This window comes from Amia ocellicauda (assembly GCF_036373705.1).
Source record: "Amia ocellicauda isolate fAmiCal2 chromosome 11 unlocalized genomic scaffold, fAmiCal2.hap1 SUPER_11_unloc_3, whole genome shotgun sequence".
Lineage (NCBI taxonomy): Eukaryota > Metazoa > Chordata > Actinopteri > Amiiformes > Amiidae > Amia > Amia ocellicauda.
The window spans coordinates 450,225-522,313 of record NW_027102661.1 but is presented as its reverse complement, the minus strand read 5'-3'; the positions used below and the strand labels follow the sequence as shown (position 1 = coordinate 522,313).

Below are 72,089 nucleotides of genomic sequence, written 5' to 3'. Positions count from 1 at the left end.
CCTTAATTATTCCTACGTCATATCCGTCAGAAAGTGTACACCCATAAAACCCTGAACAACAAGGCCGCCCATAACCTGTTGTTCTTGTTGTTCTTGTTGGTCAACTGTAGAGTGTGAATGGGTCGGCTCTTCCTGTAGTGTTTGGGGGTCTTTTTTAATTATACATGTAATGGTTTAGTAAATCTAAACCGTTATAAGATCAACAAGTTCTGTTGTCTGTAATGGTCCCAGGTCTTAACAATGCCAGTTTTGAATAGTGCGTTTATCATATTCACACTGTCTCTGTCTGTCTCTCTCTCTCTCTCGCCCAATCATTTTATAAGATCAACAAGTTCTGTTGTCTGTTATGATCCCAGGTCCTAACAATGCCTGTTTTGCATAGGGTACTTATGTTATCCACACTGTATCTGGCTCTGTCTCTCCCCTCAAATTTAATTAAAAATAAAATTAAAAAAGAGGGTGTGTGTGTGGGTGTTTGTGTGTATAGGTTAATTGTTTTAAAAAAAAAAAAAAAAAAAGCTGTGGTTATATTTTATCTCTCACATAATGTGTTCAGTCGTTTTACTTAAATACATTATAGGGTCTTAAAGCTCATAAGAGTTAGACTTAAGATAAGGATATGCTTTTAAGGTATTTTAGCAGTCTCAATCCCTGATGATAAGGAATCGTTTAAAAAATAAAAACAACTGATCACTCAATGCTAAATAGATCACAACACTCAAGGCTAAATCACTCACACCATGGGTGGCGGGGGTGGGCTCAGACAACAGTACGTATGGCATGTGGTATCAAAACATTCAGAATACTTTTAACCTATATAATTTATAAGCTTTGTAAAATAAACCCAAATATCTCTTTTGCGGGGATAAACGCTGTTCTGAGTAGTTTGTGACTTGTTTAATACCAAACAAAGCATCGCTATTAAAAAAAAAAAAAAAATCACTGTAAAAGCGCTAGTTATTTTAGATCTTTATAGTTATTTTCTTGGCTCAGGTTGTTTTTTAGCGCTTATAAAGGCCTGAAATATTCTTAGTGGTTTGTTGACTATAGGTCTTGATGCTTAAAAATGTTTTTTTGAGAGACCTAAAGGTTCTAATAAAAGTTTAGAGTAGAGAGGAAGAGATCGTCTCCATCTTGGTTTCTATTTGAAATTTGATGCAGTGTCATTTTATTGGTTGGTTTTGATATGTTAATTGGTAACAGGGCGGCACAAAGGCCAGACCAGAACAATGCCTTACAAGCAGATCCGGCATGTGGCCATCAGTATAAGTATGAAGGTCTGGTCTTCAGCTCGACAGACTCATACTGACCTTTCGATTTAAGACTAAAGATCAACAATGTCCGGAAACAACATCAGCGACTTCGATTTAAACGAGTTTTTAGGCAAGTCTTCAGATTATTTTCATTGACTCAGAGCGTGTTGTGTGCATGTATTGTAAATAAGGCTATAACATCTGTTTTAAGTTCTGTAAAATTATTTTTCAGCCAGTCAACAGGAGTTAATTCCCAACGCTGAGGAGATCATCTGGAACAACGACGGTAAGATTTTTGTGTTTGCGCTCATGGGTTCTTATGTATGGGTGTGTGTGGTTTTGAAGCGGCTCATTAGAGTTATGAAAACATTTTAATATATATTAATGCCGGTCTCTTTAATTACACAGAAACTATCGAAAGGCCTGTGATTAATGTCTCGACCAAGAGAAGTGGTTGTCCCTAGACAGGCTGTCTGCCGACCGGGTAAGAACTAAACCCCTGTTTGTTTGTATAACGTTTCTGTAAGATGTTTGAGTCCAGTTTTGTTAATTTTAAAAAAATTATCCTGTCTAACAGTATTAAGAAACGTGGTTCGAGACAACGAAAGGCCTTCCACATCGAGGGCTTGTTTCGTTTTACCTTCGAGAACCGTAACCTTTCAAGAATCTGAAAGGCCGTCAGCCCCGGTATCTGATAGCTGTGAGTATATGTCTGCAGCCTGTAAGAGGTAAAAGCTTTTTATAAAGCGGTGTGGTTAAAGGTTAAACATGTCTCTTACCTTCACAGCGGTGCAAAAAGCTAAACCAGCCGAAAAACATAAGAAACGATTATTCTGTGGAGGTAAGTAAGATCTTTCAAACTTTAATGTTTTTAAAAGGGCTTTGTATGCCCGTTGAGGGCTAATATTTAAGCCATGGGTGACCGTTTCCTGTAGGGCGGGGGCTTCTGGGAAAGATCTTTAGAAGTCCGGACAGGTCTAGGCTTGTTTCTGGGGAACGTGTTTAGAAATGACCGATTGCCGTACCGTCTGGTTAGGAAGTAAAGCCGTCCGAAAGGGTTTAGTAAGTTGTTTGGCTTATCTCCCGCTATTATACTTCTGTTTTAAAGTGGTTGTAGGAAAAGGCTTGAAGGTGTTCATTGTATTTAATATTTAAACAGATTGTGAAAACGTTTGTGAAACAGGAAGTCCCGGGATCAGGAAGCGTTTACACTTGGAAGGTTCGTTTAAAAATGAAATGTTGTTGTGTGTGTGTGTGTTTTATTAACAATATTACAGTTTTTAAAGAAACATTTAAGAAACAGTTTATTTACAGCGGCTTCTCTGTTTTACATTTATTATCAAGTCCTAATAAATATATTGTCTGTAAATAATAAGGCGTTGTAGTGAATGTCTAAGGCTATTTTCAAAGGTCTAAAAAAGCTAAAGGTTTTGAATGTCCTGGACATGTTGTTTTAAGTTTGATTTCTGTCGCCGTTTAAAGATGTAAATGTAATGTATATTTTTATTCTTCCCAAGACTCTTGGGATAGTCATTCTGTGGATGAGCTATTGAGGACAATTACCCCGTCTAAGTGGGATCAAACATCTTCCCCGGTGAGATCACCGAGAGGATCCCCCACGGTGGTCTTGGAGACCCCCCAACATCTACTCAGGCCACAGCCTTCTGGGGGTAATTCAACACCCCAGATTTAGCCCGCCGCATTGTCGGGCGGAACAAATACAGGCATCCAACAACCTCAGGGGTCGCCGTCAGTCAGGGCTGACACACCACCCAACGACGGCCTGGTTTCAACATCGTCCCCCCAGACCCATTTCTTGGCTACAGAAACGCGGAACAGTACCCCGCGCTTGGCCAGGGTGTCACCGCAAAGGCCTTCTTGGTCTCCGTCCATGAGTATACGCTCGCTCCCTGCCTCCTTCGACCGAGATTTACCGGAGCGACCATCCTTTGAAGCTGAGCCAGGCCACCAGCCCCCGGAGCTACTTCCTGAAGGTCGGCATGAGTTGCTACATACTTTGTTACAAAATCAAAGACTTGTGTTAGTGGGGCAAAACCTGGTGATAGAGAGCCAAAACACCCTTATTAATACCCTTACTAACAAATTGTACCGTATTTAATGTTTTAATAGACACAAAACGCCTTACTATTGTGGGTTGTTGGAAAAATAAAAAATAAATTAAAAAATGTCCTGACTTGGTAAAAGAACTCACAAACTAAAGGATTATGAACAAGCTAGGGCCCCAAAAAGACCTTCCCGAGAGAACATCCCCGGCCCTGTTGTGAACTCCTCTGATGTCCCAATGAACCTGGAACTATTACAAATGATAAATGATTTAAATAACCCCCAATTACCACTGATAGAATGTGAATTAACACACTTACCGGTGAACCCCGACCTGTTACAGATGGTCAATGATCTAAATAACCACCTCCCACCGGTAGCGCTTATAGAGGTTCACCCCCTAGTTCACCCCGATTTGTTTGAAATGGTGGAGGCTTTGGAGGAGCTACCCCGACCAAATTCTGCCCCTATTATAAATGATTTGAGACAATTAGAACACAGGATGGCGGCAGAAGCAGCCATCACTATAGAGGAGGGTCTTGACATTAACCGGTTGGATATCTTTGAAGGACTTTTACAGGCTTTAAATGAGCCTCCTCAAAAAGGGGGTTTTGTAGATGTCAGCAGTGGGGGTGTTCGGAATGTGGAGGGTTCTGAGACTGATAAGGCTGTGGAGGACATGCTCTGTGAGAATGTAGGGGGTGAAGGCTTTGTTCAAAATGATGATGTGTCCAAGAGTACCAGTGATCCCGTGATTATAGATAGACCGGCCTATAACAATTTTGAAATGATTCAGCGTTTTAATTTTGCAGAACTTTTAAATTGTGACAATTATGCAGAAATATTTGTCAACATACACGAGGCCTTGCAGAAAATGCTTGAACAGGTTGCTGAAAGGGTCAGACCTCGAGATGTTGTACAGTTAGAACTCAGAGGGGATGATTTGTTTAGCAACCTATCTGTAATGCTGAGTGGAGATAATTTAGATGTCTGGCTAAAATCGAAGCGTTATTGCAAAGAAACGCAGCCATCTTAGCTGATGAAAGTCTGTCTCTGGTAATGAATGTGGTTCGTAACCCTGAGGGTGGGGCGCTTAGAAGACTGTCGAAATGCTTGAAGAACGACATAATTAGGACCAAGCTCAGGCAATTAGTGGTGAGTTCCAGTGGGGACAATAAGCTCTGTTTTGCTTACAGTTTAATAAAACTACTCACCCCCGACATGCCTGAACCCCAAGCTCTGCAAGAGGCTTTAATGCTTCATCAGAGGGCCGGCTTAAACTCTCAACAGATGGTTGCCTTTTCAGACATCACCAAGTTTGAGGAGTTGTTGTCTTTAAAAACTGTTTTGTGGTACCGTTGTGAGGTAAAGGAAGTATTTGTGAAATTTCAGATACATCCTGAAACCCATACACAGACACTGTTTCTCTTCCTAAGTGATAGTCATTACTTTGGAATAAAGAGTTTGACGGCTTTTTTGGGTTGTTCGTATGTTTGTCATTGGTGTTATAAGGCCTTCAATGATAAGCTTAAGCACCGCTGTGACGGTTACTGTAACGTCTGTTTCAATCCGCAATGTCGTAAGGGTTTGGCCCCTACCATCCGATGTAAAGATTGCTTAAGGATTTGTCTCTCAGCGTTCTGTTTTTCCGAGCATAAGGTACAGAGGGCCGCTGCTGAGTGTGTTAAAAAACGGAGTTATTGTGATCAAACTAAATATTGCCCGCAGTGTTGCCTCCAGTACCGTTTTCATGAGGTTAAACCACACAAATGTCTGGAGCCGAGATGCAGGATCTGTAATGCTGATTTAACCCCGGGGTCCGAACACCAGTGCTTTATTCAGCCGGTTAAAAAGGAGCCGCCGCACAACCGGTATGTCTTTTTTGCTTTTGAATGCCGGCAAGAAAACGGGGTCCACGTTGCTAATTATATACACTGTATTGACATGTTGGATCGTGAGTGGTCAGCTAGCGGTGAGAGTTGTGTCAGGGATTTCTTTACGCGGTATCGCGGTCCAAAATACCTCAATTACACATTTATTGCCCACAATGCTAAGGGTTATGATTCTTACATTTTGATGAAGTATCTGGTGGAAAATGGGGTGACCCCAAAAATAATAGCTCAGGGTAGCAAGATCATGTGTTTCACCGACGAAGCTTTCAACTAACGTTACATAGACTCGTTAAATTTCCTCCCCATGAAATTGAGCGCTTTGCCTAAGGCTCTGGGTTTTGAGGCTCAGAAGAAAGGTTGGTTCTGCCATTTTTTTAATACTAAGGACACTCAAAATTATCGAGGGTCCTACCCGCCCGCCTCTTATTATGGGGTTGATACTATGATGTCTCATGAGAGGGAGGAATTCTTTAAATGGTACAATACGGTTAAGGGAGGTGTTTTTGATTTCCGAGAAGAGATGGCCGCTTATTGTAAAAATGATGTGGTGATCCTTAAAGAAGCCTGTGTGCGTTTCCGCACCGAGGTTATCAACACATCGGGTCTCGACCCTTTGCAAAGTGTGACCATAGCGTCTCTCTGCATGAAAATGTATTGGTCCAATTTCTTGCAGAAAAACACTATAGCGGTCACCACTTCTGACAACTATCGTGCTAGACAAAAGAACTTTTCGACTGTCTCCATACAGTGGCTGGAATACCTGAGTGCCCGGGATAACATCTTCATCAGACATGCTTTAAATCAAGGGGAAGTCAAAATGGGGCCTTATGACTTAGACGGTTTTAGCGACGTGTCCGGGCGGCGTACCGCTTATGAGTTTGCAGGTTGTATTTACCATGGCTGTCCTCAGTGCTTCGACCCAAACACCTTTAACCCCGTAACACAAAAACTCTGCGGTGATATGTACTATGATTTCCAGGAACGAATTGAAACTTTAAAAAACACCTATGGTTTGAACGTGCTGGTGATTTGGAAACACGAGTGGACGACCCTGAAGCAACAGGAAGCGGGGGTACAACGGTTTATGGAAACCTTGGACTTTCCTGAACGTCTAGAGCCCCGGGATGCGTTATTTGGGGGTCGTACCAACGCCCTCTGTTTACATTATGAGATAAAGGAGGGTGAGAGAGTAGATTACTATGATTTCACCAGTCTGTACCCTTATGTCAACAAGACCAAAATGTACCCGGTGGGGCGTCCAACCATTGTTTATCGTGACTTTCTCGAAATCGGACATTACTTTGGTTTGATCAAAGTCACCATGTACCCTCCTCGCGAGCTGTTCTTACCCGTGTTGCCTTACAGGTGTTCGGGAAAATTGATGTTCCCTCTGTGTAGAACGTGTGTGGAAACTGAAAATCAAACTACCTCTTGTCTGCACAGTGATGAAGAGAGAGCGCTGACGGGTGTCTGGTGTAGCATTGAGCTTGACAAGGCGGTGGAGAAAGGTTACAGAGTCGGTAAGGTGAATGAGGTTTGGCATTTTTCTGAAAAATCTGATACTCTTTTTGCTGATTACATTATGACCCATCTGAAAGGGAAACAGGAGGCATCGGGCTATCCCTCATGGTGTGTTGACTCCGCGGCCAAAGAGCGATACGTTCAGCAATATTTTGAAAAGGAAGGGATCCGTCTAGAGCCGGGGAACATAACTGTAAACCCCGCCAAGAGACAAATGTCCAAACTGATTTTAAACAGTCTGTGGGGTAAGTTTGGGGAAAGAAATTACCATCTAAACACAACCTTGATTAAAACCCCTGAACTGTTCATAGAATTTATGTTTTCCAAACAACATGCAGTATCATACTTTCAATTCTTAAATGACCACGTGGCACAGGTCCAGTGGAGGGCCCCTAAAGATTTCCCCACCAAACAGGGGAACGTTAATGTTTTCATAGCGGTTTTTACCACGGCTTACGCCCGGCTTGAACTGTACAACTTAATGGATCAGTTGCAGGAAAGCACGCTCTATCATGATACTGACTCTGTAATCTTTGTCACCAGGCCAGGGGATTGGGTCCCTCCCCTCGGGGACTACCTTGGGGAGTTAACGAGCGAACTAGATCCTCAGGACCACATAGTGGAGTTTGTTTCAGGGGGTCCTAAGACTTACGCATACAGAACGGCTGCGGGTAAGACCTGTATGAAAGTTAAGGGTTTCACTCTGAACCATTGTAACAACAAGCTCATTAACATCAAGTCTCTGACGACCCTGGTAGAAAGTTATGTAACGAGAAAGACGCGCCTCCTCGTGAGATTATTACAGCCGGAAATCAGATCTATCGCAATAAAAAGGGGTACACGTTGGAAAATAGATCACTAAACAAACGGTTCAGGGTGGTGTACAATAAAAGAGTCTTGAAGACTGATTATACCACTCTGCCTTATGGATATTAGTGGTGGTTTTGATAACAGACTTCAACACCCTTTCTCCTGTATTATAGCCGGTCCCTCCAATTCGGGGAAGAGCTATCTTATAAAGAACATCATAGAAGATGTGGACGCAACCGTGTCCCAAGCTCTTGACAACATAGTGTGGTGTTACTCTTGCTGGCAACCTCTCTACGATGATTTGGCTTCGAAAAAAAATAGTCTGTAATTTGTGCAAGGTCTCCCCGCCTCGTTGTGTGATGATGACTTGTTACCGTCCGGTCAAACTAATCTAGTGATCCTTGATGACCTGATGGAGCAGGCCGGTGACAACAGTGAAGTGGAAAAAGCTTTCACAAAGTACACTCATCATAGGAATTTAAGTATTATTTATTTAGTTCAAAATCTATTTTTTCAAGGTAAAAAAAGCCGCACTATTAATTTATATGCCAATTATATAATTCTTTTTAAAAACCCCAGAGATAAACTACAGGTCACCGTCTTGGCTCGTCAAATGTACCCTAACCAGACCAAGTTCTTTTTGGAGGCATTTGAGGATGCCACCAAAAAACCCTACGGGTACTTGATTGCGGACTTAAAAGCACAAACCCCAGAAGACTTTCGCCTCAGAACAGGTTTGTGCCCGCCCGATTGGCCGGCAGTGTATGTGCTAAAGAAAAGGAAATAAATAAGAATGTCTGTTCGGATTAAAAGAAATCTGCCACTTTTGCAAATGTTATTTGAGGGGAGCCCGCGCCATAGGAAAGCTGTGCTGGCAGGGGCCCCCTCGGATTTGATCGAGACCCTGTGTGAAATAGCTTTTAACATCTTACGCGGTAATATACCCCTAACCCCTTCTCAACATTCTAAACTCAAAAAACAAAAAGCGGTTATCAAGATCATCGCTAATAAGAAGTATTCTATTAAAAGAAAAAGAAAGAAGATTAATCAAACCGGGGGTTTTATAGGACCGCTGTTGAGCATAGCCGTGCCTTTCCTAACCAGTCTTCTAGCTTCCAGAGTGGGTTAATAATGGAATATGCTCAGAAAATGTTTTTGATCCCTCAGGAGCAGCTTGAGAAACTGAGATAAAATGTTGTCGGGCCAGAGCCCATTAGACAAACGGCCGAAAACAACCTGGACTCTGAAATGAAAGCTATACAGGCCAGGGCCGATTTAAATCAGTATTCCAAAGCCCAGTTGTATACCAACATGTTACAGCGCTACCTCCGTCTGGTTAGACAGGGTGAAAAAGATCAATACATTTTAACTTTAACCATGGCCTCTCAAGAAAATGGTTCTGGGGCTGATGCGGGGGGTTCGGTTGATAAAGATGTTGCGGTGACCGAACCTGTTGAGAGTTCAGAGGGAGATGTTGTAACGGATGTTTTGAGAAACATGCCGGCCAGAAGCAAAAGACATGCAGAATATATCCTGCACAAAATGGTTCAGAAACCGCGGGTAACGGCTTGGAATGAACAGGGTGAATTTGTTTTTAAGGGACAACTGATCAAAGGTTCACACGTTTGATTTGTTGAAGAGTGTCACTAGCACTAATAAGGTACCCGATAGTCGCCGACCTGTAGGCTGGAATGCTTTCCTACAGGCGATGGCCTGTCTGAACATGCCCCAATCAACAGTTCCTAACCAGGAAACGCGACAAAAAATCCATCTGTGTAAAGAGGTGGAGCCTGATCTGACTCCGATATCTCATTACTCTGACCGTGCTGAGCGACCATCCTCAGGATCTATCCATCGTTGGGAAGCTTATTAATCTCATGTTTTTATTTGTCTCCCCTGTAAATAATGACCCGACAAACAATTTTTTTTTTTTTTAATTTTTTTTTTCAAATGTTGTACATTTATTTATACCATAACCCCTGCTTTGTATAAGAATTGTGTTGAATAAAAACAAAACTAATGATTCAAAGGCTGTTTTCATTATTTTTTCACCTTAACACGCATGACATCTTTTAAAATCCTCACAAGAACACCACATCTGTATACATGGCTGGCTAGGGTCGTAAGTCATTGTGTTATAAGGGGGGGTCCACAGTGTCCTGACAAACTCTGCCACTTTTTTATCATTTTGGCCTAAATCCTCACTGTACAAGGCCATAATATCGGGGTATGACCTTCCTTTAGATCTATGATATAAGAAAAACACACAGTGTTGACCACAAGTGAAGGTCTGAAGACTTTGTACTTGACGACCGCTGTAAATGGTTTCTTGACAGTTGTTGAGCAGAAAGTTATTGATCTTCCGAGGGAAAGGTCTGAAATCCGGGGGGTTTCCATAGGAATCAAAAAATTCACCACGGTGGTCTTCCCTTAGATAAATAGCCAGCCAATGTTCTCCGGGCATATTTTTAGGGTGTGTGTTGATTATGTACATTGCAGGTAAATTCTTGATCTTAAATTTAGGCAGCTGATCGCAGGCGTAGACTCCTTGAAACAGTTTCCGTGAGCTGGCCAGGGCATTCATGATGTGGTTGAGCTCTCTGGTGTTCATTTTTATAATAATCATACAGAACGTTTCTCCTCTGATTCACCTCAATAATGTTGTCAAACACAGCATACACGACCATATTTACAGTGCGTGGTAGAGGCTGCTTGAAACGCATCTCCAAACGCATATTGCCCGTCTTCATCAGTGAAAAATGTTGTCCACACTCTTCGTCAGGGGTCAGGTTGAAACCGTACAGGGTGTAACCGCTGCAGTATTCCCGGCGATCGATCAGCAGAGTTTGATCCTTGAGATGGCGACCCGTAGCCAGTACTAGACTGTCATATTCACGAACCGCATTGCCGTTTTCAAAGTCAGGTTGAAAAGGTCTGGATGGAACCTGCACACCATCGACGTACAACGCTATAAATTCCGCGTTATAATGTTTAAAGTTAAAGGGGTTCTTGTTGTAAACCCCGGTAAATGCATCATTATCTTCGAGACCTATAATAACCTGTTTTGGGAGCTGTCCTAGAAACAGATTTTCCTGGTTCATCACCCGTGTCCCTGCGGGGATACTGTGGACTTTCATATAGACTCTTTCGATCGGGTACTTGGCGTTTGCCGTCATTAACGCCTGCGCGTGTCCTAGTTTAACCGCCGGGGAGACGGACACTTTTTTCACAAACAGCGAGGCCGATAATATGGTCAGTTTATATTTTTCAGTATCAGGGGTCATCAGACAAAAAGCACTTTTACTACGGATCATTTTAATTTTAATGTCTACCCCGTTGAGCATGAGTTTTTCTTGGAAAAATATGTCTGCATGGATATGCCCCATTAGCTCAAAGGTCCTCCCTTCTGTTGAAAAGGCCGTTCTTTTTTGCAAACCCTTATTGAGTCCCTCTGGATCCTTGTCGTCCATAGCTTCCGGGATGTCTTTGAAGAAAAGGCCGGGGCTGAACTGTTTGCTTAGGGTCTCCTCACTATAATTAAGTATACACTCCATCATGGCTCTATAGGGGTAAGTATTGCTGCTTTGACTAATGAGCCGATCTCCCAGGGTCACATCCACCTGTGAAAACATGGTGGCCACCGGGTAATTGATGACCCCAGCGTTGGTCGTCTTCTCGATTGCATCGCCATCCTCATCAGTCACTTTACAGTTCATTAAAATAAATGTGTTATTCAAATCAATATAATCCTCGCCATTGCCAGCTATAAAAAACTACAGAGGGGCCGTGTCTGAAATTGCAGAAAGAGGGGGAATCTCTACATATATGCTCTTATCTATACTCGTTTGAGTGTGTGGAACTGTAAACAGATCCAGTTCTGATTTGACGCATTCTTCCGATAGACTGTGGACAAAAGACATGTTTAAAAGATGTATCCTGAGGCTCTATTTTTCTTTCTTTGAGACTTTCTTTTTGCAGGTTTTTTCTTGTGCTGCTTCCTTCTCCGAGTGTTTCCACGATATGTTGGAGAATGAGAGATTCTTCGTTTTTTGTTAGCCACGGATATTTGTCGCCCCCTGGTGGACACATGCTGTTTCTTCTTTTACCCCCCCTCCTCGCCATTACCATGAGACCCGAACCCTCCTGATGCTCATGGCTAGCTGCCCGGTTCATAACATTGGTGAACACGTCACTAACAATATTTTTAGCCGCTGATTTCAAGTGGGGTCTGGCTATAGCAAAGCCTCTCTTAAGCAGGGGTATGGCCATTCTAAAGAGACCACGAAATAGTCCTCCTAGACCGGCGCCATACATTGTGGGGGCTCCTACAATACCGGGCAAGCCGTTCCATCTTGCATCTTGTAATAATCCACATAGGCGCTAGGATCTACATAACCCCTCGAGGTAGCCATTTTAATAATGTACAAACTGTTTCAGGGGTCGAAAATGTAGTTTGACATTAACTTTACCGAAGCGGAAGGGTACGTTGATATTCTGATCCGATTTTACTTCGATCGTGATGTTGTCAAAGTGGGTCTTTGAGACTGGTACGTAGTGTGGTTTGTCATAAGTAATTGTGACCATGTCATTGCTTTTACCTTTAATAAGTACATTTCTCAAAAGGGGGACATAACTATCCCAGACCCTCTGGTGGGTTATGATATCCGTATACACATAAAGAGTGTAAAAGCCGCCCCACCACTTCTGAGAACCTGCTCTCTGTGTTAGAATAGAACCCAAATATACGCCCCAGTTGGCCGCTGGTTTGAATGCTAATACCTGGTTTTGACACCTTGTACACTCTGTTTTTAATAGGGTTGTAATATAGCTTGATGTTGGGGGTGCCTTCTGAGAACTGTTTATGCATCTCATCTAATATTTTATCCACATTGTCATAATAACCTCCTTGTATATTGAATGTCCATTGACTCTTTTTAACATCATCAAAAATGGCGAAGGTGGCATCCTTATCTTGTAAAACAGCCCAAGTGTAAGGATACTGTATTTCCGCCAACCCCACTTCCCACGACCCCCTTAGATCTATAGATTTTCCAAATTGTACCGTGTAACTGGATATTTCATTTTTAGGATATATATCGAGAGAGGCATTACTGGGTAGAGTCACGTAGAAGCCTCCTGATTCCATCTTGAGAATCGAAAGTAATGCCCCCAACACACCCGCGGGCATGTTGTTATAAGGATTGAATATCGCAAACCTGTTGTTCCGGGACCCAACTATTGAACTTTTCAGGCCATCCAAGCCATTTCATCAACACATATTTTTTCCGGTTCTGGGTTTTTTCAGGTAATATCTTTTCAACTCTGTATACACTGTCTTTACCCACAATAATATTTTGTAACTCGGCTTCGTAAAACGTTCCTTCTATATCCTCCCTGTCATAGTCTTTTAACCGGTACACGGGGGGGTCTCTAGCCAACTGTTCGGTAACTGTAAAATATTCGTCAGAAAATGTTTGTTCATAACCTTTGGCAAGAGTACTCCTTAGCTTTGAAACGCGAACCACATCACCGATGTTGAACTAATAAGTAGTTTTTCCCTTCTTAATAAATGGTCGGTATAATTTTTTATAGACCTTAAAAGAATTACTTTGATCAACATCTAAAGGCTTCATTTTAATACTGGTGTGATACCCTTGGTTGTAAGCATCGATAAAATCCTGAACTTTATCAAAATACTTGAACGTGTGGACCGCTGTAAAATATCTCCACATTTTGGTCTTTATGGTGCGGTTAAACCTCTCCACTACCGATGCCCTAAGCTCATTACCGGTGGTGAAATGATGTATTTTGTGTCTCTTCAGTAGATTCTGAAATTCTCTGTTGAGAAACTCTTTTCCTTTTTCAGTCTGCAGTTTTTTAGGACATCGACCCTGGGACAATATATCCTCAAAGGCCCTTGTCACCGCCCGACCTGTTTTATTATGTAGAATGCGAGCCCAGGCATATTTTGATAACACATCGATACACATCAACATCAATTTGTGACCATTGTTATGTTTTGATAAATTTGACATATCGACTAGATCCATTTGCCATTGTGAATCTATGTCAGTTGCATATACGCGGTTTCTTTAAAAGTTAATCCTGAGAGGTTTATGTAAGGTATAGGCGTCTTGTTCCCGTAACCATTCTGAAACAACCAAATCATTAACCTTCACTCCAGCCTCAGCGAGTCCTCTTTGAAAACCCTTCTTACCCGCCAAACCCCCAATCTTGGCTGGGTTGTAGTATAGTTCCTGCATTTGGGGAGCTTGCCGAGTCATTCTGTCAAATAACCACACAGACCCACACTATGCGCAAAGTTTTTATACAAGGTTTTTTATTCAACTTCAGGAGAGCAGATACCCCTTTTTAGACATTTGAGAAAAGTATAACATACACAACAATTTTTTCTACGGTCCAGACAAAAAGAAATCAGATGATTGGTTACTTGATCTATATCAACAAATATACCTGTTTCTTTATCTTGTAGGCACACACCTCAGTTACATATGTAAATAAAACAACAATATGACCTATTTTAAAAGTAAACAGAGGTGTATTAATCATGCTCAGTAAAAGGTCATACAGATGTTGATGAAATGGCCTAATATCATTCTTGGCCCCCTTGAGCCCTTCATCCCAGTGTTCGTACCCCCCGGTCTTTGTTACAGCAGCCATTCACTTTTCCAGGTTTGAAAGTTGATCCTCATCGATGGTTAAATCTGTAGAGAAAAGGCTCGCGTTGGCTACTTTTCTGTCAAGCACATGGTGTAATAGCGCTCTCAGGTTAGCTGCAGAGTGTTGATGACAGAACCAGTTGCAGAAGCAGTCCAGAACATTCCCCATGTTCAAAGTCCCTTAGTTCAGGTCAGAGTCTGAATCAGTGGCGTAGATGTCGAATTCTTCGTCGCTGCCCCCAGCTTTAACTTCTTTACGGAAGAAATAAGCTTTTAGCTTGCCAGCGGTTTTTCTACTCGGCTCATCCAGGTCATTGAGCAGCTGCCCAAGTTTCTCTATTATAAACGGCTCCTTTTTCAGCTCCAGCAAAATCTCATCTATGATTTTCTGGACTTGTCCCACAGTGACATGTATGTGGGAGTAAGAGAGCGCCTTGATTAGTGCCGGTTTCAGCCACGGTTTGTTCAGTCTTCTGTAAAACACGTTGAAATAGAACAGGAAATAGTAACGGTCTGGTTCAAACAAACAACTGTGTCTCAACTGACTGGGGTGATTCACTTCACACCCCCGACAGACTTCTTTCAGAGCTCGGTCGATGAGAGCACTCAGAATATACACCAGGGTGCTTTTAACCACTCTGCTTACTTGGTCACATACCCCGGGCATAAATCCTGCGTCTTCATCACGCCCCCGGGACAGTCCGATGCTCATTGGGTCGCCTGGTGGTTTGTGGGGTGTTTCTCCATCCATTGGACTGACCCCCTCCTGAGACGCACAGACGGTAGACAGTTCGGCAAAATCGAGGCCCTCCATGAGCTCCAGAGGCTGGGGATCCCCGAGACTCATTTGGACATCCATCGCACCGCATGTTGTTTCGTCCTGAGGGACCGGGGTCTGAGGTCTTGGAGAGTAACCACAGTCAAAGGGTTCCAGAGTGTATACAAAATCTGGGGAATAGAACCAGGGGTGATCCCGGGTTTGAAGAGGCCTGTAGAGCCTGTCGACGTCCGCAGCTTTCGGGTAAGACATTCTCTTTAATTTTAAACCATGAATGAATTGTTGCACCTTTTATCCTATCTCTTCACTACGTCACGACACACCGCCCTCTTAGAAGAGAGTAGCCCCTGAGCCGTCAGACCCCCCTCCAAAACCCCACACGTCGTCTGTCGTAGTTCTGCAAGCTTTCCCATTCACACCTTTCAAAACCCTGAGTCGGAGACTCCATTTCGCATTCTCTTGGACCCTCTTGCAAGCCTTCTAGAGTCTTATCCACAAGCCCCAGATCTCTCCAGGCCATCACCTTCAACCAGTCCTCATAAGAGTATTCAATTACCGTCTCAAAAGGTTCCAACGTACCCTCCTTCTCTCCCAAAGCAAGAAGCTCCACTCCAACATAGCTGGGATCCCTTTTAAAGCGGTAACCCCGTCGAGCCCCCCAGAACAACACCCAGGAGCGTTCAATCTTCAAATTGGTGAGTACAGGAACCCTTGCCCGGGATTGTTTCTTGCGGGGTTTCATGTTGATGTCGCTGGACATGTTGAAGAAGCGGGATGTTTCAGAAGCTGAGAATTAAAGAGGTATTGCCTAAAAGAAGCGCGGGTTCTTAAATAGAGAGGAGAGTTTCGGGGCGTTGCCTTCAGAGGGGTGGGGGTATTTATGGGTGGCCTTGTTGTTCAGGGTTTTATGGGTGCACACTTTCTGACGGATATGACGTAGGAATAATTAAGGAAATAACTCTACCTAAAATCACGCCCCCCAATTATGACGTAGGAATATTAATAAGCTTAGGGCATACGTCATAACAAAATAGGCCGCGCCCAAAAAACCCTACTATCTACTCTTATGTAGTTGAAGGCGCAGTATAGCTCTCATAGTCTGGTGGTGACGGAAGACCACCAGCCGTTTGAACAAGCCATTCAGCATCACCTTGTTGGGTTAAGTGCAGGCACTGTCAGAGCGCAGGGCGTCCTGCCTTTGAAAGAGTTTCCGAAGTGTCCTGATGTGCCCTTTAGCAATGCAAAATAGGTCAGTGAAAATAGAAACCTTTATCTCACAGGCTGGCCCACGGGAAATGCCTGTGCGCGTTTTATCAGCCTGCTTCGATGGGAGGCATTCGAAACGCCAGGACGGGTCGTTTTCCGTAGTGTAGTGGCTATCACGTTTGCCTCACACGCGAAAGGTCCCCGGTTCGAAACCGAGCGGAAACAACCCGCGGTTCACGCGTGCCAGTGCCATGTTACCTGTCGCCATCTCTCTGCCCCAAGGCCGGCCGTCGTTTTCTCTTCCTCGGAGTGGCAAGAAATCCTGACCTTGAGAACAAACGATCGCAGAAGGGTAGCTTTGCGAGGCGCTGGAACTCACACTTTTAAAATCGATACATGTTGTAGCTGTTACAATACGACCGTAGCAGGATCAGCGACATTGCTGTTACTCTTATGTAGTCGAAGGCGCAGTATAGCTCTGATAGTCTGGTGGAGACGGAGGACCTCCAGCCGTTTGAACAAGCCATTCAGCATCACCTTGTTGGGCTAAGTGCAGGCACTGTCAGAGCGCAGGGCGACCTCCCTTTGATAGAGTTTCCTAAGTGTCCCGAAATCGGTGCACTCAGAGCGTCCGTCCGTCGACAGGTTGAAATTGTAAACACTGGTGTAGCCACTTTTAATTGAAATATGATGATGATGATGATGATGTTGTTGTTCTTGTTCTTGTTGTTGTTGTTGTTCTTGTTTTTCTTGTTGTCGTCGTGGTCGCCGTCATTATTATTGTTAAAGTAAAGCAGTAGTTAGATTTGTTGCTACCGTAAGGTGTAGAAGGCACAATAGCTTTGTGATTGTCTGATGGTGGCACAAGACGAGCAGCAGCTGTTTGAACAAGCCATTGAGCATCACCTTGTTGGGGTAAGTGTAAGTCTTGTCATAGCTCAGGGCGTTCTTCCTTTGAAAGAGTTTCCAAAGTGTCCTGATGTGCCCTTGAGCAATGCAAAATAGGTCAGTGAAAATAGAAACCTTTATCTCACAGGCTGGCCCACGGGAAACCCCCGTGCGCGTTTTACCAGCCGGCTTCGATGGGAGCCATTTGAAACACCAGGACGGGTCGGTTTCCGTAGTGTAGTGGCTATCACGTTCGCCTCACACGCGAAAGGTCCCTGGTTCGAAACCGGGCGGAAACAACCCGCGGTGCACGCGTGCCAGTGCCGTGTTACCCGTCGCCATCTCTCTGCCCCAAGGCCGGCCGTCGTTTACTCTTCCTCGGAGTGGCAAGAAATCCTGACCTTGAGAACAAACGATCGCAGAAGGGTAGCTTTGCGAGGCACTGGAACTGACACTTTTAAAATCGATACATGTTGTTGCGTTACAATACGACCGTAGCAGGATCGGCGACATTGCTGTTACTCTTATGTAGTTGAAGGCGCAGTATAGCTCTGATAGTCTGGTGGTGACGGAAGACCACCAGCCGTTTGAACAAGCCATTCAGCATCACCTTGTAGGGCTAAACGCAGGCACTGTCAGAGCGCAGGTCGTCCTGCCTTTGAAAGAGTTTCCGAAGTGTCCCGAAATCGGTGCACTCAGAGCGTTCGTCCATCGACAGGTTGAAATTGTAAACGCTGGTGTAGCCACTTTTAATTAAAATCTGATGATGATGATGTTGTTGTTGTTATTCTTGTTGTCGTCGTAGTCGCCGTCATTATTAATGTTAAAGTAAAGCAGTAGTTAGATTTGTTGCTACCGTAAGGTGTAGAAGGCACAATAGCTCTGATAGTCTGGTGGTGAAGGAAGACCACCAGACGTTTGAACAAGCCATTCAGCATCACCTTGTTGGGTTAAGTGCAGGCACTGTCAGAGCGCAGGGCGTCCTGCCTTTAAAAGAGTTTCCGAAGTGTCCTGATGTGCCCTTTAGCAATGCCAAACAGGTCAGTGAAAATGGCATCCTTTCGCCGCACTTCAGACGCCATCTCACAGCCTAGCCGACCTGAAACATCTGATCCCGTTTTACCAGCAGGCTTTAACAGTAACCATTTGAAGCAAGAGGCAGCGGTGTCAGTTTCCGTAGTGTAGCGGTTATCACGTTTGCCTAACGCGCGAAAGGTCCCCGGTTCGAAACCAGGCGGAAACAGCCTACTGTGGGCTGGCCCTTTTCGTCATTCTTGCCCTCGTGGTTCCCCGGAGGCGGTGGGTGTCTTTTCTTCATTGGAGTGCCCGCAATCGATGCACTCAGAGCGTCCGTCCGTCGACAGGTTGAAATTGTAAACGCTGGTGTAGCCACTTTTAATTAAAATCTGATGATGATGATGATGATGATGTTGTTGTTGTTGTTCTTGTTGTCATCGTGGTCGCCGTCATTATTATTGTTAAAGTAAAGCAGTAGTTAGATTTGTTGCTACCGTAAGGTGTAGAAGACAACAGTTGGTATGGCGTGTGATATCAAAACATTCAGAATACTTTTAACCTATATAATTTATAAGCTTTGTAAAATAAACCCAAATATATCTTTTGCGGGGATAAACGCTGTTCTGAGTAGTTTGTGACTTGTTTAATACCAAACAAAGCATCGCTATAAAAAAAAAAAAAAAATCACTGTAAAAGCGCTAGTTATTTTTGATCTTTATAGTTATTTTCTAGGCTCAGGTTGTTTTTTAGTGCTTATAAAGGCCTGAAATATTCTTAGTGGTTGTTGACTATAGGTCTTGATGTTTAAAATTTTTTTTTTGAGAGACCAAAAGGTTCTAATAAAAGTTTAGAGTAGAGAGGAGAGAGATCGTCTCCATCTTGGTTTCTATTTGAAATTTGATGCAGTGTCATTTTATTGGTTGGTTTTGATATGTTAATTGGTAACAGGGCGGCACAAAGACCAGACCAGAACAATGCCTTACAAGCAGATCCGGCATGTGGCCATCAGTATAAGTATGAAGGTCTGGTCTTCAGCTCGACAGACTCATACTGACCTTTCGATTTAAGACTAAAGATCAACAATGTCCGGAAACAACATCAGCGATTCGATTTAAACGAGTTTTTAGGCAAGTCTTCAGATTCTTTTCATTGACTCAGAGCGTGTTGTGTGCATGTATTGTAAATAAGGCTATAACATCTGTTTTAAGTTCTGTAAAATAATTTTTCAGCCAGTCAACAGGAGTTAATTCCCAACGCTGAGGAGATCATCTGGAACAACGACGGTAAGATTTTTGTGTTTGCGCTCATGGGTTCTTATGCATGGGTGTGTGTGGTTTGAAGCGGCTCATTAGAGTTATGAAAACGTTTTAATATATATTAATGCCGGTCTCTTTAATTACACAGAAACTATCGAAAGGCCTGTGATTAATGTCTCCGAGGATCGACCAAGAGAAGTGGTTGTCCCTAGACAGGCTGTCTGCCGACCGGGTAAGAACTAAACCCCTGTTTGTTTGTATAACGTTTCTGTAAGATGTTTGAGTCCAGTTTTGTTAATTTAAAAAAATTATCCTGTCTAACAGTATTAAGAAACGTGGTTCGAGACAACGAAAGGCCTTCCACATCGAGGGCTTGTTTCGTTTTACCTTCGAGAACCGTAACCTTTCAAGAATCTGAAAGGCCGTCAGCCCCGGTATCTGATAGCTGTGAGTATATATCTGCAGCCTGTAAGAGGTTAAAGCTTTTTATAAAGCGGTGTGGTTAAAGGTTAAACATGTCTCTTACCTTCACAGCGGTGCAAAAAGCTAAACCAGCCGAAAAACATAAGAAACGATTATCCTGTGGAGGTAAGTAAGATCTTTCAAACTTTAATGTTTTTAAAAGGGCTTTGTTTGCCCATTGAGGGCTAATATTTAAGCGATGGGTGACCGTTTCCTGTAGGGCGGGGGGTTCTGGGAAAGATCTTTAGAAGTCCGGACAGGTCTATGCTTGTTTCTGGGGAACGTGTTTAGAAATGACCGATTGCCGTACCGTCTGGTTAGGAAGTAAAGCCGTCCGAAAGGGTTTAGTAAGTTGTTTGGCTTATCTCCCGCTATTATACTTCTGTTTTAAAGTGGTTGTAGGAAAAGGCTTGAAGGTGTGCATTGTATTTAATATTTAAACAGATCGTGAAAACGTTTGTGAAACAGGAAGTCCCGGGATCAGGAAGCGTTTACACTTGGAAGGTTCGTTTAAAAATGAAATGTTGTTGTGTGTGTGTGTGTTTTATTAACAATATTACAGTTTTTAAAGAAACATTTAAGAAACAGTTTATTTACAGCGGCTTCTCTGTTTTAAATTTATTATCAAGTCCTAATAAATATATTGTCTGTAAATAATAAGGCGTTGTAGTGAATGTCTAAGGCTATTATCAAAGGTCTAAAAAAGCTAAAGCCCCCGGAGCTACTTCCTGAAGGTCGGCATGAGTTGCTACATACTTTGTTACAAAATCAAAGACTTGTGTTAGTGGGGCAAAACCTGGTGATAGAGAGCCAAAACACCCTTATTAATACCCTTACTAACGAATTGTACCGTATTTAATGTTTTAATAGACACAAAACGCCTTACTCTTGTGGGTTGTTGGAAAAATAAAAAATAAATTAAAAAATGTCCTGACTTGGTAAAAGAACTCACAAACTAAAGGATTATGAACAAGCTAGGGCCCCAAAAAGACCTTCCCGAGAGAACATCCCCGGCCCTGTTGTGAACTCCTCTGATGTCCCAATGAACCTGGAACTATTACAAATGATAAATGATTTAAATAACCCCCAATTACCACCGATAGAATGTGAATTAACAGACTTACCGGTGAACCCCGACCTGTTACAGATGGTCAATGATCTAAATAACCACCTCCCATCGGTAGCGCTTATAGAGGTTCACCCCCTAGTTCACCCCGATTTGTTTGAAATGGTGGAGTCTTTGGAGGAGCTACCCCGACCAAATTCTGCCCCTATTATAAATGATTTGAAACAATTAGAACACAGGATGGCGGCAGAAGCAGCCATCACTATAGAGGAGGGTCTTGACATTAACCGGTTGGATATCTTTGAAGGACTTTTACAGGCTTTCAATGAGCCTCCTCAAAAAGGGGGTTTTGTAGATGTCAGCAGTGGGGGTGTTCGGAATGTGGAGGGTTCTGAGACTGATAAGGCTGTGGAGGACATGCTCTGTGAGAATGTAGGGGGTGAAGGCTTTGTTCAAAATGATGATGTGTCCAAGAGTACCAGTGATCCCGTGATTATAGATAGACCGGCCTATAACAATTTTGAAATGATTCAGCGTTTTAATTTTGCAGAACTTTTAAATTGTGACAATTATGCAGAAATATTTGTCAACATACACGAGGCCTTGCAGAAAATGCTTGAACAGGTTGCTGAAAGGGTCAGACCTCGAGATGTTGTACAGTTAGAACTCAGAGGGGATGATTTGTTTAGCAACCTATCTGTAATGCTGAGTGGAGATAATTTAGATGTCTGGCTAAAATCGAAGCGTTATTGCAAAGAAACGCAGCCATCTTAGCTGATGAAAGTCTGTCTCTGGTAATGAATGTGGTTCGTAACCCTGAGGGTGGGGCGCTTAGAAGACTGTCGAAATGCTTGAAGAACGACATAATTAGGACCAAGCTCAGGCAATTAGTGGTGAGTTCCAGTGGGGACAATAAGCTCTGTTTTGCTTACAGTTTAATAAAACTACTCACCCCCGACATGCCTGAACCCCAAGCTCTGCAAGAGGCTTTAATGCTTCATCAGAGGGCCGGCTTAAACTCTCAACAGATGGTTGCCTTTTCAGACATCACCAAGTTGCAGGAACATAACTGTAAACCCCGCCAAGAGACAAATGTCCAAACTGATTTTAAACAGTCTGTGGGGTAAGTTTGGGGAAAGAAATTACCGTCTAAACACAACCTTGATTAAAACCCCTGAACAGTTTATAGAATTTATGTTTTCCAAACAACATGCAGTATCACACTTTCAATTCTTAAATGACCACGTGGCACAGGTCCAGTGGAGGGCCCCTAAAGATTTCCCCACCAAACAGGGGAACGTTAATGTTTTCATAGCGGTTTTTACCACGGCTTACGCCCGGCTTGAACTGTACAACTTAATGGATCAGTTGCAGGAACGCACGCTCTATCATGATACTGACTCTGTAATCTTTGTCACCAGGCCAGGGGATTGGGTCCCTCCCCTCGGGGACTACCTTGGGGAGTTAACGAGCGAACTAGATCCTCAGGACCACATAGTGGAGTTTGTTTCAGGGGGTCCTAAGACGCATACAGAACGGCTGCGGGTAAGACCTGTATGAAAGTTAAGGGTTTCACTCTGAACCATTGTAACAACAAGCTCATTAACATCAAGTCTCTGAAGACCCTGGTAGAAAGTTTTGTAACCGAGAAAGACGCGCCTCCTCGTGAGATTATTACAGCCGGAAATCAGATCTATCGCAATAAAAAGGGGTACACGTTGGAAAATAGATCACTAAACAAACGGTTCAGGGTGGTGTACAATAAAAGAGTGTTGAAGACTGATTATACCACTCTGCCTTATGGATATTAGCGGTGGTTTTGATAACAGACTTCAACACCCTTTCTCCTGTATTATAGCTGGTCCCTCCAATTCGGGGAAGAGCTATCTTATAAAGAACATCATAGAAGATGTGGACGCAACCAAGTCCCAAGCTCTTGACAACATAGTGTGGTGTTACTCTTGCTGGCAACCTCTCTACGATGATTTGGCTTCGAAAAAAAATAATCTGAAATTTGTGCAAGGTCTCCCCGCCTCGTTGTGTGACGATGACTTGTTCCCGCCCGGTCAAACTAATCTAGTGATCCTTGATGACCTGATGGAGCAGGCCGGTGACAACAGTGAAGTGGAAAAAGCTTTCACAAAGTACACTCATCATAGGAATTTAAGTATTCTTTATTTAGTTCAAAATCTATTTTTTCAAGGTAAAAAAAGCCGCACTATTAATTTAAATGCCAATTATATAATTCTTTTTAAAAACCCCAGAGATAAACTACAAGTCACCGTCTTGGCTCGTCAAATGTACCCTAACCAGACCAAGTTCTTTTTGGAGGCATTTGAGGATGCCACCAAAAAACCCTACGGGTACTTGATTGCAGACTTAAAAGCACAAACCCCAGAAGACTTTCGCCTCAGAACAGGTTTGTGCCCGCCCGATTGGCCGGCAGTGTATGTGCTAAAGAAAAGGAAATAAATAAGAATGTCTGTTCGGATTAAAAGAAATCTGCCACTTTTGCAAATGTTATTTGATGGGAGCCCGCGCCATAGGAAAGCTGTGCTGGCAGGGGCCCCCTCGGATTTGATCGAGACCCTGTTTGAAATAGCTTTTAACATCTTACGCGGTAATATACCCCTAACCCCTTCTCAACATTCTAAACTCAAAAAACAAAAAGCGGTTATCAAGATCATCGCTAATAAGAAGTATTCTATTAAAAGAAAAAGAAAGAAGATTAATCAAACCGGGGGTTTTATAGGACCGCTGTTGAGCATAGCCGTGCCTTTCCTAACCAGTCTTCTAGCTTCCAGAGTGGGTTAATAATGGAATATGCTCAGAAAATGTTTTTGATCCCTCAGGAGCAGCTTGAGAAACTGAGAAAAAATGTTGTCGGGCCAGAGCCCATTAGACAAACGGCCGAAAACAACCTGGACTCTGAAATGAATGCTATACAGGCCAGGGCCGATTTAAATCAGTATTCCAAAGCCCAGTTGTATACCAACACGTTACAGCGCTACCTCCGTCTGGTTAGACAGGGTGAAAAAGATCAAAACATTTTAACTTTAACCATGGCCTCTCAAGAAAATGGTTCTGGGGCTGATGCGGGGGGTACGGTTGATAAAGATGTTGCGGTGACCGAACCTGTTGAGAGTTCAGAGGGAGATGTTGTAACGGATGTTTTGAGAAACATGCCGGCCAGAAGCAAAAGACATGCACAATATATCCTGCACAAAATGGTTCAGAAACCGCGGGTAACGGCTTGGAATGAACAGGGTGAATTTGTTTTTAAAGGACAACTGATCAAAGGTTCACACGTTTGATTTGTTGAAGAGTGTCACTAGCACTAATAAGGTACCCGATAGTCGCCGACCTGTAGGCTGGAATGCTTTCCTACAGGCGATGGCCTGTCTGAACATGCCCCAATCCACAGTTCCTAACCAGGAAACGCGACAAAAAATCCATCTGTGTAAAGAGGTGGAGCCTGATCTGACTCCGATATCTCATTACTCTGACCGTGCTGAGCGACGATCCTCAGGATCTATCCATCGTTGGGAAGCTTATTAATCTCATGTTTTTATTTGTCTCCCCTGTAAATAATGACCCGACAAAGAATTTTTTATTTTATTTTTTTTATTTTCAAATGTTGTACATTTATTTATAACATAACCCCTGCTTTGTATTAGAATTGTTTTGAATAAAAACAAAACTAATGATTCAAAGGCTGTTTTCATTATTTTTTCACCTTAACACGCATGACATCTTTTAAAATCCTCACAAGAACACCCCATCTGTATACCTGGCTGGCTAGGGTCGTAAGTCATTGTGTTATAAGGGGGGGTCCACAGTGTACTGACAAACTCTGCCACTTTTTTATCATTTTGGCCTAAATCCTCACTGTACAAGGCCATAATATCGGGGTATGACCTTCCTTTAGATCTATGATATAAGAAAAACACACAGTGTTGACCACAAGTGAAGGTCTGAAGACTTTGTACTTGACGACCGCTGTAAATGGTTTCTTGACAGTTGTTGAGCAGAAAGTTATTGATCTTCCGAGGGAAAGGTCTGAAATCCGGGGGGTTTGCATAGGAATCAAAAAATTCACCACGGTGGTCCTCCCTTAGATAAATAGCCAGCCAATGTTCTCCGGGCATGTTTTTAGGGTGTGTGTTGATTATGTACATTGCAGGTAAATTCTTGATCTTAAATTTAGGCAGCTGATCGCAGGCGTTGACTCCTTGAAACAGTTTCCGTGAGCCGGCCAGGGCATTCATGATGTGGTTGAGCTCTCTGGTGTTCATTTTAATAATAATCATACAGAACGTTTCTCCTCTGATTCACCTCAATAATGTTGTCAAACACAGCATACACGACCATATTTACAGTGCGTGGTAGAGGCTGCTTGAAACGCATCTCCAAACGCATATTGCCCGTCTTCATCAGTGAAAAATGTTGTCCACACTCTTCATCAGGGGTCAGGTTGAAACCGTACAGGGTGTAACCGCTGCAGTATTCCCGGCGATCGATCAGCAGAGTTTGATCCTTGAGATGGCGACCCGTAGCCAGTACTAGACTGTAATATTCACGAACCGCATTGCCGTTTTCAAAGTCAGGTTGAAAAGGTCTGGATGGAACCTGCACACCATCGACGTACAACGCTATAAATTCCGCGTTATAATGTTTAAAGTTAAAGGGGTTCTTGTTGTAAACCCCGGTAAATGCATCATTATCCACGAGACCTATAATAACCTGTTTTGGGAGCTGTCCTAGAAACAGATTTTCCTGGTTCATCACCCGTGTCCCTGCAGTCATATAGACTCTTTCGATCGGGTACTTAACGCCTGCGCGTGTCCTAGTTTAACCGCCGGGGAGACGGACACTTTTTTCACAAACAGCGAGGCCGATAATATGGTCAGTTTATATTTTTCAGTATCAGGGGTCATCAGATAAAAAGCACTTTTACTACGGATCATTTTAATTTTAATGTCTACCCCGTTGAGCATGAGTTTTTCTTGGAAAAATATGTCTGCATTGATATGCCCCATTAGCTCAAAGGTCCTCCCTTCTGTTGAAGAGGCCGTTCTTTTTTGCAAACCCTTATTGAGTCCCTCTGGATCCTTGTCGTCCATAGCTTCCGGGTTGTCTTTGAAGAAAAGGCCGGGGCTGAACTGTTTGCTTAGGGTCTCCTCACTATAATTAAGTTTACACTCCATCATGGCTCTATAGGGGTAAGTATTGCTGCTTTGACTAATGAGCCGATCTCCCAGGGTCACATCCACCTGTGAAAACATGGTGGCCACCGGGTAATTGATGACCCCAGCGTTGGCCGTCTTCTCGATTGCATCGCCATCCTCATTAGTCACTTTACAGTTCATTAAAATAAATGTGTTATTCAAATCATTATAATCCTCGCCATTGCCAGCTATAAAAAACTCCAGAGGGGCCATGTCTGAAATTGCAGAAAGAGGGGGAATCTCTACATATATGCTCTTATCTATACTCGTTTGAGTGTATGGAACTGTAAACAGATCCAGTTCTGATTTGACGCATTCTTCCAATAGACTGTGGACAAAAGACATGTTTAAAAGATATATCCTGAGGCTCTATTTTTCTTTCTTTGAGACTTTCTTTTTGCAGGTTTTTTCTTGTGCTGCTTCCTTCTCCGAGTGTTTCCACGATATGTTGGAGAATGAGAGATTCTTCGTTTTTTGTTAGCCACGGATCTTCGTCGCCCTGGTGGACACATGCTGTTTCTTCTTTTACCCCCCCTCCTCGCCATTACCATGAGACCCGAACCCTCCTGATGCTCATGGCTAGCTGCCCGGTTCATAACATTGGTGAACACGTCACTAACAATATTTTTAGCCGCTGATTTCAAGTGGGGTCTGGCTATAGCAAAGCCTCTCTTAAGCAGGGGTACGGCCATTCTAAAGAGACCACGAAAGAGTCCTCCTAGACCGGCGCCATACATTGTGGGGGCTCCTACAAAACCGGGCAAGCCGTTCCATCTTGCATCTTGTAATAATCCACATTGGCGCTAGGATCTACATAACCCCTCGAGGTAGCCATTTTAATAATGTACACACTGTTTCAGGGGTCGAAAATGTAGTTTGACAACTTAACTTTACCGAAGCGGAAGGGTACGTTGATATTCTGATCCGATTTGACTTCGATCGTGATGTTGTCAAAGTGGGTCTTTGAGACTGGTACGTAGTGTGGCTTGTCATAAGTAATTGTGACCATGTCATTGCTTTTACCTTTAATAAGTACATTTCTCAAAAGGGGGACATAACTATCCCCGACCCTCTGGTGGGTTATGATATCCGTATACACATAAAGAGTGTAAAAGCCGCCCCACCACTTCTGAGAACCTGCTCTCTGTGTCAGAATAGAACCCTAATATACGCCCCAGTTGGCCGCTGGTTTGAATGCTAATACCTGGTTTTGACACCTTGTACACTCTGTTTTTAATAGGGTTGTAATATAGCTTGATGTTGGGGGTGCCTTCTGAGAACTGTTTATGCATCTCATCTAATATTTTATCTACATTGTCATAATAACCTCCTTGTATTGTGAATGTCCATTGACTCTTTTTAACATCATCAAAAATGGCGAAGGTGGCATCCTTATCTTGTAAAACAGCCCAAGTGTAAGGATACTGTATTTCCGCCAACCCCACTTCCCACGACCCTCTTAGATCTATAGATTTTCCAAATTGTACCGTGTAACTGGATATTTCATTTTTAGGGTATATATCGAGAGAGGCGTTACTGGGTAGAGTCACATAGAAGCCTCCTGATTCCATCTTGAGTATCGAGAGTAATGCCCCCAACACACCCGCGGGCATGTTGTTATAAGGATTGAATATCGCAAACATGTTGTTCCGGGACCCAACTATTGAACTTTTCAGGCCATCCAAGCCATTTCACCAACACATATTTTTTCCGGTTCTGGGTTTTTTCAGCTAATATCTTTTCAACTCTGTATACACTGTCTTTACCCACAATAATTTTTTGTAACTCGGCTTCGTAAAACGTTCCTTCTATATCCTCCCCGTCATAGTCTTTTAACCGGTACACGGGGGGGCTCTAGCCAACTGTTCGGTAACTGTAAAATATTCGTCAGAAAATGTTTGTTCATAACCTTTGGCAAAAGTACTCCTTAGCTTTGAAACGCGAACCACATCACCGATGTTGAACTTATAAGTAGTTTTTCCCTTCTTAATAAATGGTCCGTATAATTTTGTATAGACCTGAAAAGAATTACTTTGATCAACATCTATAGACTTCATTTTAATACTGGTGTGATACCCTTGGTTGTAAGCATCAATAAAATCCTGAACTTTATCAAAATACTTGAACGTGTTGACCGCTGTAAAATATCTCCACATTTTGGTCTTTATGGTGCGGTTAAACCTCTCCACTACCGATGCTTTAAGCTCATTTCCGGTGGTGAAATTATGTACTTTGTGTCTCTTCAGTAGATTCTGAAATTCTCTGTTGAGAAACTCTTTTCCTTAATCAGTCTGCAGTTTTTTAGGACATCGACCCTGGGACAATATATCCTCAAAGACCCTCGTCACCGCTCAACCTGTTTTATTATGTAGAATTCGAGCCCAGGCATATTTTGATTAAACATCGATACACATCAACATCAATTTGTGACCATTGTTATGTTTTGATAAATTTGACATATCGACTAGATCCATTTGCCATTGTGAGTCTATGTCAGTTGCATATACGCGGTTTCTTTTAAAGTTAATCCTGAGAGGTTTATGTAAGGTATAGGCGTCTTGTTCCCGTAACCATTCTGAAACAACCACATCATTAACCTTCACTCCGGCCTCAGCGAGTCCTCTTTGAAAACCCTTCTTACCCGCCAAACCCCCAATCTTGGCTGGGTTGTAGTATAGTTCCTGCATTTGGGGAGCTTGCCGAGTCATTCTGTCAAATAACCACACAGACCCAAACTATGCGCAAAGTTTTTATACAAGGTTTTTTATTCAACTTCAGGAGAGCAGATACCCCTTTTTAGACATTTGAGAAAAGTATAACATACACAACAATTTTTTCTACGGTCCAGACAAAAAGAAATCAGATGATTGGTTACTTGATCTATATCAACAAATATACCTGTTTCTTTATCTTGTAGGCACACACCTCAGTTACATATGTAAATAAAACAACAATATGACCTATTTTAAAATTAAACAGAGGTGTATTAAACATGCTCAGTAAAAGGTCATACAGATGTTGATGAAATGGCCTAATATCATTCTTGGCCCCCTTGAGCGCTTCATCCCAGTGTTCGTACCCCCCGATCTTTGTTACAGCAGCCATTAACTTTTCCAGGTTTGAAAGTTGATCCTCATCGATGGTTAAATCTGTAGAGAAAAGGCTCGCGTTGGCTACTTTTCTGTCAAGCACATGGTGTAATAGCGCTCTCAGGTTAGCTGCAGAGTGTTGATGACAGAACCAGTTGCAGAAGCAGTCCAGAACATTCCCCATGTTCAAAGTCCCTTAGTTCAGGTCAGAGTCTGAATCAGTGGGGTAGATGTCGAATTCTTCGTCGCTGTCCCCAGCTTTAACTTCTTTACGGAAGAAATAAGCTTTTAGCTTGCCAGCGGTTTTTCTACTCGGCTCATCCAGGTCATTGAGCAGCTGCCCAAGTTTCTCTATTATAAACGGCTCCTTTTTCAGCTCCAGCAAAATCTCATCTATGATTTTCTGGACTTGTCCCGCAGTGACATGTATGTGGGAGTAAGAGAGCGCCTTGATTAGTGCCGGTTTCAGCCACGGTTTGTTCAGTCTTCTGTAAAACACGTTGAAATAGAACAGGAAATAGTAACGGTCTGGTTCAAACAAACAACTGTGTCTCAACTGACTGGGGTGATTCACTTCACACCCCCGACAGACTTCTTTCAGAGCTCGGTCGATGAGAGCACTCAGAATATACACCAGGGTGCTTTTAACCACTCTGCTTACTTGGTCACATACCCCGGGCATAAATCCTTCGTCTTCATCACGCCCCCGGGACTGTCCGATGCTCATTGGTTCGCCTGGTGGTTTGTGGGGTGTTTCTACATCCATTGGACTGACCCCCTCCTGAGACGCACAGACGGTAGACAGTTCGGCAAAATCGAGGCCCTCCATGAGCTCCAGAGGCTGGGGATCCCCGAGACTCATTTGGACATCCATCGCACCGCATGTTGTTTCGTCCTGAGGGACCGGGGTCTGAGGTCTTGGAGAGTAACCGCAGTCAAAGGGTTCCAGAGTGTATACAAAATCTGGGGAATAGAACCAGGGGTGATCCCGGGTTTGAAGAGGCCTGTAGAGCCTGTCGACGTCCGCAGCTTTCGGGTAAGACATTCTCTTTAATTTTAAACCATGAATGAATTGTTGCGCCTTTTATCCTATCTCTTCACTACGTCATGACACACCGCCCTCTTAGAAGAGAGTAGCCCCTGAGCCGTCAGACCCCCCTCCAAAACCCCACACGTCGTCTGTTTTATCATCGTCGTCGTCATTCAAGGGGGATATATAATCCATAATCCAGCATATTCTCCTTCTAACCAAATCCAGTTGCGAACATTTGGTCAAGATGTCAAAACCATCATTTATACAGTTTATGACCTCTTTCAAGAACGGCCAGTCCACGGCGTCAAACATCATTTCAGTAACCTGTTTTTCTGGATCCTCTTGCCCTTGAGCAATGCAAAATAGGTCAGTGAAAATAGAAACCTTTATCTCACAGGCTGGCCCACGGGAAACGCCTGTGCGCGTTTTACCAGCCTGCTTCGATGGGAGCCATTCGAAACGCCAGGACAGGTCGGTTTCCGTAGTGTAGTGGCTATCACGTTCGCCTCACACGCGACAGGTCCCCGGTTCGAAACTGGGTGGAAACAACCCGCGGTGCACGTATGCCAGTGCCGTGTTACCCGTCCTCATCTCTCTGCCCCAAGGCCGGCCGTCGTTTTCTCTTCCTCGGAGTGGCAAGAAATCCTGACCTTGAGAACTAATGATCGAAGAAGGGTAGCTTTGCGAGGCGCTGGAACTGACACTTTTAAAATCGATACATGTTGTTGCTGTTACAATACGACCGTAGCAGGATCGGCGACATTGCTGTTACTCTTATGTAGTTGAAGGCGCAGTATAGCTCTGATAGTCTGCTGGTGAAGGAAGACCACCAGCCGTTTGAACAAGCCATTCAGCATCACCTTGTTGGGCTAAGTGCAGGCACTGTCAGAGCGCAGGGCGTCCTGCCTTTGAAAGAGTTTCCAAAGTGTCCTGATGTGCCCTTGAGCATTGCAAAATAGGTCAGTGAAATTAGAAACCTTTATCTCACAGGCTGGCCCAAGGGAAACGCCTGTGCGCGTTTTACCAGCCTGCTTCGATGGGAGCCATTCGAAACACCAGGACAGGTTGGTTTCCGTAGTGTAGTGGCTATCACGTTCGCCTCACACGCGAAAGGTCCCTGGTTCGAAACCGGGCGGAAACAACCCGCGGTGCACGTGTGCTAGTGCTGTGTTACCTGTCCCTGTAACGCGGCCGGCCATCGTTTTCTCTTCCTCGGAGTGTCAAGAAAGCCTGACCTAGAGAACAAACGATCACAGAAGGGTAGCTTTGCGAGGCGCTGGAACTGACACTTTTAAAATCGATACATGTTGTTGCTGTTACAATACGACCGTAGCAGGATCGGCGACATTGCTGTTACTCTTATGAGTAGATAGTTGGGTTTTTTGGGCGCGGCCTATTTTGTTATGACGTATGCCCTAAGCTTATTAATATTCCTACGTCATAATTGGGGGGCGTGATTTTAGGTAGAGTTATTTCCTTAATTATTCCTACGTCATATCCGTCAGAAAGTGTACACCCATAAAACCCTGAACAACAAGGCCGCCCATAACCTGTTGTTCTTGTTGTTCTTGTTGGTCAACTGTAGAGTGTGAATGGGTCGGCTCTTCCTGTAGTGGTTGGGGGTCTTTTTTAAATATACATGTAATGGTTTAGTAAATCTAAACCGTTATAAGATCAACAAGTTCTGTTGTCTGTAATGGTCCCAGGTCTTAACAATGCCAATTTTGAATTGTGCGTTTATCATATTCACACTGTCTCTGTCTGTCTTTCTCTCTCTCTCGCCCAATCATTTTATAAAATTCAACAAGTTCTGTTGTCTGTAATGATCCCAGGTCCTAACAATGCCTGTTTTGCATAGGGTACTTATGTTATCCACACTGTATCTGGCTCTGTCTCTCTCCTCAAATTTAATTAAAAATTAAATTAAAAAAGAGGGTGTGTGTGTGGGTGTTTGTGTGTATAGGTTAATTGTTTTTGTAAAAAAAAAAAAAAAAAAGCTGTGGTTATATTTTATCTCTCACATAATGTGTTCAGTCGTTTTACTTAAATACATTCTAGGGTCTTAAAGCTCATAAGAGTTAGACTTAAGATAAGGATATGCTTTTAAGGTATTTTAGCAGTCTCAATCCCTGATGATAAGGAATCCTTTAAAAAATGAAAACAACTGATCACTCAATGCTAAATAGATCACAACACTCAAGGCTAAATCACTCACACCATGGGGGGCGGGGGTGTGCTCAGACAACAATAGGTATGGCGTGTGGTATCAAAACATTCAGAATACTTTTAACCTATATAATTTATAAGCTTTGTAAAATAAACCCAAATATCTCTTTTGCGGGGATAAACGCTGTTCTGAGTAGTTTGTGACTTGTTTAATACCAAACAAAGCATCGCTATAAAAAAAAAAAAAAAATCACTGTAAAAGCGCTAGTTATTTTTGATCTTTATAGTTATTTTCTAGGCTCAGTTTGTTTTTTAGCGCTTATAAAGGCCTGAAATATTCTTAGTGGTTGTTGACTATAGGTCTTGATGCTTAAAAATGTTTTTTTGAGAGACCAAAAGGTTCTAATAAAAGTTTAGAGTAGAGAGGAGAGAGATCGTCTCCATCTTGGTTTCTATTTGAAATTTGATGCAGTGTCATTTTATTGGTTGGTTTTGATATGTTAATTGGTAACAGGGTGGCACAAAGGCCAGACCAGAACAATGCCTTACAAGCAGATCCGGCATGTGGCCATCATTATAAGTATGAAGGTCTGGTCTTCAGCTCGACAGACTCATACTGACCTTTCGATTTAAGACTAAAGATCAACAATGTCTGGAAACAACATCAGCGATTCGATTTAAACGAGTTTTTAGGCAAGTCTTCAGATTATTTTCATTGACTCAGAGCGTGTTGTGTGCATGTATTGTAAATAAGGCTATAACATCTGTTTTAAGTTCTGTAAAATTATTTTTCAGCCAGTCAACAGGAGTTCATTCCCAACGCTGAGGAGATCATCTGGAACAACGACGGTAAGATTTTTGTGTTTGCGCTCATGGGTTCTTATGCATGGGTGTGTGTGGTTTTGAAGCGGCTCATTAGAGTTATGAAAACGTTTTAATATATATTAATGCCGGTCTCTTTAATTACACAGAAACTATCGAAAGGCCTGTGATTAATGTCTCCGAGGATCGACCAAGAGAAGTGGTTGTCCCTAGACAGGCTGTCTGCCGACCGGGTAAGAACTAAACCCCTGTTTGTTTGTATAACGTTTCTGTAAGATGTTTGAGTCCAGTTTTGTTAATTTTAAAAAATTATCCTGTCTAACAGTATTAAGAAACGTGGTTCGAGACAACGAAAGGCCTTCCTTATCTCCCGCTATTATACTTCTGTTTTAAAGTGGTTGTAGGAAAAGGCTTGAAGGTGTTCATTGTATTTAATATTTAAACAGATCGTGAAAACGTTTGTGAAACAGGAAGTCCCGGGATCAGGAAGCGTTTACACTTGGAAGGTTCGTTTAAAAATGAAATGTTGTTGTGTGTGTGTGTGTTTTATTAACAATATTACAGTTTTTAAAGAAACATTTAAGAAACAGTTTATTTACAGCGGCTTCTCTGTTTTACATTTATTATCAAGTCCTAATAAATATATTGTCTGTAAATAATAAGGCGTTGTAGTGAATGTCTAAGGCTATTTTCAAAGGTCTAAAAAAGCTAAAGGTTTTGAATGTCCTGGACATGTTGTTTTAAGTTTGATTTCTGTCGCCGTTTAAAGATGTAAATGTAATGTATATTTTTATTCTTCCCAAGACTCTTGGGATAGTCATTCTGTGGATGAGCTATTGAGGACAATTACCCCGTCTAAGTGGGATCAAACATCTTTCCCGGTGAGATCACCGAGAGGATCCCCCACGGTGGTCTTGGAGACCCCCCAACATCTACTCAGGCCACAGCCTTCTGGGGGTAATTCAACACCCCAGATTCAGCCCGCCGCATTGTCGGGCGGAACAAATACAGGCATCCAACAACCTCAGGGGTCGCCGTCAGTCAGGGCTGACACACCACCCAACGACGGCCTGGTTTCAACATCGTCCCCCCAGACCCGTTTCTTGGCTACAGAAACGCGGAACAGTACCCCGCGCTTGGCCAGGGTGTCACCGCAAAGGCCTTCTTGGTCTCCGTCCATGAGTATACACTCGCTCCTTGCCTCCTTCGACCGAGATTTACCGGAGCGACCATCCTTTGAAGCTGAGCCAGACCACCAGCCCCCGGAGCTTCTTCCTGAAGGTCGGTATGAGTTGCTACATACTTTGTTACAAAATCAAAGACTTGTGTTAGTGGGGCAAAACCTGCTGATAGAGAGCCAAAACACCCTTATTAATACCCTTACTAACGAATTGTACCGTATTTAATGTTTTAATAGACACAAAACGCCTTACTATTGTGGGTTGTTGGAAAAATAAAAAATAAATTAAAAAATGTCCTGACTTGGTAAAAGAACTCACAAACTAAAGGATTATGAACAAGCTAGGGCCCCAAAAAGACCTTCCCGAGAGAACATCCCCGGCCCTGTTGTGAACTCCTCTGATGTCCCAATGAACCTGGAACTATTACAAATGATAAATGATTTAAATAACCCCCAATTACCACCGATAGAATGTGAATTAACAGACTTACCGGTGAACCCCGACCTGTTACAGATGGTCAATGATCTAAATAACCACCTCCCACCGGTAGCGCTTATAGAGGTTCACCCCCTAGTTCACCCCGATTTGTTTGAAATGGTGGAGGCTTTGGAGGAGCTACCCCGACCAAATTCTGCCCCTATTATAAATGATTTGAGACAATTAGAACACAGGATGGCGGCAGAAGCAGCCATCACTATAGAGGAGGGTCTTGACATTAACCGGTTGGATATCTTTGAAGGACTTTTACAGGCTTTAAATGAGCCTCCTCAAAAATGGGGTTTTGTAGATGTCAGCAGTGGGGGTGTTCGGAATTTGGAGGGTTCTGGGACTGATAAGGCTGTGGAGGACATGCTCTGTGAGAATGTAGGGGGTGAAGGCTTTGTTCAAAATGATGATGTGTCCAAGAGTACCAGTGATCCCGTGATTATAGATAGACCGGCCTATAACAATTTTGAAATGATTCAGCGTTTTAATTTTGCAGAACTTTTAAATTGTGACAATTATGCAGAAATATTTGTCAACATATACGAGGCCTTGCAGAAAATGCTTGAACAGGTTGCTGAAAGGGTCAGACCTCGAGATGTTGTACAGTTAGAACTCAGAGGGGATGATTTGTTTAGCAACCTATCTGTAATGCTGAGTGGAGATAATTTAGACGTCTGGCTAAAATCGAAGCATTATTGCAAAGTAACGCAGCCATCATAGCTGATGAAAGTCTGTCTCTGGTAATGAATGTGGTTCGTAACCCTGAGGGTGGGGTGCTTAGAAGTCTGTCGAAATGCTTGAAGAACGACATAATTAGGACCAAGCTCAGGCAATTAGTGGTGAGTTCCAGTGGGGACAATAAGCTCTGTTTTGCTTACAGTTTAATAAAATTACACACCCCCGACATGCCTGAACCCCAAGCTCTGCAAGAGGCTTTAATGCTTCATCAGAGGGCCGGCTTAAACTCTCAACAGATGGTTGCCTTTTCAGACATCACCAAGTTTGAGGAGTTGTTGTCTTTAAAAATTGTTGTGTGGTACCATTGTGAGGTAAAGGAAGTATTTGTGAAATTTCAGACACATCCTGAAACCCATACACAGACACTGTTTCTCTTCCTAAGTGATAGTCATTACTTTGGAATAAAGAGTTTGACGGCTTTTTTGGGTTGTTCGTATGTTTGTCATTGTTGTTATAAGGCCTTCAATGATAAGCTTAAGCACCGCTGTGACGGTTACTGTAACGTCTGATTCAATCCCCAATGTTGTAAGGGTTTGGCCCCTACCATCCGATGAAAAGATTGCTTAAGGATTTGTCTCTCTGCGTTCTGTTTTTCCGAGCATAAGGTACAGAGGGCCGCTGCTGAGGGGGTTAAAAAACTGAGTTATTGTGATCAAACTAAATATTGCCCGCAGTGTTGCCTCCAGTACCGTTTTCATGAGGTTAAACCACACAAATGTCTGGAGCCGAGATGCAGGATCTGTAATGCTGATTTAACCCCGGGGTCCGAACACCAGTGCTTTATTCAGCCGGTTAAAAAGGAGCCGCCGCACAACCGGTATGTCTTTTTTGCTTTTGAATGCCGGCAAGAAAACGGGGTCCACGTTGCTAATTATATACACTGTATTGACATGTTGGATCGTGAGTGGTCAGCTAGCGGTGAGAGTTGTGTCAGGGAAATCATTACGCGGTATCGTGGTCCAAAATACCTCAATTACACATTTATTGCCCACAATGCTAAGGGTTATGATTCTTACATTTTGATGAAGTATCTGGTGGAAAATGGGGTGACCCCAAAAATAATAGCTCAGGGTAGCAAGATCATGTGTTTCACCGACGAAGCTTTCAACTAACGTTACATAGACTCGTTAAATTTCCTCCCCATGAAATTGAGCGCTTTGCCTAAGGCTCTGGGTTTTGAGGCTCAGAAGAAAGGTTGGTTCTGCCATTTTTTTAATACTAAGGACACTCAAAATTATCGAGGGTCCTACCCGCCCGCCTCTTATTATGGGGTTGATACTATGATGTCTCATGAGAGGGACGAATTCTTTAAATGGTACAATACGGTTAAGGGAGGTGTTTTTGATTTCCGAGAAGAGATGGCCGCTTATTGTAAAAATGATGTGGTGATCCTTAAAGAAGCCTGTGTGCGTTTCTGCGCCGAGGTTATCAACACATCGGGTCTCGACCCTTTGCAAAGTGTGACCATAGCGTCTCTCTGCATGAAAATGTATCGGTCCAATTTCTTGCAGAAAAACACTATAGCGGTCACCACTTCTGACAACTATCGTGCAAGACAAAAGAACTTTTCGACTGTCTCCATACAGTGGCTGGAATACCTGAGTGCCCGGGATAACATCTTCATCAGACATGCTTTAAATCAAGGGGAAGTCAAAATGGGGCCTTACTACTTAGACGGTTTTAGCAACGTGTCCGGGCGGCGTACCGCTTATGAGTTTGCTGGTTGTATTTACCATGGCTGTCCTCAGTGCTTCGACCCAAACACCTTTAACCCCGTAACACAAAAACTCTGCGGTGATATGTACTATGATTTCCAGGAACGAATTGAAACTTTAAAAAACACCTATGGTTTGAACGTGCTGGTGATTTGGGAACACGAGTGGACGACCCTGAAGCAACAGGATGCGGGGGTACAACGGTTTATGGAAACCTTGGACTTTCCTGAACGTCTAGAGCCCCGGGATGCGTTATTTGGGGGTCGTATCAACGCCCTCTGTTTACATTATGAGGTAAAGGAGGGTGAGAGAGTAGATTACTATGATTTCACCAGTCTGTACCCTTATGTCAACAAGACCAAAATGTACCCGGTGGGGCGTCCAACCATTGTTTATCGTGACTTTCTCGAAATCGGACATTACTTTGGTTTGATCAAAGTCACCATGTACCCTCCTCGCGAGCTGTTCTTACCCGTGTTGCCTTACAGGTGTTCGGGAAAATTGATGTTCCCTCTGTGTAGAACGTGTGTGGAAACTGAAAATCAAACTACCTCTTGTCTGCACAGTGATGAAGAGAGAGCGCTGACGGGTGTCTGGTGTAGCATTGAGCTTGACAAGGCGGTGGAGAAAGGTTACAGAGTCGGTAAGGTGTATGAGGTTTGGCATTTTTCTGAAAAACCTGATACTCTTTTTGCTGATTACATTATGACCCATCTGAAAGGGAAACAGGAGGCATCGGGCTATCCCTCATGGTGTGTTGACTCCGCGGCCAAAGAGCGATACGTTCAGCAATATTTTGAAAAGGAAGGGATCCGTCTAGAGCCGGGGAACATAACTGTAAACCCCGCCAAGAGACAAATGTCCAAACTGATTTTAAACAGTCTGTGGGGTAAGTTTGGGGAAAGAAATTACCGTCTAAACACAACCTTGATTAAAACCCCTGAACAGTTTATAGAATTTATGTTTTCCAAACAACATGCAGTATCACACTTTCAATTCTTAAATGACCACGTGGCACAGGTCCAGTGGAGGGCCCCTAAAGATTTCCCCACCAAACAGGGGAACGTTAATGTTTTCATAGCGGTTTTTACCACGGCTTACGCCCGGCTTGAACTGTACAACTTAATGGATCAGTTGCAGGAACGCACGCTCTATCATGATACTGACTCTGTAATCTTTGTCACCAGGCCAGGGGATTGGGTCCCTCCCCTCGGGGACTACCTTGGGGAGTTAACGAGCGAACTAGATCCTCAGGACCACATAGTGGAGTTTGTTTCAGGGGGTCCTAAGACTTACGCATACAGAACGGCTGCGGGTAAGACCTGTATGAAAGTTAAGGGTTTCACTCTGAAACATTGTAACAACAAGCTCATTAACATCAAGTCTCTGACGACCCTGGTAGAAAGTTTTGTAACCGAGAAAGACGCGCCTCCTCGTGAGATTATTACAGCCGGAAATCAGATCTATCGCAATAAAAAGGGGTACACGTTGGAAAATAGATCACTAAACAAACGGTTCAGGGTGGTGTACAATAAAAGAGTCATGAAGACTGATTATACCACTCTGCCTTATGGATATTAGCGGTGGTTTTGTTAACAGACTTCAACACCCTTTCTCCTGTATTATAGCCGGTCCCTCCAATTCGGGGAAGAGCTATCTTATAAAGAACATCATAGAAGATGTGGACGCAACCGTGTCCCAAGCTCTTGACAACATAGTGTGGTGTTACTCTTGCTGGCAACCTCTCTACGATGATTTGGCTTCGAAAAAAAATAATCTGAAATTTGTGCAAGGTCTCCCCGCCTCGTTGTGTGACGATGACTTGTTCCCGCCCGGTCAAACTAATCTAGTGATCCTTGATGACCTGATGGAGCAGGCCGGTGACAACAGTGAAGTGGAAAAAGCTTTCACAAAGTACACTCATCATAGGAATTTAAGTATTATTTATTTAGTTCAAAATCTATTTTTTCAAGGTAAAAAAAGCCGCACTATTAATTTAAATGCCAATTATATAATTCTTTTTAAATACCCCAGAGATAAACTACAGGTCACCGTCTTGGCTCGTCAAATGTACCCTAACTAGACCAAGTTCTTTTTGGAGGCATTTGAGGATGCCACCAAAAAACCCTACGGGTACTTGATTGCGGACTTAAAAGCACAAACCCCAGAAGACTTTCGCCTCAGAACAGGTTTGTGCCCGCCCGATTGGCCGGCAGTGTATGTGCTAAAGAAAAGGAAATAAATAAGAATGTCTGTTCGGATTAAAAGAAATCTGCCGCTTTTGCAAATGTTATTTGAGGGGAGCCCGCGCCATAGGAAAGCTGTGCTGGCAGGGGCCCCCTCGGATTTGATCGAGACCCTGTGTGAAATAGCTTTTAACATCTTACGCGGTAATATACCCCTAACCCCTTCTCAACATTCTAAACTCAAAAAACAAAAAGCGGTTATCAAGATCATCGCTAATAAGAAGTATTCTATTAAAAGAAAAAGAAAGAAGATTAATCAAACCGGGGGTTTTATAGGACCGCTGTTGAGCATAGCCGTGCCTTTCCTAACCAGTCTTCTAGCTTCCAGAGTGGGTTAATAATGGAATATGCTCAGAAAATTTTTTTGATCCCTCAGGAGCAGCTTGAGAAACTGAGAAAAAATGTTGTCGGGCCAGAGCCCATTAGACAAACGGCCGAAAACAACCTGGACTCTGAAATGAAAGCTATACAGGCCAGGGCCGATTTAAATCAGTATTCCAAAGCCCAGTTGTATACCAACACGTTACAGCGCTACCTCCGTCTGGTTAGACAGGGTGAAAAAGATCAAAACATTTTAACTTTAACCATGGCCTCTCAAGAAAATGGTTCTGGGGCTGATGCGGGGGGTACGGTTGATAAAGATGTTGCGGTGACCGAACCTGTTGAGAGTTCAGAGGGAGATGTTGTAACGGATGTTTTGAGAAACATGCCGGCCAGAAGCAAAAGACATGCAGAATATATCCTGCACAAAATGGTTCAGAAACCGCGGGTAACGGCTTGGAATGAACAGGGTGAATTTGTTTTTAAAGGACAACTGATCAAAGGTTCACACATGTTTGATTTGTTGAAGAGTGTCACTAGCACTAATAAGGTACCCGATAGTCGCCGACCTGTAGGCTGGAATGCTTTCCTACAGGCGATGGCCTGTCTGAACATGCCCCAATCCACAGTTCCTAACCAGGAAACGCGACAAAAAATCCGTCTGTGTAAAGAGGTGGAGCCTGATCTGACTCCGATATCTCATTACTCTGACCGTGCTGAGCGACCATCCTCAGGATCTATCCATCGTTGGGAAGCTTATTAATCTCATGTTTTTATTTGTCTCCCCTGTAAATAATGACCCGACAAACAATTTTTTATTTTATTTTTTTTATTTTCAAATGTTGTACATTTATTTATAACATAACCCCTGCTTTGTATAAGAATTGTGTTGAATAAAAACAAAACTAATGATTAAAAGGCTGTTTTCATTATTTTTTCACCTTAACACGCATGACATCTATTAAAATCCTCACAAGAACACCCCATCTGTATACATGTCTGGCTAGGGTCGTAAGTCATTGTGTTATAAGGGGGGGTCCACAGTGTCCTGACAAACTCTGCCACTTTTTTATCATTTTGGCCTAAATCCTCACTGTACACGGCCATAATATCGGGGTATGACCTTCCTTTAGATCTATTATATAAGAAAAACACACAGTGTTGACCACAAGTGAAGGTCTGAAGACTTTGTACTTGACGACAGCTGTAAATGGTTTCTTGACAGTTGTTGAGCAGAAAGTTATTGATCTTCCGAGGGAAAGGTCTGAAATCTGGGGGGTTTCCATAGGAATCAAAAAATTCACCACGTTGGTCCTCCCTTAGATAAATAACCAGCCAATGTTCTCCGGGCATATTTTTAGGGTGTGTGTTGATTATGTACATTGCAGGTAAATTCTTGATCTTAAATTTAGGCAGCTGATCGCAGGCGTAGACTCCTTGAAACAGTTTCCGTGAGCCGGCCAGGGCATTCATGATGTGGTTGAGCTCTCTGGTGTTCATTTTAATAATAATCATACAGAACGTTTCTCCTCTGATGCACCTCAATAATGTTGTCAAACACAGCATACACGACCATATTTACAGTGCGTGGTAGAGGCTGCTTGAAACGCATCTCCAAACGCATATTGCCCGTCTTCATCAGTGATAAATGTTGTCCACACTCTTCGTCAGGGGCCAGGTTGAAACCGTACAGGGTGTAACCGCTGCAGTATTCCCGGCGATCGATCAGCAGAGTTTGATCCTTGAGATGGCGACCCTTAGCCAGTACTAGACTGTAATATTCACGAACCGCATTGCCGTTTTCAAAGTCAGGTTGAAAAGGTCTGGATGGAACCTGCACACCATCGACGTACAATACTATAAATTCCACGTTATAATGTTTAAAGTTAAAGGGGTTCTTGTTGTAAACCCCGGTAAATGCATCATTATCCACAAGACCTATAATAACCTGTTTTGGGAGCTGTCCTAGAAACAGATTTTCCTGGTTCATCACCCGTGTCCCTGCGGGGATACTGTGGACTTTCATATAGACTCTTTCGATCGGGTACTCGGCGTTTGCCGTCATTAACGCCTGCGCGTGTCCTAGTTTAACCGCCGGGGAGACGGACACTTTTTTCACAAACAGCGAGGCCGATAATATGGTCAGTTTATATTTTTCCGTATCAGGGGTCATCAGACAAAAAGCACTTTTACTACGGATCATTTTAATTTTTATGTCTACCCCGTTGAGCATGAGTTTTTCTTGGAAAAATATGTCTGCATGGATATGCCCCATTAGCTCAAAGGTCCTCCCTTCTGTTGAAGAGGCCGTTCTTTTTTGCAAACCCTTATTGAGTCCCTCTGGATCCTTGTCGTCCATAGCTTCCGAGATGTCTTTGAAGAAAAGGCCGGGGCTGAACTGTTTGCTTAGGGTCTCCTCACTATAATTAAGTTTACACTCCATCATGGCTCTATAGGGGTAAGTATTGCTGCTTTGACTAATGAGCCGATCTCTTAGGGTCACATCCACCTGTGAAAACATGGTGGCCACCGGGTAATTGATGACCCCAGCGATGGCCGTCTTCTCGATTGCATCGCCATCCTAATCAGTCACTTTACAGTTCATTAAAATAAATGTGTTATTCAAATCAATATAATCCTCGCCATTGCCAGCTATAAAAAACTCCAGAGGGGCCGTGTTTGAAATTGCAGATAGAGGGGGAATCTCTACATATATGATCTTATCTATACTCGTTTGAGTGTATGGAACTGTAAACAGATCCAGTTCTGATTTGACGCATACTTCCGATAGACTGTGGAAAAAAGACATGTTTAAAAGATGTATCCTGAGGCTCTATTTTTCTTTCTTTGAGACTTTCTTTTTGCAGGTTTTTTCTTGTGCTGCTTCCTTCTCCGAGTGTTTCCACGATATGTTGGAGAATGAGAGATTCTTCGTTTTTTGTTAGCCACGGATCTTCGTCGCCCTGGTGGACACATGCTGTTTCTTCTTTTACCCCCCCTCCTCGCCATTACCATGAGACCCGAACCCTCCTGATGCTCATGGCTAGCTGCCCGGTTCATAACATTGGTGAACACGTCACTAACAATATTTTTAGCCGCTGATTTCAAGTGGGGTCTGGCTATAGCAAAGCCTCTCTTAAGCAGGGGTACGGCCATTCTAAAGAGACCACGAAAGAGTCCTCCTAGACCGGCGCCATACATTGTGGGGGCTCCTACAAAACCGGGCAAGCCGTTCCATCTTGCATCTTGTAATAATCCACATAGGCGCTAGGATCTACATAACCCCTCGAGGTAGCCATTTTAATAATGTACACACTGTTTCAGGGGTCGAAAATGTAGTTTGACATTAACTTTACCGAAGCGGAAGGGTACGTTGATATTCTGATCCGATTTTACTTCGATCGTGATGTTGTCAAAGTGGGTCATTGAGACTGGTACGTAGTGTGGTTTGTCATAAGTAATTGTGACCATGTCATTGCTTTTACCTTTAATAAGTACATTTCTCAAAAGGGGGACATAACTATCCCAGACCCTCTGGTGGGTTATGATATCCGTATACACATAAAGAGTGTAAAAGCAGCCCCACCACTTCTGAGAACTTGCTCTCTGTGTCAGAATAGAACCCTAATATACGCCCCAGTTGGCCGCTGGTTTGAATGCTAATACCTGGTTTTGACACCTTGTACACTCTGTTTTTAATAGGGTTGTAATATAGCTTGATGTTGGGGGTGCCTTCTGAGAACTGTTTATGCATCTCATCTAATATTTTATCCACATTGTCATAATTACCTCCTTGTATCGTGAATGTCCATTGACTCTTTTTAACATCATCAAAAATGGCGAAAGTGGCATCCTTATCTTGTAAAACAGCCCAAGTGTAAGGATACTGTATTTCCGCCAACCCCACTTCCCACGACCCCCTTAGATCTATAGATTTTCCAAATTCCAAATATTTCATTTTTAGGGTATATATCGAGAGAGGCGTTACTGGGTAGAGTCACGTAGAAGCCTCCTGATTCGATCTTGAGTATCGAAAGTAATGCCCCCAACACACCCCGGGCATGTTGTTATAAGGATTGAATATCGCAAACCTGTTGTTCCGGGACCCAACTATTGAACTTTTCAGGCCATCCAAGCCATTTCATCAACACATATTTTTTCCGGTTCTGGGTTTTTTCAGCTAATATCTTTTCAACTCTGTATACACTGTCTTTACCCACAATAATTTTTTGTAACTCGGCTTCGTAAAACGTTCCTTCTATATTCTCCCCGTCATAGTCTTTTAACCGGTACACGGGGGGGTCTCTAGCCAACTGTTTGGTAACTGTAAAAGTACTCCTTAGCTTTGAAACGCGAACCACATCACAGATGTTGAACTTATAAGTAGTTTTTCCCTTCTTAATAAATGGTCCGTATAATTTTTTATAGACCTTAAAAGAATTACTTTGATCCACATCTATAGGCTTCATTTTAATACTGGTGTGATACCCTTGGTTGCAAGTATCGATAAAATCCTGAACTTTATCAAAATACTTGAACGTGTTGACCGCTGTAAAATATCTCCACATTTTGGTCTTTATGGTGCGGTTAAACCTCTCCACTACCGATGCCTTAAGCTCATTACCGGTGGTGAAATGATGTATTTTGTGTCTCTTCAGTAGATTCTGAAATTCTCTGTTGAGAAACTCTTTTCCTTTATCAGTCTGCAGTTTTTTAGGACATCGACCCTGGGACAATATATCCTCAAAGGCCCTTGTCACCGCCCGACCTGTTTTATTATGTAGAATGCGAGCCCAGGCATATTTTGATAACACATCGATACACATCAACATAAATTTGTGACCATTGTTATGTTTTGATAAATTTGACATATCGACTAGATCCATTTGCCATTGTGAGTCTATGTCAGTTGCATATACGCGGTTTCTTTTAAAGTTAATCCTGAGAGGTTTATGTAAGGTATAGGCGTCTTGTTCCCGTAACCATTCTGAAACAACCACATCATTAACCTTCACTCCGGCCTCAGCGAGTCCTCTTTGAAAACCCTTCTTACCCGCCAAACCCCCAATCTTGGCTGGGTTGTAGTATAGTTCCTGCATTTGGGGAGCTTGCCGAGTCATTCTGTCAAATAACCACACAGACCCACACTATGCGCAAAGTTTTTATACAAGGTTTTTTATTCAACTTCAGGAGAGCAGATACCCCTTTTTAGACATTTGAGAAAAGTATAACATACACAACAATTTTTTCTACGGTACAGATAAAAAGAAATCAGATGATTGGTTACTTGATCTATATCAACAAATATACCTGTTTCTTTATCTTGTAGGCACACACCTCAGTTACATATGTAAATAAAACAACAATATGACCTATTTTAAAAGTAAACAGAGGTGTATTAAACATGCTCAGTAAAAGGTCATACAGATGTTGATGAAATGGCCTAATATCATTCTTGGCCCCCTTGAGCGCTTCATCCCAGTGTTCGTACCCCCCGGTCTTTGTTACAGCAGCCATTAACTTTTCCAGGTTTGAAAGTTGATCCTCATCGATGGTTAAATCTGTAGAGAAAAGGCTCGCGTTGGCTACTTTTCTGTCAAGCACATGGTGTAATAGCGCTCTCAGGTTAGCTGCAGAGTGTTGATGACAGAACCAGTTGCAGAAGCAGTCCAGAGTCTGAGGTCTTGGAGAGTAACCGCAGTCAAAGGGTTCCAGAGTGTATACAAAATCTGGGGAATAGAACCAGGGGTGATCCCGGGTTTGAAGAGGCCTGTAGAGCCTGTCGACGTCCGCAGCTTTCAGGTAAGACATTCTCTTTAATTTTAAACCATGATTGAATTGTTGCGCCTTTTATCCTATCTCTTCACTACGTCACGACACACCGCCCTCTTAGAAGAGAGTAGCCCCTGAGCCGTCAGACCCCCCTCCAAAACCCCACACGTCGTCTGTTTTATCATCGTCGTCGTCATTCAAGGGGGATATATAATCCATAATCCAGCATATTCTCCTTCTAACCAAATCCAGTTGCGAACATTTGGTCAAGATGTCAAAACCATCATTTATACAGTTTATGACCTCTTTCAAGAACGGCCAGTCCACGGCGTCAAACATAATTTCAGTAACCTGTTTTTCTGGATCCTCCACACCCCCTTCAATAGGGTTTGTAATCAGGGTACTGCTAAACAAAACCTTACGATCTGTAGTTAGAGATAGACTCTTCACCACTCTACCGTAGTTCTGCAAGCTTTCCCATTCACACCTTTCAAAACCCTGAGTCGGAGACTCCATTTCGCATTCTCTTGGACCCTCTTGCAAGCCTTCTAGAGTCTTATCCACAAGCCCCAGATCTCTCCAGGCCATCACCTTCAACCAGTCCTCATAAGAGTATTCAATTACCGTCTCAAAAGGTTCCAACGTACCCTCCTTCTCTCCCAAAGCAAAAAGCTCCACTCCAACATAGCTGGGATCCCTTTTAAAGTGGTAACCCCGTCGAGCCCCCCAGAACAACACCCAGGAGCATTCAATCTTCAAATTGGTGAGTACAGGAACCCTTGCCCGGGATTGTTTCTTGCGGGGTTTCATGTTGATGTCGCTGGACATGTTGAAGAAGCGGGATGTTTCTGATGCTGAGAATTAAAGAGGTATTGCCTAAAAGCAGCGCGGGTTCTTAAATAGAGAGGAGAGTTTCGGGGCGTTGCCTTCAGAGGGGTGGGGGTATTTATGGGTGGCCTTGATGTTCAGGGTTTTATGGGTGTACACTTTCTGACGGATATGACGTAGGAATAATTAAGGAAATAACTCTACCTAAAATCACGCCCCCCAATTATGACGTAGGAATATTAATAAGCTTAGGGCATACGTCATAACAAAATAGGCCGCGCCCAAAAAACCCTACTATCTACTCTTATGTAGTTGAAGGCGCAGTATAGCTCTGATAGTCTGGTGGTGACGGAAGACCACCAGCCGTTTGAACAAGCCATTCAGCATCACCTTGTTGGGCTAAGTGCAGGCACTGTCAGAGCGCAGGGCGTCCTGCCTTTGAAAGAGTTTCCGAAGTGTCCTGATGTGCCCTTTAGCAATGCCAAACAGGTCTGTGAAAATGGCATCCTTTCGCGGCACTTCAGACGCCATCTCACAGTCTAGCCGACCTGAAATGCCTGAGCCCGTTTTACCAGCAGGCTTCAACGGTAACCGTTTGAAGCAAGACGTGGCGGTGTCAGTTTCCGTAGTGTAGCGGTTATCACGTTCGCCTAACACGCGAAAGGTCCCCGGTTCGAAACCGGGCGGAAACAGCCTGCTGTGGGCCGGCCCTTTTCGTCCTGTTTGCCCTCGTGGTTCCCCGGAGGCGGTGGGTAGCTTTTCTTCATTGGAGTGCCCGAAATCGGTGCTCTCAGAGCGTCCGTCCGTCGACAGGTTGAAATTGTAAACGCTGGTGTAGCCACTTTTAATTAAAATCTGATGATGATGATGATGATGATGTTGTTGTTGTTGTTCTTGTTGTCATCGTGATCGCCGTCATTATTATTGTTAAAGTAAAGCTGTAGTTAGATTTGTTGCTACCGTAAGGTGTAGAAGGCACAATAGCTCTGTGATTGTCTGATGGTGGCACAAGACGAGCAGCAGCTGTTTGAACAAGCCATTGAGCATCACCTTGTTGGGGTAAGTGTAAGTCTTGTCATAGCTCAGGGCATTCTTCCTTTAAAAGAGTTTCCAAAGTGTCCTGATGTGCCCTTGAGCAATGCAATATAGGTCAGTGAAAATAGAAACCTTTATCTCACAGGCAGGCCCACGGGAAACGCCTGTGTGCGTTTTACCAGCCTGCTTCGATGGGAGCCAATCGAAACCCCAGGACAGGTTGGTTTCTGTAGTGTAGTGGCTATCATGTTCGCCTCACACGCGAAAAGTCCCTGGTTCGAAACTGGGCGGAAACAACCCGCGGTGCACGCGTGCCAGTGCCGTGTTACCCGTCCTCATCTCTCTGCCCCATGGCCGGCCGTCGTTTTCTCTTCCTCGGAGTGGCAAGAAATCCTGACCTTGAGAACAAATGATCGCAGAAGGGTAGCTTTGCGAGGCGCTGGAACTGACACTTTTAAAATCGATACATGTCGTTGCTGTTGCAATACGACCGTAGCAGGATCGGTGACATTGCTGTTACTCTTATGTAGTTGAAGGCACAAAATAGCTCTGATAGTCTGGTGGTGACGGAAGACCACCAGCCGTTTGAACAAGCCATTCAGCATCACCTTGTTGGGCTAAGTGCAGGCACTGTCTGATCGCAGGGCGTCCTGCCTTTGAAAGAGTTTCCGAAGTATCCCGAAATCGGTGCACTCAGAGCGTCCGTCCGTCGACAGGTTGAAATTGTAAACGCTGGTGTAGCCACTTTTAATTAAAATCTGATGATGATGATGATGATGTTGTTGTTGTTCTTGTTGATGTTGTTGTTGTTGTTGTTGTTCTTGTTGTCGTCGTAGTCGCCGTCATTATTAATGTTAAAGTAAAGCAGTAGTTAGATTTGTTGCTACCGTAAGGTGCAGAAGGCACAATAGCTCTGTGATTGTCTGATGGTGGCACAAGACGAGCAGCAGCTGTTTGAACAAGCCATTGAGCATCACCTTGTTGGGGTAAGTGTAAGTCTTGTCATTGCTCAGGGCGTTCTTCCTTTGAAAGAGTTTCCAAAGTGTCCTGATGTGCCCTTGAGCAATGCAAAATAGGTCAGTGAAAATAGAAACCTTTATCTCACAGGCTGGCCCACGGGGAACGCCTGTGTGCGTTTTACCAGCCGGCTTCGATAGGAGTTATTCGAAACACCAGGACGGGTTGGTTTCCGTAGTGTAGTGGCTATCACGTTCGCCTAACGCACGAAAGGTCCCCGGTTTGAAACCGGGCGGAAAGAGCCTGCTGTGGGCAAGCCCTTTTCGTCCTGCTTGCCCTCGTGGTTCCCCGGAGGCGGTAGGTGGCTTTTCTTCATTGGAGTTCCTGAAATTGTTGGACTCAGAGCGTCCGTCCGTCGACAGGTTGAAATTGTAAACGCTGGTGTAGCCACTTTTAATTAAAATCTGATGATGATGTTATTGTTCTTGTTGTTGTTGTTGTTGTTCTTGTTTTTCTTTTTGTCGTCGTGGTCGCCGTCATTATTATTGTTAAAGTAAAGCTACCGTAAGGTGTAGAAGGCACAATAGCTCTGTGATTGTCTGATGGTGGCACAAGACGAGCAGCAGCTGTTTGAACAAGCCATTGAGCATCACCTTGTTGGGGTAAGTGTAAGTCTTGTCATAGCTCAGGGCGTTCTTCCTTTGAAAGAGTTTCCAAAGTGTCCTGATGTGTCCTTGAGCAATGCAAAATAGGTCAGTGAAAATAGAAACCTTTATCTCACAGGCTGGCCCACGGGAAACGCCTGTGCGCGTTTTACCAGCCGGCTTCGATGGGAGCCATTCGAAACACCAGGACAGGTCGGTTTCCGTAGTGTAGTGGCTATCACGTTCGCCTCACACGCGAAAGGTCCCTGGTTCGAAACCGGGCGGAAACAACCCGTGGTGCACGCGTGCTAGTGCCGTGTTATCTGTCCCTGTAACGCGGCCGGCCATCCCTCGGAGTGTCAAGAAATCCTGACCCTTGAGAACAAACGATCACAGAAGGGTAGCTTTGCGAGGCGCTGGAACTGACAGTTTTAAAATCGATACATGTTGTTGCTGTTACAATACGACCGTAGCAGGATCGGCGACATTGCTGTTACTCTTATGAGTAGATAGTAGGGTTTTATGGGCGCGGCCTATTTTGTTATGACGTATGCCCTAAGCTTATTAATATTCCTACGTCATAATTGGGAGGCGTGATTTTAGGTAGAGTTATTTCCTTAATTATTCCTACGTCATATCCGTCAGAAAGTGTACACCCATAAAACCCTGAACAACAAGGCCGCCCATAACCTGTTTTTCTTGTTTTTCTTGTTGGTCAACTGTAGAGTGTGAATGGGTCGGCTCTTCCTGTAGTGTTTGGGGGTCTTTTTTAAATATACATGTAATGGTTTAGTAAATCTAAACCGTTATAAGATCAACAAGTTCTGTTGTCTGTAATGGTCCCAGGTCTTAACAATGCCAGTTTTGAATAGTGCGTTTATCATATTCACACTGTCTCTGTCTGTCTCTCTCTCTCTCTCGCCCAATCATTTTATAAGATCAACAAGTTCTGTTGTCTGTTATGATCCCAGGTCCTAACAATGCCTGTTTTGCATAGGGTACTTATGTTATCCACACTGTATCTGGCTCTGTCTCTCCCCTCAAATTTAATTAAAAATAAAATTAAAAAAGAGGGTGTGTGTGTGGGTGTTTGTGTGTATAGGTTAATTGTTTTTGTAAAAAAAAAAAAAAAAAAGCTGTGGTTATATTTTATCTCTCACATAATGTGTTCAGTCGTTTTACTTAAATACATTCTAGGGTCTTAAAGCTCATAAGAGTTAGACTTAAGATAAGGATATGCTTTTAAGGTATTTTAGCAGTCTCAATCCCTGATGATAAGGAATCGTTTAAAAAATAAAAACAACTGATCACTCAATGCTAAATAGATCACAACACTCAAGGCTAAATCACTCACACCATGGGTGGCGGGGGTGGGCTCAGACAACAGTACGTATGGCATGTGGTATCAAAACATTCAGAATACTTTTAACCTATATAATTTATAAGCTTTGTAAAATAAACCCAAATATCTCTTTTGCGGGGATAAACGCTGTTCTGAGTAGTTTGTGACTTGTTTAATACCAAACAAAGCATCGCTATTAAAAAAAAAAAAAAAATCACTGTAAAAGCGCTAGTTATTTTAGATCTTTATAGTTAGTTTCTTGGCTCAGGTTGTTTTTTAGCGCTTATAAAGGCCTGCAATATTCTTAGTGGTTTGTTGACTATAGGTCTTGATGCACAAAGGCCAGACCAGAACAATGCCTTACAAGCAGATCCGGCATGTGGCCATCAGTATAAGTATGAAGGTCTGGTCTTCAGCTCGACAGACTCATACTGACCTTTCGATTTAAGACTAAAGATCAACAATGTCCGGAAACAACATCAGCGACTTCGATTTAAACGAGTTTTTAGGCAAGTCTTCAGATTATTTTCATTGACTCAGAGCGTGTTGTGTGCATGTATTGTAAATAAGGCTATAACATCTGTTTTAAGTTCTGTGAAATTATTTTTCAGCCAGTCAACAGGAGTTAATTCCCAACGCTGAGGAGATCATCTGGAACAACGACGGTAAGATTTTTGTGTTTGCGCTCATGGGTTCTTATGTATGGGTGTGTGTGGTTTTGAAGCGGCTCATTAGAGTTATGAAAACGTTTTAATATATATTAATGCCGGTCTCTTTAATTACACAGAAACTATCGAAAGGCCTATGATTAATGTCTCGACCAAGAGAAGTGGTTGTCCCTAGACAGGCTGTCTGCCGACCGGGTAAGAACTAAACCCCTGTTTGTTTGTATAACGATTCTGTAAGATGTTTGAGTCCAGTTTTGTTAATTTAAAAAAATTATCCTGTCTAACAGTATTAAGAAATGTGGTTCGAGACAACGAAAGGCCTTCCACATCGAGGGCTTGTTTCGTTTTACCTTCGAGAACCGTAACCTTTCAAGAATCTGAAAAGCCGTCAGCCCCGGTATCTGATAGCTGTGAGTATATATCTGCAGCCTGTAAGAGGTTAAAGCTTTTTATAAAGCGGTGTGGTTAAAGGTTAAACATGTCTCTTACCTTCACAGCGGTGCAAAAAGCTAAACCAGCCGAAAAACATAAGAAACGATTATTCTGTGGAGGTAAGTAAGATCATTCAAACTTTAATGTTTTTAAAAGGGCTTTGTTTGCCCGTTGAGGGCTAATATTTAAGCGATGGGTGACCGTTTCCTGTAGGGCGGGGGGTTCTGGGAAAGATCTTTAGAAGTCCGGACAGGTCTAGGCTTGTTTCTGGGGAACGTGTTTAGAAATGACCGATTGCCGTACCGTCTGGTTAGGAAGTAAAGCCGTCCGAAAGGGTTTAGTAAGTTGTTTGGCTTATCTCCCGCTATTATACTTCTGTTTTAAAGTGGTTGTAGGAAAAGGCTTGAAGGTGTTCATTGTATTTAATATTTAAACAGATCGTGAAAACGTTTGTGAAACAGGAAGTCCCGGGATCAGGAAGCGTTTACACTTGGAAGGTTCGTTTAAAAATGAAATGTTGTTGTGTGTGTGTGTGTTTTATTAACAATATTACAGTTTTTAAAGAAACATTTAAGAAACAGTTTATTTACAGCGGCTTCTCTGTTTTACATTTATTATCAAGTCCTAATAAATATATTGTCTGTAAATAATATTGCGTTGTAGTGAATGTCTAAGGCTATTTTCAAAGGTCTAAAAAAGCTAAAGGTTTTGAATGTCCTGGACATGTTGTTTTAAGTTTGATTTTTGTCGCCGTTTAAAGATGTAAATGTAATGTATATTTTTATTCTTCCCAAGACTCTTGGGATAGTCATTCTGTGGATGAGCTATTGAGAACAATTACCCCGTCTAAGTGGGATCAAACATCTTCCCCGGTGAGATCACCGAGTGGATCCCCCACGGTGGTCTTGGAGACCCCCCAACATCTACTCAGGCCACAGCCTTCTGGGGGTAATTCAACACCCCAGATTCAGCCCGCCGCATTGTCGGGCGGAACAAATAGAGGCATCCAACAACCTCATGGGTCGCCGTCAGTCAGGGCTGACACACCACCCAACGACGGCCTGGTTTCAACATCGTCCCCCCAGACCCATTTCTTGGCTACAGAAACGCGGAACAGTTCCCCGCGCTTGGCCAGGGTGTCACCGCAAAGGCCTTCTTGGTCTCCGTCCATGAGTATACGCTCGCTCCCTACCTCCTTCGACCGAGATTTACCGGAGCGACCATCCTTTGAAGCTGAGCCAGGCCACCAGCCCCCGGAGCTACTTCCTGAAGGTCGGCATGAGTTGCTACATACTTTGTTACAAAATCAAAGACTTGTGTTAGTGGGGCAAAACCTGGTGATAGAGAGCCAAAACACCCTTATTAATACCCTTACTAACAAATTGTACCGTATTTAATGTTTTAATAGACACAAAACGCCTTACTATTGTGGGTTGTTGGAAAAATAAAAAATAAATTAAAAAATGTCCTGACTTGGTAAAAGAACTCACAAACTAAAGGATTATGAACAAGCTAGGGCCCCAAAAAGACCTTCCCGAGAGAACATCCCCGGCCCTGTTGTGAACTCCTCTGATGTCCCAATGAACCTGGAACTATTACAAATGATAAATGATTTAAATAACCCCCAATTACCACTGATAGAATGTGAATTAACACACTTACCGGTGAACCCCGACCTGTTACAGATGGTCAATGATCTAAATAACCACCTCCCACCGGTAGCGCTTATAGAGGTTCACCCCCTAGTTCACCCCGATTTGTTTGAAATGGTGGAGGCTTTGGAGGAGCTACCCCGACCAAATTCTGCCCCTATTATAAATGATTTGAGACAATTAGAACACAGGATGGCGGCAGAAGCAGCCATCACTATAGAGGAGGGTCTTGACATTAACCGGTTGGATATCTTTGAAGGACTTTTACAGGCTTTAAATGAGCCTCCTCAAAAAGGGGGTTTTGTAGATGTCAGCAGTGGGGGTGTTCGGAATGTGGAGGGTTCTGAGACTGATAAGGCTGTGGAGGACATGCTCTGTGAGAATGTAGGGGGTGAAGGCTTTGTTCAAAATGATGATGTGTCCAAGAGTACCAGTGATCCCGTGATTATAGATAGACCGGCCTATAACAATTTTGAAATGATTCAGCGTTTTAATTTTGCAGAACTTTTAAATTGTGACAATTATGCAGAAATATTTGTCAACATACACGAGGCCTTGCAGAAAATGCTTGAACAGGTTGCTGAAAGGGTCAGACCTCGAGATGTTGTACAGTTAGAACTCAGAGGGGATGATTTGTTTAGCAACCTATCTGTAATGCTGAGTGGAGATAATTTAGATGTCTGGCTAAAATCGAAGCGTTATTGCAAAGAAACGCAGCCATCTTAGCTGATGAAAGTCTGTCTCTGGTAATGAATGTGGTTCGTAACCCTGAGGGTGGGGCGCTTAGAAGACTGTCGAAATGCTTGAAGAACGACATAATTAGGACCAAGCTCAGGCAATTAGTGGTGAGTTCCAGTGGGGACAATAAGCTCTGTTTTGCTTACAGTTTAATAAAACTACTCACCCCCGACATGCCTGAACCCCAAGCTCTGCAAGAGGCTTTAATGCTTCATCAGAGGGCCGGCTTAAACTCTCAACAGATGGTTGCCTTTTCAGACATCACCAAGTTTGAGGAGTTGTTGTCTTTAAAAACTGTTTTGTGGTACCGTTGTGAGGTAAAGGAAGTATTTGTGAAATTTCAGATACATCCTGAAACCCATACACAGACACTGTTTCTCTTCCTAAGTGATAGTCATTACTTTGGAATAAAGAGTTTGACGGCTTTTTTGGGTTGTTCGTATGTTTGTCATTGGTGTTATAAGGCCTTCAATGATAAGCTTAAGCACCGCTGTGACGGTTACTGTAACGTCTGTTTCAATCCGCAATGTCGTAAGGGTTTGGCCCCTACCATCCGATGTAAAGATTGCTTAAGGATTTGTCTCTCAGCGTTCTGTTTTTCCGAGCATAAGGTACAGAGGGCCGCTGCTGAGTGTGTTAAAAAACGGAGTTATTGTGATCAAACTAAATATTGCCCGCAGTGTTGCCTCCAGTACCGTTTTCATGAGGTTAAACCACACAAATGTCTGGAGCCGAGATGCAGGATCTGTAATGCTGATTTAACCCCGGGGTCCGAACACCAGTGCTTTATTCAGCCGGTTAAAAAGGAGCCGCCGCACAACCGGTATGTCTTTTTTGCTTTTGAATGCCGGCAAGAAAACGGGGTCCACGTTGCTAATTATATACACTGTATTGACATGTTGGATCGTGAGTGGTCAGCTAGCGGTGAGAGTTGTGTCAGGGATTTCTTTACGCGGTATCGCGGTCCAAAATACCTCAATTACACATTTATTGCCCACAATGCTAAGGGTTATGATTCTTACATTTTGATGAAGTATCTGGTGGAAAATGGGGTGACCCCAAAAATAATAGCTCAGGGTAGCAAGATCATGTGTTTCACCGACGAAGCTTTCAACTAACGTTACATAGACTCGTTAAATTTCCTCCCCATGAAATTGAGCGCTTTGCCTAAGGCTCTGGGTTTTGAGGCTCAGAAGAAAGGTTGGTTCTGCCATTTTTTTAATACTAAGGACACTCAAAATTATCGAGGGTCCTACCCGCCCGCCTCTTATTATGGGGTTGATACTATGATGTCTCATGAGAGGGAGGAATTCTTTAAATGGTACAATACGGTTAAGGGAGGTGTTTTTGATTTCCGAGAAGAGATGGCCGCTTATTGTAAAAATGATGTGGTGATCCTTAAAGAAGCCTGTGTGCGTTTCCGCACCGAGGTTATCAACACATCGGGTCTCGACCCTTTGCAAAGTGTGACCATAGCGTCTCTCTGCATGAAAATGTATTGGTCCAATTTCTTGCAGAAAAACACTATAGCGGTCACCACTTCTGACAACTATCGTGCTAGACAAAAGAACTTTTCGACTGTCTCCATACAGTGGCTGGAATACCTGAGTGCCCGGGATAACATCTTCATCAGACATGCTTTAAATCAAGGGGAAGTCAAAATGGGGCCTTATGACTTAGACGGTTTTAGCGACGTGTCCGGGCGGCGTACCGCTTATGAGTTTGCAGGTTGTATTTACCATGGCTGTCCTCAGTGCTTCGACCCAAACACCTTTAACCCCGTAACACAAAAACTCTGCGGTGATATGTACTATGATTTCCAGGAACGAATTGAAACTTTAAAAAACACCTATGGTTTGAACGTGCTGGTGATTTGGAAACACGAGTGGACGACCCTGAAGCAACAGGAAGCGGGGGTACAACGGTTTATGGAAACCTTGGACTTTCCTGAACGTCTAGAGCCCCGGGATGCGTTATTTGGGGGTCGTACCAACGCCCTCTGTTTACATTATGAGATAAAGGAGGGTGAGAGAGTAGATTACTATGATTTCACCAGTCTGTACCCTTATGTCAACAAGACCAAAATGTACCCGGTGGGGCGTCCAACCATTGTTTATCGTGACTTTCTCGAAATCGGACATTACTTTGGTTTGATCAAAGTCACCATGTACCCTCCTCGCGAGCTGTTCTTACCCGTGTTGCCTTACAGGTGTTCGGGAAAATTGATGTTCCCTCTGTGTAGAACGTGTGTGGAAACTGAAAATCAAACTACCTCTTGTCTGCACAGTGATGAAGAGAGAGCGCTGACGGGTGTCTGGTGTAGCATTGAGCTTGACAAGGCGGTGGAGAAAGGTTACAGAGTCGGTAAGGTGAATGAGGTTTGGCATTTTTCTGAAAAATCTGATACTCTTTTTGCTGATTACATTATGACCCATCTGAAAGGGAAACAGGAGGCATCGGGCTATCCCTCATGGTGTGTTGACTCCGCGGCCAAAGAGCGATACGTTCAGCAATATTTTGAAAAGGAAGGGATCCGTCTAGAGCCGGGGAACATAACTGTAAACCCCGCCAAGAGACAAATGTCCAAACTGATTTTAAACAGTCTGTGGGGTAAGTTTGGGGAAAGAAATTACCATCTAAACACAACCTTGATTAAAACCCCTGAACTGTTCATAGAATTTATGTTTTCCAAACAACATGCAGTATCATACTTTCAATTCTTAAATGACCACGTGGCACAGGTCCAGTGGAGGGCCCCTAAAGATTTCCCCACCAAACAGGGGAACGTTAATGTTTTCATAGCGGTTTTTACCACGGCTTACGCCCGGCTTGAACTGTACAACTTAATGGATCAGTTGCAGGAAAGCACGCTCTATCATGATACTGACTCTGTAATCTTTGTCACCAGGCCAGGGGATTGGGTCCCTCCCCTCGGGGACTACCTTGGGGAGTTAACGAGCGAACTAGATCCTCAGGACCACATAGTGGAGTTTGTTTCAGGGGGTCCTAAGACTTACGCATACAGAACGGCTGCGGGTAAGACCTGTATGAAAGTTAAGGGTTTCACTCTGAACCATTGTAACAACAAGCTCATTAACATCAAGTCTCTGACGACCCTGGTAGAAAGTTATGTAACGAGAAAGACGCGCCTCCTCGTGAGATTATTACAGCCGGAAATCAGATCTATCGCAATAAAAAGGGGTACACGTTGGAAAATAGATCACTAAACAAACGGTTCAGGGTGGTGTACAATAAAAGAGTCTTGAAGACTGATTATACCACTCTGCCTTATGGATATTAGTGGTGGTTTTGATAACAGACTTCAACACCCTTTCTCCTGTATTATAGCCGGTCCCTCCAATTCGGGGAAGAGCTATCTTATAAAGAACATCATAGAAGATGTGGACGCAACCGTGTCCCAAGCTCTTGACAACATAGTGTGGTGTTACTCTTGCTGGCAACCTCTCTACGATGATTTGGCTTCGAAAAAAAATAGTCTGTAATTTGTGCAAGGTCTCCCCGCCTCGTTGTGTGATGATGACTTGTTACCGTCCGGTCAAACTAATCTAGTGATCCTTGATGACCTGATGGAGCAGGCCGGTGACAACAGTGAAGTGGAAAAAGCTTTCACAAAGTACACTCATCATAGGAATTTAAGTATTATTTATTTAGTTCAAAATCTATTTTTTCAAGGTAAAAAAAGCCGCACTATTAATTTATATGCCAATTATATAATTCTTTTTAAAAACCCCAGAGATAAACTACAGGTCACCGTCTTGGCTCGTCAAATGTACCCTAACCAGACCAAGTTCTTTTTGGAGGCATTTGAGGATGCCACCAAAAAACCCTACGGGTACTTGATTGCGGACTTAAAAGCACAAACCCCAGAAGACTTTCGCCTCAGAACAGGTTTGTGCCCGCCCGATTGGCCGGCAGTGTATGTGCTAAAGAAAAGGAAATAAATAAGAATGTCTGTTCGGATTAAAAGAAATCTGCCACTTTTGCAAATGTTATTTGAGGGGAGCCCGCGCCATAGGAAAGCTGTGCTGGCAGGGGCCCCCTCGGATTTGATCGAGACCCTGTGTGAAATAGCTTTTAACATCTTACGCGGTAATATACCCCTAACCCCTTCTCAACATTCTAAACTCAAAAAACAAAAAGCGGTTATCAAGATCATCGCTAATAAGAAGTATTCTATTAAAAGAAAAAGAAAGAAGATTAATCAAACCGGGGGTTTTATAGGACCGCTGTTGAGCATAGCCGTGCCTTTCCTAACCAGTCTTCTAGCTTCCAGAGTGGGTTAATAATGGAATATGCTCAGAAAATGTTTTTGATCCCTCAGGAGCAGCTTGAGAAACTGAGATAAAATGTTGTCGGGCCAGAGCCCATTAGACAAACGGCCGAAAACAACCTGGACTCTGAAATGAAAGCTATACAGGCCAGGGCCGATTTAAATCAGTATTCCAAAGCCCAGTTGTATACCAACATGTTACAGCGCTACCTCCGTCTGGTTAGACAGGGTGAAAAAGATCAATACATTTTAACTTTAACCATGGCCTCTCAAGAAAATGGTTCTGGGGCTGATGCGGGGGGTTCGGTTGATAAAGATGTTGCGGTGACCGAACCTGTTGAGAGTTCAGAGGGAGATGTTGTAACGGATGTTTTGAGAAACATGCCGGCCAGAAGCAAAAGACATGCAGAATATATCCTGCACAAAATGGTTCAGAAACCGCGGGTAACGGCTTGGAATGAACAGGGTGAATTTGTTTTTAAGGGACAACTGATCAAAGGTTCACACGTTTGATTTGTTGAAGAGTGTCACTAGCACTAATAAGGTACCCGATAGTCGCCGACCTGTAGGCTGGAATGCTTTCCTACAGGCGATGGCCTGTCTGAACATGCCCCAATCAACAGTTCCTAACCAGGAAACGCGACAAAAAATCCATCTGTGTAAAGAGGTGGAGCCTGATCTGACTCCGATATCTCATTACTCTGACCGTGCTGAGCGACCATCCTCAGGATCTATCCATCGTTGGGAAGCTTATTAATCTCATGTTTTTATTTGTCTCCCCTGTAAATAATGACCCGACAAACAATTTTTTTTTTTTTTAATTTTTTTTTTCAAATGTTGTACATTTATTTATACCATAACCCCTGCTTTGTATAAGAATTGTGTTGAATAAAAACAAAACTAATGATTCAAAGGCTGTTTTCATTATTTTTTCACCTTAACACGCATGACATCTTATAAAATCCTCACAAGAACACCACATCTGTATACATGGCTGGCTAGGGTCGTAAGTCATTGTGTTATAAGGGGGGGTCCACAGTGTCCTGACAAACTCTGCCACTTTTTTATCATTTTGGCCTAAATCCTCACTGTACAAGGCCATAATATCGGGGTATGACCTTCCTTTAGATCTATGATATAAGAAAAACACACAGTGTTGACCACAAGTGAAGGTCTGAAGACTTTGTACTTGACGACCGCTGTAAATGGTTTCTTGACAGTTGTTGAGCAGAAAGTTATTGATCTTCCGAGGGAAAGGTCTGAAATCCGGGGGGTTTCCATAGGAATCAAAAAATTCACCACGGTGGTCTTCCCTTAGATAAATAGCCAGCCAATGTTCTCCGGGCATATTTTTAGGGTGTGTGTTGATTATGTACATTGCAGGTAAATTCTTGATCTTAAATTTAGGCAGCTGATCGCAGGCGTAGACTCCTTGAAACAGTTTCCGTGAGCTGGCCAGGGCATTCATGATGTGGTTGAGCTCTCTGGTGTTCATTTTTATAATAATCATACAGAACGTTTCTCCTCTGATTCACCTCAATAATGTTGTCAAACACAGCATACACGACCATATTTACAGTGCGTGGTAGAGGCTGCTTGAAACGCATCTCCAAACGCATATTGCCCGTCTTCATCAGTGAAAAATGTTGTCCACACTCTTCGTCAGGGGTCAGGTTGAAACCGTACAGGGTGTAACCGCTGCAGTATTCCCGGCGATCGATCAGCAGAGTTTGATCCTTGAGATGGCGACCCGTAGCCAGTACTAGACTGTCATATTCACGAACCGCATTGCCGTTTTCAAAGTCAGGTTGAAAAGGTCTGGATGGAACCTGCACACCATCGACGTACAACGCTATAAATTCCGCGTTATAATGTTTAAAGTTAAAGGGGTTCTTGTTGTAAACCCCGGTAAATGCATCATTATCTTCGAGTCCTATAATAACCTGTTTTGGGAGCTGTCCTAGAAACAGATTTTCCTGGTTCATCACCCGTGTCCCTGCGGGGATACTGTGGACTTTCATATAGACTCTTTCGATCGGGTACTTGGCGTTTGCCGTCATTAACGCCTGCGCGTGTCCTAGTTTAACCGCCGGGGAGACGGACACTTTTTTCACAAACAGCGAGGCCGATAATATGGTCAGTTTATATTTTTCAGTATCAGGGGTCATCAGACAAAAAGCACTTTTACTACGGATCATTTTAATTTTAATGTCTACCCCGTTGAGCATGAGTTTTTCTTGGAAAAATATGTCTGCATGGATATGCCCCATTAGCTCAAAGGTCCTCCCTTCTGTTGAAAAGGCCGTTCTTTTTTGCAAACCCTTATTGAGTCCCTCTGGATCCTTGTCGTCCATAGCTTCCGGGATGTCTTTGAAGAAAAGGCCGGGGCTGAACTGTTTGCTTAGGGTCTCCTCACTATAATTAAGTATACACTCCATCATGGCTCTATAGGGGTAAGTATTGCTGCTTTGACTAATGAGCCGATCTCCCAGGGTCACATCCACCTGTGAAAACATGGTGGCCACCGGGTAATTGATGACCCCAGCGTTGGTCGTCTTCTCGATTGCATCGCCATCCTCATCAGTCACTTTACAGTTCATTAAAATAAATGTGTTATTCAAATCAATATAATCCTCGCCATTGCCAGCTATAAAAAACTACAGAGGGGCCGTGTCTGAAATTGCAGAAAGAGGGGGAATCTCTACATATATGCTCTTATCTATACTCGTTTGAGTGTGTGGAACTGTAAACAGATCCAGTTCTGATTTGACGCATTCTTCCGATAGACTGTGGACAAAAGACATGTTTAAAAGATGTATCCTGAGGCTCTATTTTTCTTTCTTTGAGACTTTCTTTTTGCAGGTTTTTTCTTGTGCTGCTTCCTTCTCCGAGTGTTTCCACGATATGTTGGAGAATGAGAGATTCTTCGTTTTTTGTTAGCCACGGATATTTGTCGCCCCCTGGTGGACACATGCTGTTTCTTCTTTTACCCCCCCTCCTCGCCATTACCATGAGACCCGAACCCTCCTGATGCTCATGGCTAGCTGCCCGGTTCATAACATTGGTGAACACGTCACTAACAATATTTTTAGCCGCTGATTTCAAGTGGGGTCTGGCTATAGCAAAGCCTCTCTTAAGCAGGGGTATGGCCATTCTAAAGAGACCACGAAATAGTCCTCCTAGACCGGCGCCATACATTGTGGGGGCTCCTACAATACCGGGCAAGCCGTTCCATCTTGCATCTTGTAATAATCCACATAGGCGCTAGGATCTACATAACCCCTCGAGGTAGCCATTTTAATAATGTACAAACTGTTTCAGGGGTCGAAAATGTAGTTTGACATTAACTTTACCGAAGCGGAAGGGTACGTTGATATTCTGATCCGATTTTACTTCGATCGTGATGTTGTCAAAGTGGGTCTTTGAGACTGGTACGTAGTGTGGTTTGTCATAAGTAATTGTGACCATGTCATTGCTTTTACCTTTAATAAGTACATTTCTCAAAAGGGGGACATAACTATCCCAGACCCTCTGGTGGGTTATGATATCCGTATACACATAAAGAGTGTAAAAGCCGCCCCACCACTTCTGAGAACCTGCTCTCTGTGTTAGAATAGAACCCAAATATACGCCCCAGTTGGCCGCTGGTTTGAATGCTAATACCTGGTTTTGACACCTTGTACACTCTGTTTTTAATAGGGTTGTAATATAGCTTGATGTTGGGGGTGCCTTCTGAGAACTGTTTATGCATCTCATCTAATATTTTATCCACATTGTCATAATAACCTCCTTGTATATTGAATGTCCATTGACTCTTTTTAACATCATCTAAAATGGCGAAGGTGGCATCCTTATCTTGTAAAACAGCCCAAGTGTAAGGATACTGTATTTCCGCCAACCCCACTTCCCACGACCCCCTTAGATCTATAGATTTTCCAAATTGTACCGTGTAACTGGATATTTCATTTTTAGGATATATATCGAGAGAGGCATTACTGGGTAGAGTCACGTAGAAGCCTCCTGATTCCATCTTGAGAATCGAAAGTAATGCCCCCAACACACCCGCGGGCATGTTGTTATAAGGATTGAATATCGCAAACCTGTTGTTCCGGGACCCAACTATTGAACTTTTCAGGCCATCCAAGCCATTTCATCAACACATATTTTTTCCGGTTCTGGGTTTTTTCAGGTAATATCTTTTCAACTCTGTATACACTGCCTTTACCCACAATAATATTTTGTAACTCGGCTTCGTAAAACGTTCCTTCTATATCCTCCCTGTCATAGTCTTTTAACCGGTACACGGGGGGGTCTCTAGCCAACTGTTCGGTAACTGTAAAATATTCGTCAGAAAATGTTTGTTCATAACCTTTGGCAAGAGTACTCCTTAGCTTTGAAACGCGAACCACATCACCGATGTTGAACTAATAAGTAGTTTTTCCCTTCTTAATAAATGGTCGGTATAATTTTTTATAGACCTTAAAAGAATTACTTTGATCAACATCTAAAGGCTTCATTTTAATACTGGTGTGATACCCTTGGTTGTAAGCATCGATAAAATCCTGAACTTTATCAAAATACTTGAACGTGTGGACCGCTGTAAAATATCTCCACATTTTGGTCTTTATGGTGCGGTTAAACCTCTCCACTACCGATGCCCTAAGCTCATTACCGGTGGTGAAATGATGTATTTTGTGTCTCTTCAGTAGATTCTGAAATTCTCTGTTGAGAAACTCTTTTCCTTTTTCAGTCTGCAGTTTTTTAGGACATCGACCCTGGGACAATATATCCTCAAAGGCCCTTGTCACCGCCCGACCTGTTTTATTATGTAGAATGCGAGCCCAGGCATATTTTGATAACACATCGATACACATCAACATCAATTTGTGACCATTGTTATGTTTTGATAAATTTGACATATCGACTAGATCCATTTGCCATTGTGAATCTATGTCAGTTGCATATACGCGGTTTCTTTAAAAGTTAATCCTGAGAGGTTTATGTAAGGTATAGGCGTCTTGTTCCCGTAACCATTCTGAAACAACCACATCATTAACCTTCACTCCAGCCTCAGCGAGTCCTCTTTGAAAACCCTTCTTACCCGCCAAACCCCCAATCTTGGCTGGGTTGTAGTATAGTTCCTGCATTTGGGGAGCTTGCCGAGTCATTCTGTCAAATAACCACACAGACCCACACTATGCGCAAAGTTTTTATACAAGGTTTTTTATTCAACTTCAGGAGAGCAGATACCCCTTTTTAGACATTTGAGAAAAGTATAACATACACAACAATTTTTTCTACGGTCCAGACAAAAAGAAATCAGATGATTGGTTACTTGATCTATATCAACAAATATACCTGTTTCTTTATCTTGTAGGCACACACCTCAGTTACATATGTAAATAAAACAACAATATGACCTATTTTAAAAGTAAACAGAGGTGTATTAATCATGCTCAGTAAAAGGTCATACAGATGTTGATGAAATGGCCTAATATCATTCTTGGCCCCCTTGAGCCCTTCATCCCAGTGTTCGTACCCCCCGGTCTTTGTTACAGCAGCCATTCACTTTTCCAGGTTTGAAAGTTGATCCTCATCGATGGTTAAATCTGTAGAGAAAAGGCTCGCGTTGGCTACTTTTCTGTCAAGCACATGGTGTAATAGCGCTCTCAGGTTAGCTGCAGAGTGTTGATGACAGAACCAGTTGCAGAAGCAGTCCAGAACATTCCCCATGTTCAAAGTCCCTTAGTTCAGGTCAGAGTCTGAATCAGTGGCGTAGATGTCGAATTCTTCGTCGCTGCCCCCAGCTTTAACTTCTTTACGGAAGAAATAAGCTTTTAGCTTGCCAGCGGTTTTTCTACTCGGCTCATCCAGGTCATTGAGCAGCTGCCCAAGTTTCTCTATTATAAACGGCTCCTTTTTCAGCTCCAGCAAAATCTCATCTATGATTTTCTGGACTTGTCCCACAGTGACATGTATGTGGGAGTAAGAGAGCGCCTTGATTAGTGCCGGTTTCAGCCACGGTTTGTTCAGTCTTCTGTAAAACACGTTGAAATAGAACAGGAAATAGTAACGGTCTGGTTCAAACAAACAACTGTGTCTCAACTGACTGGGGTGATTCACTTCACACCCCCGACAGACTTCTTTCAGAGCTCGGTCGATGAGAGCACTCAGAATATACACCAGGGTGCTTTTAACCACTCTGCTTACTTGGTCACATACCCCGGGCATAAATCCTGCGTCTTCATCACGCCCCCGGGACAGTCCGATGCTCATTGGGTCGCCTGGTGGTTTGTGGGGTGTTTCTCCATCCATTGGACTGACCCCCTCCTGAGACGCACAGACGGTAGACAGTTCGGCAAAATCGAGGCCCTCCATGAGCTCCAGAGGCTGGGGATCCCCGAGACTCATTTGGACATCCATCGCACCGCATGTTGTTTCGTCCTGAGGGACCGGGGTCTGAGGTCTTGGAGAGTAACCACAGTCAAAGGGTTCCAGAGTGTATACAAAATCTGGGGAATAGAACCAGGGGTGATCCCGGGTTTGAAGAGGCCTGTAGAGCCTGTCGACGTCCGCAGCTTTCGGGTAAGACATTCTCTTTAATTTTAAACCATGAATGAATTGTTGCACCTTTTATCCTATCTCTTCACTACGTCACGACACACCGCCCTCTTAGAAGAGAGTAGCCCCTGAGCCGTCAGACCCCCCTCCAAAACCCCACACGTCGTCTGTCGTAGTTCTGCAAGCTTTCCCATTCACACCTTTCAAAACCCTGAGTCGGAGACTCCATTTCGCATTCTCTTGGACCCTCTTGCAAGCCTTCTAGAGTCTTATCCACAAGCCCCAGATCTCTCCAGGCCATCACCTTCAACCAGTCCTCATAAGAGTATTCAATTACCGTCTCAAAAGGTTCCAACGTACCCTCCTTCTCTCCCAAAGCAAGAAGCTCCACTCCAACATAGCTGGGATCCCTTTTAAAGCGGTAACCCCGTCGAGCCCCCCAGAACAACACCCAGGAGCGTTCAATCTTCAAATTGGTGAGTACAGGAACCCTTGCCCGGGATTGTTTCTTGCGGGGTTTCATGTTGATGTCGCTGGACATGTTGAAGAAGCGGGATGTTTCAGAAGCTGAGAATTAAAGAGGTATTGCCTAAAAGAAGCGCGGGTTCTTAAATAGAGAGGAGAGTTTCGGGGCGTTGCCTTCAGAGGGGTGGGGGTATTTATGGGTGGCCTTGTTGTTCAGGGTTTTATGGGTGCACACTTTCTGACGGATATGACGTAGGAATAATTAAGGAAATAACTCTACCTAAAATCACGCCCCCCAATTATGACGTAGGAATATTAATAAGCTTAGGGCATACGTCATAACAAAATAGGCCGCGCCCAAAAAACCCTACTATCTACTCTTATGTAGTTGAAGGCGCAGTATAGCTCTCATAGTCTGGTGGTGACGGAAGACCACCAGCCGTTTGAACAAGCCATTCAGCATCACCTTGTTGGGTTAAGTGCAGGCACTGTCAGAGCGCAGGGCGTCCTGCCTTTGAAAGAGTTTCCGAAGTGTCCTGATGTGCCCTTTAGCAATGCAAAATAGGTCAGTGAAAATAGAAACCTTTATCTCACAGGCTGGCCCACGGGAAATGCCTGTGCGCGTTTTATCAGCCTGCTTCGATGGGAGGCATTCGAAACGCCAGGACGGGTCGTTTTCCGTAGTGTAGTGGCTATCACGTTTGCCTCACACGCGAAAGGTCCCCGGTTCGAAACCGAGCGGAAACAACCCGCGGTTCACGCGTGCCAGTGCCATGTTACCTGTCGCCATCTCTCTGCCCCAAGGCCGGCCGTCGTTTTCTCTTCCTCGGAGTGGCAAGAAATCCTGACCTTGAGAACAAACGATCGCAGAAGGGTAGCTTTGCGAGGCGCTGGAACTCACACTTTTAAAATCGATACATGTTGTAGCTGTTACAATACGACCGTAGCAGGATCAGCGACATTGCTGTTACTCTTATGTAGTCGAAGGCGCAGTATAGCTCTGATAGTCTGGTGGAGACGGAGGACCTCCAGCCGTTTGAACAAGCCATTCAGCATCACCTTGTTGGGCTAAGTGCAGGCACTGTCAGAGCGCAGGGCGACCTCCCTTTGATAGAGTTTCCTAAGTGTCCCGAAATCGGTGCACTCAGAGCGTCCGTCCGTCGACAGGTTGAAATTGTAAACACTGGTGTAGCCACTTTTAATTGAAATATGATGATGATGATGATGATGTTGTTGTTCTTGTTCTTGTTGTTGTTGTTGTTCTTGTTTTTCTTGTTGTCGTCGTGGTCGCCGTCATTATTATTGTTAAAGTAAAGCAGTAGTTAGATTTGTTGCTACCGTAAGGTGTAGAAGGCACAATAGCTTTGTGATTGTCTGATGGTGGCACAAGACGAGCAGCAGCTGTTTGAACAAGCCATTGAGCATCACCTTGTTGGGGTAAGTGTAAGTCTTGTCATAGCTCAGGGCGTTCTTCCTTTGAAAGAGTTTCCAAAGTGTCCTGATGTGCCCTTGAGCAATGCAAAATAGGTCAGTGAAAATAGAAACCTTTATCTCACAGGCTGGCCCACGGGAAACCCCCGTGCGCGTTTTACCAGCCGGCTTCGATGGGAGCCATTTGAAACACCAGGACGGGTCGGTTTCCGTAGTGTAGTGGCTATCACGTTCGCCTCACACGCGAAAGGTCCCTGGTTCGAAACCGGGCGGAAACAACCCGCGGTGCACGCGTGCCAGTGCCGTGTTACCCGTCGCCATCTCTCTGCCCCAAGGCCGGCCGTCGTTTACTCTTCCTCGGAGTGGCAAGAAATCCTGACCTTGAGAACAAACGATCGCAGAAGGGTAGCTTTGCGAGGCACTGGAACTGACACTTTTAAAATCGATACATGTTGTTGCGTTACAATACGACCGTAGCAGGATCGGCGACATTGCTGTTACTCTTATGTAGTTGAAGGCGCAGTATAGCTCTGATAGTCTGGTGGTGACGGAAGACCACCAGCCGTTTGAACAAGCCATTCAGCATCACCTTGTAGGGCTAAACGCAGGCACTGTCAGAGCGCAGGTCGTCCTGCCTTTGAAAGAGTTTCCGAAGTGTCCCGAAATCGGTGCACTCAGAGCGTTCGTCCATCGACAGGTTGAAATTGTAAACGCTGGTGTAGCCACTTTTAATTAAAATCTGATGATGATGATGTTGTTGTTGTTATTCTTGTTGTCGTCGTAGTCGCCGTCATTATTAATGTTAAAGTAAAGCAGTAGTTAGATTTGTTGCTACCGTAAGGTGTAGAAGGCACAATAGCTCTGATAGTCTGGTGGTGAAGGAAGACCACCAGACGTTTGAACAAGCCATTCAGCATCACCTTGTTGGGTTAAGTGCAGGCACTGTCAGAGCGCAGGGCGTCCTGCCTTTAAAAGAGTTTCCGAAGTGTCCTGATGTGCCCTTTAGCAATGCCAAACAGGTCAGTGAAAATGGCATCCTTTCGCCGCACTTCAGACGCCATCTCACAGCCTAGCCGACCTGAAACATCTGATCCCGTTTTACCAGCAGGCTTTAACAGTAACCATTTGAAGCAAGAGGCAGCGGTGTCAGTTTCCGTAGTGTAGCGGTTATCACGTTTGCCTAACGCGCGAAAGGTCCTCGGTTCGAAACCAGGCGGAAACAGCCTACTGTGGGCTGGCCCTTTTCGTCATTCTTGCCCTCGTGGTTCCCCGGAGGCGGTGGGTGTCTTTTCTTCATTGGAGTGCCCGCAATCGATGCACTCAGAGCGTCCGTCCGTCGACAGGTTGAAATTGTAAACGCTGGTGTAGCCACTTTTAATTAAAATCTGATGATGATGATGATGATGATGTTGTTGTTGTTGTTCTTGTTGTCATCGTGGTCGCCGTCATTATTATTGTTAAAGTAAAGCAGTAGTTAGATTTGTTGCTACCGTAAGGTGTAGAAGACAACAGTTGGTATGGCGTGTGATATCAAAACATTCAGAATACTTTTAACCTATATAATTTATAAGCTTTGTAAAATAAACCCAAATATATCTTTTGCGGGGATAAACGCTGTTCTGAGTAGTTTGTGACTTGTTTAATACCAAACAAAGCATCGCTATAAAAAAAAAAAAAAAATCACTGTAAAAGCGCTAGTTATTTTTGATCTTTATAGTTATTTTCTAGGCTCAGGTTGTTTTTTAGTGCTTATAAAGGCCTGAAATATTCTTAGTGGTTGTTGACTATAGGTCTTGATGTTTAAAATTTTTTTTTTGAGAGACCAAAAGGTTCTAATAAAAGTTTAGAGTAGAGAGGAGAGAGATCGTCTCCATCTTGGTTTCTATTTGAAATTTGATGCAGTGTCATTTTATTGGTTGGTTTTGATATGTTAATTGGTAACAGGGCGGCACAAAGACCAGACCAGAACAATGCCTTACAAGCAGATCCGGCATGTGGCCATCAGTATAAGTATGAAGGTCTGGTCTTCAGCTCGACAGACTCATACTGACCTTTCGATTTAAGACTAAAGATCAACAATGTCCGGAAACAACATCAGCGATTCGATTTAAACGAGTTTTTAGGCAAGTCTTCAGATTCTTTTCATTGACTCAGAGCGTGTTGTGTGCATGTATTGTAAATAAGGCTATAACATCTGTTTTAAGTTCTGTAAAATAATTTTTCAGCCAGTCAACAGGAGTTAATTCCCAACGCTGAGGAGATCATCTGGAACAACGACGGTAAGATTTTTGTGTTTGCGCTCATGGGTTCTTATGCATGGGTGTGTGTGGTTTGAAGCGGCTCATTAGAGTTATGAAAACGTTTTAATATATATTAATGCCGGTCTCTTTAATTACACAGAAACTATCGAAAGGCCTGTGATTAATGTCTCCGAGGATCGACCAAGAGAAGTGGTTGTCCCTAGACAGGCTGTCTGCCGACCGGGTAAGAACTAAACCCCTGTTTGTTTGTATAACGTTTCTGTAAGATGTTTGAGTCCAGTTTTGTTAATTTTAAAAAATTATCCTGTCTAACAGTATTAAGAAACGTGGTTCGAGACAACGAAAGGCCTTCCACATCGAGGGCTTGTTTCGTTTTACCTTCGAGAACCGTAACCTTTCAAGAATCTGAAAGGCCGTCAGCCCCGGTATCTGATAGCTGTGAGTATATATCTGCAGCCTGTAAGAGGTTAAAGCTTTTTATAAAGCGGTGTGGTTAAAGGTTAAACATGTCTCTTACCTTCACAGCGGTGCAAAAAGCTAAACCAGCCGAAAAACATAAGAAACGATTATCCTGTGGAGGTAAGTAAGATCTTTCAAACTTTAATGTTTTTAAAAGGGCTTTGTTTGCCCATTGAGGGCTAATATTTAAGCGATGGGTGACCGTTTCCTGTAGGGCGGGGGGTTCTGGGAAAGATCTTTAGAAGTCCGGACAGGTCTATGCTTGTTTCTGGGGAACGTGTTTAGAAATGACCGATTGCCGTACCGTCTGGTTAGGAAGTAAAGCCGTCCGAAAGGGTTTAGTAAGTTGTTTGGCTTATCTCCCGCTATTATACTTCTGTTTTAAAGTGGTTGTAGGAAAAGGCTTGAAGGTGTGCATTGTATTTAATATTTAAACAGATCGTGAAAACGTTTGTGAAACAGGAAGTCCCGGGATCAGGAAGCGTTTACACTTGGAAGGTTCGTTTAAAAATGAAATGTTGTTGTGTGTGTGTGTGTTTTATTAACAATATTACAGTTTTTAAAGAAACATTTAAGAAACAGTTTATTTACAGCGGCTTCTCTGTTTTAAATTTATTATCAAGTCCTAATAAATATATTGTCTGTAAATAATAAGGCGTTGTAGTGAATGTCTAAGGCTATTATCAAAGGTCTAAAAAAGCTAAAGCCCCCGGAGCTACTTCCTGAAGGTCGGCATGAGTTGCTACATACTTTGTTACAAAATCAAAGACTTGTGTTAGTGGGGCAAAACCTGGTGATAGAGAGCCAAAACACCCTTATTAATACCCTTACTAACGAATTGTACCGTATTTAATGTTTTAATAGACACAAAACGCCTTACTCTTGTGGGTTGTTGGAAAAATAAAAAATAAATTAAAAAATGTCCTGACTTGGTAAAAGAACTCACAAACTAAAGGATTATGAACAAGCTAGGGCCCCAAAAAGACCTTCCCGAGAGAACATCCCCGGCCCTGTTGTGAACTCCTCTGATGTCCCAATGAACCTGGAACTATTACAAATGATAAATGATTTAAATAACCCCCAATTACCACCGATAGAATGTGAATTAACAGACTTACCGGTGAACCCCGACCTGTTACAGATGGTCAATGATCTAAATAACCACCTCCCATCGGTAGCGCTTATAGAGGTTCACCCCCTAGTTCACCCCGATTTGTTTGAAATGGTGGAGTCTTTGGAGGAGCTACCCCGACCAAATTCTGCCCCTATTATAAATGATTTGAAACAATTAGAACACAGGATGGCGGCAGAAGCAGCCATCACTATAGAGGAGGGTCTTGACATTAACCGGTTGGATATCTTTGAAGGACTTTTACAGGCTTTCAATGAGCCTCCTCAAAAAGGGGGTTTTGTAGATGTCAGCAGTGGGGGTGTTCGGAATGTGGAGGGTTCTGAGACTGATAAGGCTGTGGAGGACATGCTCTGTGAGAATGTAGGGGGTGAAGGCTTTGTTCAAAATGATGATGTGTCCAAGAGTACCAGTGATCCCGTGATTATAGATAGACCGGCCTATAACAATTTTGAAATGATTCAGCGTTTTAATTTTGCAGAACTTTTAAATTGTGACAATTATGCAGAAATATTTGTCAACATACACGAGGCCTTGCAGAAAATGCTTGAACAGGTTGCTGAAAGGGTCAGACCTCGAGATGTTGTACAGTTAGAACTCAGAGGGGATGATTTGTTTAGCAACCTATCTGTAATGCTGAGTGGAGATAATTTAGATGTCTGGCTAAAATCGAAGCGTTATTGCAAAGAAACGCAGCCATCTTAGCTGATGAAAGTCTGTCTCTGGTAATGAATGTGGTTCGTAACCCTGAGGGTGGGGCGCTTAGAAGACTGTCGAAATGCTTGAAGAACGACATAATTAGGACCAAGCTCAGGCAATTAGTGGTGAGTTCCAGTGGGGACAATAAGCTCTGTTTTGCTTACAGTTTAATAAAACTACTCACCCCCGACATGCCTGAACCCCAAGCTCTGCAAGAGGCTTTAATGCTTCATCAGAGGGCCGGCTTAAACTCTCAACAGATGGTTGCCTTTTCAGACATCACCAAGTTGCAGGAACATAACTGTAAACCCCGCCAAGAGACAAATGTCCAAACTGATTTTAAACAGTCTGTGGGGTAAGTTTGGGGAAAGAAATTACCGTCTAAACACAACCTTGATTAAAACCCCTGAACAGTTTATAGAATTTATGTTTTCCAAACAACATGCAGTATCACACTTTCAATTCTTAAATGACCACGTGGCACAGGTCCAGTGGAGGGCCCCTAAAGATTTCCCCACCAAACAGGGGAACGTTAATGTTTTCATAGCGGTTTTTACCACGGCTTACGCCCGGCTTGAACTGTACAACTTAATGGATCAGTTGCAGGAACGCACGCTCTATCATGATACTGACTCTGTAATCTTTGTCACCAGGCCAGGGGATTGGGTCCCTCCCCTCGGGGACTACCTTGGGGAGTTAACGAGCGAACTAGATCCTCAGGACCACATAGTGGAGTTTGTTTCAGGGGGTCCTAAGACGCATACAGAACGGCTGCGGGTAAGACCTGTATGAAAGTTAAGGGTTTCA

General features: G+C 43.4%; 7 non-coding genes across 7 annotated transcripts; all 7 read left to right on the top strand.

Annotated features, from left to right (window-relative positions):
* The first annotated feature begins 17,318 nt into the window (after nucleotides 1-17,318).
* On the top strand, nucleotides 17,319-17,391 carry trnav-cac (transfer RNA valine (anticodon CAC)). The gene has a single exon. It is a non-coding gene; the product is annotated as a tRNA-Val (tRNA).
* Nucleotides 17,392-18,262: 871 nt separating this feature from the next.
* On the top strand, nucleotides 18,263-18,335 carry trnav-aac (transfer RNA valine (anticodon AAC)). The gene has a single exon. It is a non-coding gene; the product is annotated as a tRNA-Val (tRNA).
* A 12,976-nt stretch (nucleotides 18,336-31,311) lies between these two features.
* trnav-cac (transfer RNA valine (anticodon CAC)) lies at nucleotides 31,312-31,384 on the top strand. Its single transcript has one exon. It is a non-coding gene; the product is annotated as a tRNA-Val (tRNA).
* A 15,753-nt stretch (nucleotides 31,385-47,137) lies between these two features.
* trnav-aac (transfer RNA valine (anticodon AAC)) lies at nucleotides 47,138-47,210 on the top strand. The gene has a single exon. It is a non-coding gene; the product is annotated as a tRNA-Val (tRNA).
* Nucleotides 47,211-49,371: 2,161 nt separating this feature from the next.
* trnav-cac (transfer RNA valine (anticodon CAC)) lies at nucleotides 49,372-49,444 on the top strand. Its single transcript has one exon. It is a non-coding gene; the product is annotated as a tRNA-Val (tRNA).
* A 17,495-nt stretch (nucleotides 49,445-66,939) lies between these two features.
* On the top strand, nucleotides 66,940-67,012 carry trnav-cac (transfer RNA valine (anticodon CAC)). Its single transcript has one exon. It is a non-coding gene; the product is annotated as a tRNA-Val (tRNA).
* An 871-nt stretch (nucleotides 67,013-67,883) lies between these two features.
* trnav-aac (transfer RNA valine (anticodon AAC)) lies at nucleotides 67,884-67,956 on the top strand. The gene has a single exon. It is a non-coding gene; the product is annotated as a tRNA-Val (tRNA).
* Nucleotides 67,957-72,089: the final 4,133 nt, after the last annotated feature.